This window comes from Oncorhynchus masou, unplaced genomic scaffold (assembly GCF_036934945.1).
Source record: "Oncorhynchus masou masou isolate Uvic2021 unplaced genomic scaffold, UVic_Omas_1.1 unplaced_scaffold_2215, whole genome shotgun sequence".
NCBI classification, from domain to species: domain Eukaryota; kingdom Metazoa; phylum Chordata; class Actinopteri; order Salmoniformes; family Salmonidae; genus Oncorhynchus; species Oncorhynchus masou.
In genome coordinates, this window is record NW_027008690.1 from 1 (window position 1) to 55,000 (window position 55,000).

General features: G+C 43.4%; 2 protein-coding genes across 15 annotated transcripts; both read left to right on the forward strand.

Annotated features, from left to right (window-relative positions):
- Nucleotides 1-61: 61 nt before the first annotated feature.
- LOC135533099 (B-cell receptor CD22-like) lies at nt 62-6,324 on the forward strand. The gene is made up of 9 exons (XM_064960502.1): nt 62-496; nt 605-753; nt 1,454-1,625; nt 1,812-2,066; nt 2,685-2,948; nt 3,153-3,249; nt 3,342-3,396; nt 3,507-3,742; nt 4,318-6,324. Exons 4-9 carry the CDS (start codon nt 1,820-1,822, stop codon nt 4,397-4,399), a joined length of 981 nt encoding a protein of 326 aa, XP_064816574.1. The 5' UTR covers nt 62-496; nt 605-753; nt 1,454-1,625; nt 1,812-1,819; the 3' UTR covers nt 4,400-6,324.
- Nucleotides 6,325-6,335: 11 nt separating this feature from the next.
- Nucleotides 6,336-46,408, forward strand: LOC135533097 (B-cell receptor CD22-like). Of its 14 annotated transcripts, none has more exons than XM_064960491.1 (20): nt 6,336-6,376; nt 7,168-7,215; nt 7,379-7,456; nt 7,956-8,024; nt 8,196-10,402; nt 10,720-10,781; nt 24,889-24,966; nt 25,252-25,599; nt 37,151-37,369; nt 37,507-37,839; nt 39,248-39,490; nt 39,698-39,799; nt 39,889-40,110; nt 40,224-40,556; nt 40,651-40,905; nt 41,258-41,521; nt 41,753-41,843; nt 42,019-42,070; nt 42,164-42,399; nt 45,997-46,408. In XM_064960491.1, the coding sequence occupies exons 7-20, from the start codon at nt 24,912-24,914 to the stop codon at nt 46,076-46,078; spliced, it is 2,835 nt and encodes a 944-aa protein (XP_064816563.1). In that variant the 5' UTR covers nt 6,336-6,376; nt 7,168-7,215; nt 7,379-7,456; nt 7,956-8,024; nt 8,196-10,402; nt 10,720-10,781; nt 24,889-24,911; the 3' UTR covers nt 46,079-46,408. The 14 variants fall into 14 exon arrangements, 13 of the variants coding, with proteins under 13 accessions (XP_064816563.1, XP_064816564.1, XP_064816565.1 ...); XR_010454448.1 differs by lacking the exon at nt 6,336-6,376 and adding an exon at nt 44,217-44,713 and having other exon boundaries at nt 6,407-7,215; nt 45,997-46,082; XM_064960492.1 differs by lacking the exon at nt 6,336-6,376 and adding an exon at nt 6,407-6,883.
- Nucleotides 46,409-55,000: the final 8,592 nt, after the last annotated feature.

A 55,000-nucleotide genomic window follows, 5' to 3' on the forward strand; every position in this document is an offset into this window, starting at 1 on the left:
TTGATTTGATTTCTACTCCTAATTGAGAGATGCTTATCTGTAGTTTCCATTCACACTCAACTCAGCAACTATGGCAACAAAATGTGGACCAACAATACCGTTAGTGAGAGCCATTTTTGCCTCATTTTCATTTAATAAATGTTGTGTTGTGTGACTGTGTTTCAGTTGTACTGGGGAAGAATGTCTGGAGTGTGACATACACCAATCAGAGTATCTGTGCCTTGAAGGGGTGAACAGTGGAGATGACCTGCTCTTTCAGCTATCCCAGAGGTCATAAGGTCACATCAACCTTCTGGTTCACTAAAATTGAGACTGAAGATCTTGGTCAGAACCCAGAGTATGCAGGTCGTCTGGAGTATCATGGAGATAAGAAGAAAGACTGTACCCTGAGAATCACAGACCTGAGAGAGAGAGACTACGTATTGGTTCAGATTATTAACAGATCAGGAATGAGGGACATTTACTGGAAGTCCTGGAGTGACCTTGTCTGTCACAGGTACAGTAAAAGTGTTTTTATGTTCAATTCCAATTAGTTCTGACAATTGTTGTGGTGTGTATGTACAATAGTCTGTATAACATAGGATTTCTTCCATCTTTGTATTAGAGTGATAAGTCACCCCACCTACATCTGGTACAAGAACGGACACAAAGTAAAGGAGGACACTTCCAGCCTGGACTCAGACTCCTTTAGTGATGCAGACAGTTACTCCTGTGCTGTAAAAGGCCATGAGGATCTCCTCTCTCCTGCAGTGTGTAAGTGTGGACTTTTACATACAACATTTGTTTCAGGTTGTCAGACGATCATTATTTAATTTGCTGTGAATGTGACGTCCACTTCTGCTTTAGTTCTGTATGCTTTGCCACGCAGTGTTGAATGGGCTTCAAGATATGTAATCAAATTCATGAAAATGCAGTCAATGGATGAATGTACTTCTACCAAATACCTTTCATTACGTTGTTGAGCCTGTACAACATTGCACTACTTTTTTTGAGCACTGAAGACCCATGAAAAATAACTACTAAAGTTTAAAAACTACAAAGCTGATAGTCACTTCCTGGTTACTTTCACAGCATATGATTTAAACATTGTTGTTTAGTTTTTTTCATTGATACTTGGAGGTGAGGTGCCCTGATTGGTGTCACTCGTTAGTCAGAATGTGTTACAACTGTGGGGTTTTATTTTGTTTGCCTCTTCTTGGGTAAATGTTGTGGAAGCTCATGTCTTTTTGTTCTAGTTGTTGTTGATAGTACATTTTCAATGGACTCCCCCATGAGTGTCTTTCAGAGCCCACTGGTCTCATTTTTGTCTTTGTCAGTGACTCTTTTATTAATTCCCATTTGTGTTTTGGTTACATTTGAGGTTTTCTTGCTGGGGAACGTAACAGCATAAGTGTATACAGTAGATATTGTAATTAGGAATTTTATAAAGGTGTTATATTGTCTTGTATTTCAGATAAGAAGTGTTGGAGTGTGACTTACACCCATCAGAAGATCTGTGCCTTGAAGGGGTCAACAGTGGACATATCCTGCTCTTACACATATCCCAGTTATCATGAGATCAAACAAGCTTTCTGGTTTACTAAATGGTCTGGTGTGGAGGCTGAAGATCTGAGCTCAGTGCCAGGGTATGAGGGTCATATAGAGTACCTTGGGGATAAGGAGAGTGACTGTACCCTGTACCCACCCTGTACCCATTTAAGGGCAGTCATGCAGATACTGCAGTGTTATGTAACAGGGAAAAATATATATAATATTTCACATAAGAGGACATATATAGGAGGAGAATAATGATTTGGTTCCTTTTACTCTAGATGTTGTGATGGAGATGGATCCTACATCTGTGTCAGAGGGGGAGAGAGTCACACTGAGATGTAGAACCAACTGTACACTGGACCCCATCACAGTCTACAGTTGGTATAAGAATGGACAGTCTATACCAAACAGCAACACCTCCTCTCCTGTCTATATCCTGTTCTCAGTCAGCAGTGAGGATACAGGCAGATACTCCTGTTCTGTAGAAGGACATGAGGATCTCCCCTCTGATGAAGAGACTCTCACTGTCACATGTAAGTACATTGAGGGTTTTAATGTCCAGTTTGATATATGACAATGTTGATACTTGAATTTAGAATAGCATGTTTTACACATAAATATATCTATCAATACATATTTTAGTGTGTAACATCCTGTCACTCCCTGACCATAGAGAGCCCTCGGTTCTCTATGGTGTTTAGGTCAGAGCGTGACTAGGTTGGAGTTCTAGTCATTTATTTTCTATGTAGCTGGTTTGTGTGGTTCCCAATTAGAGGCAGCTGGTCATCGTTGCCTCTAATTGGGGATCATATTTAGGAAGCCCTTTATCCCACCTGCTTTGTGGGATGTTGTTTTTGAGTGAGTTCATGTTGCACCTCAGTACTGTCGTCGTTGTTAGTTTCTTGGTTTATTTTAAGTTTCACTAAAAATAAAGATGTAGAACTCCAAACATGCTGCGCCTTGGTCCGTCTCTCCACACGATCGTGACTCTTCCATTTCCCTGAATGTGCATTACTACAATGTCATCATTATTTATTGTGATTCTGTTTCACATTTTCTTTTGCTCTGAATTAATAATTTATTATAATTTATAAATTATTTCAACTAAACACAAATGTTGCTATAAATAAATACAATTTATTTTACACCAGATGGTCCATGGAACACCTCAGTGTCAGTCAGTCCCTCTGGTGAAATAGTGGAGGGCAGTTCAGTGACTCTGACCTGCAGCAGTGATGCCAACCCACCTGTGGACAAATACACCTGGTACAAGAAGAACGTAACCTCACCAAAAGCATCAGGACAGAGTTACAGCATCACTGACATCATCTCTGAGGACAGAGGAGAATATTACTGTGAGGCCCAGAATGGAAGAGGATCTATGAACTCTACAGCTCTGATGATCATTGTAGCAGGTAAAGTTACATCTTCAATACAAAATGATGTTCAATAAGAAATTATGTTTCAAGGTAATATTCTTCTCGTTTGCCTTATTACACTTTGGTTTATAACTATACATGGGCTTCTATATACAAGTATTACATTAATGTCCTGTTTTGCTGTATGTTCGTTTTCACTTCATAATAACATGTTCTCATATCATCTATATTATCTTTTAGGGAAACAGACCTCAGTTCTAACTGCAGCTGTAGGAATCATAGTGGTTGTTCTGGGTGTCATACTGGCTTCATGTCTCTCTGGACTCATGTGGTTCAGGTGAGTGAAAGTGCATATTTTAAAGATTATTTCACTTTATTATCTTCATTACTTCATTAATATATTCATTCACTCATTCACTTACAAAACAGGAAGAAGGTCTCCAAAACCACCTCTGACACAAGACACACGGCAGGCAATGGACAGGTCTGTTGAAACAGATGTAGGATTGTCTTTATTGCTTTGTGGGACATTTCCACTCTTCATGCTGTCTGTCCCCAGGTCTATTTATGTTGTCTGTTCTCTCTCTCCATCAGGGAGACTCTAGTCCAGTGTATGACAACATCTCAGGCATGGCAATGAACCCTACTGCAGCACAGACAGCAGCCACAGATGACCAGGATGATGTTCACTATGCCAGTGATGTTCACTCTCGCTTAAAAAACCAGGAAGTGCCTCTCTACTCCACCGTCCAGCTGCCTCAACCCCAGAAAGAGGATGAGGATGTCCAGTACGCTGCTGTGAATTTCAACCTCCCCAGTGCTGCCACCTGGTGAGCATATTCTGCCGTTACAACAATATAGAGTCTATACTATGTAGAACATGTGACCACACAGACAGCATCAAGACAATTCATATGCTGCTGCTTATTGGAGGAGAGGACAATGATTTCATTAAAATAACCAAACAGTTGACCCCTAGGGACCCCTCATTGCTCCCTGATAACTCCCTCCATCACTATCTGAGGGTTGAAGGAGAAATATTCATATCAAATGACATTTCATTGAACTCTATGGTGAACTCTAGGTGCATACTATGGTGTGACAGTGAACATTTTGAAAAGTTGCAGTTTCAATGTCTAAAAGGTTCCAGTAGTATTCTTCAGGCCAAATGGAATTTCCTGAAACTAAACTCAACAATTTACATCTCAAGACAGTTACTATGACATGTCTATAATGAAGGAGTGATGTGATGTGATGATGGTTTTGAGTAACTGTTCTGCTTGCATTCCAAAATGGCACCCTATTCCCTATTTAGTTCACTACTGGTCGAAAGTAGTGCATGCAAAAAGGGAGTAGGGTGCCATTTGGGACTCAGATTCAGTTTAACGTCTGTTTCTTTCTCCAGGTCCACGGTGGTACAAGCAGCTGAGGAGGATCCCTCTGTTCTCTACAGTACAGTCAACAAACCCAGAACCAAGAAGTCCTGAACACAATAAACCCAGAACCAAGAAGACCTGAACACAACAAACCCAGAACCAAGAAGACCTGAACACAACAAACCCAGAACCAAGTAGACCTGAACACAACAAACCCAGAACCAAGAAGACCTGAACACAACAAACCCAGAACCAAGAAGACATGAACACAACAAGCCCAGAACCAAGAAGACCTGAACACAACAAACCCAGAACCAAGAACTGAAAACAACAAACCCAGAACCAAGAAGTGAAAACAACAAACCCAAAACCAAGAACTGAAAACAACAAACCCAGAACCAAGAAGACCTGACAAACCCAGAACCAAGAACTGAAAACAACAAACCCAGATCCAAGAAGACCTGACAAACCCAGAACCAAGAACTGAAAACAACAAACCCAGAACAAAGACCTGACAAACCAAGAACCAGGAACTGAAAACAACAAACCCAGAACCAAGAAGACCTGAACACAACAAACCCAGAACCAAGAAGAACTGAAAATAACAAACCCAGAACCAAGAACTGAAAACAACAAACCCAGAACCAAGAAGACCTGACAAACCCAGAACCAAGAACTGAAAACAACAAACCCAGAACCAAGAACTGAAAACAACAAACCCAGAACCAAGAAGACCTGACAAACCCAGAACCAAGAACTGAAAACAACAAACCCAGAACCAAGAAGACCTGACAAACCCAGAACCAAGAACTGAAATCAACAAACCCAGAACCAAGAAGACCTGACAAACCCAGAACCAAGAACTGAAAACAACAAACCCAGAAACAAGAAGACCTGACAAACCCAGAACCAAGAACTGAAAACAACAAACCCAGAACCAAGAAGACCTGACAAACCCAGAACCAAGAAGACCTGAACACAACAAACCCAGAACCAAGAAGACCTGACAAACCCAGAACCAAGAACTGAAAACAACAAACCCAGAACCAAGAAGACCTTGTATATCTGGACCCGTATATAATAACTAAGTGGTATAATTAAGCAATAAGGTTCGAGGGGGTGTGGTATATTTGCCTATATACTGTACCACGGCTAAGGACTGTTCTTAAGCACGACACAACGCAGAGTTCCTGTATACAGCCGTTAGCTGTGGTATATTGGCCTATATACTGTACCACGGCTAAGGACTGTTCTTAAGCACGACACAACGCAGAGTTCCTGTATACAGCCTTTAGCTGTGGTATATTGGCCTATATACTGTACCACGGCTAATGACTGTTGTTCTGCACAACGCAGAGTGCCTTGTTACAGCCCTTAGCCGTGGTATATTGACCATATACTACAAGCCCGAGGGCCTTATTGCTATTATAAACTGGTTACCAACATAAATAGAAAGTAAACAAATATGTTGGTGTCATACCAGTGTTCTATTGTCTGATATACTGTATGTGTAAATGAAATGCTTATTCAGCAAATCATCATCCAGGACCTAAACTACCTGGTTTATAATAGTATCTAGTAATATACAGTGCATTCAGAAAGTATTCAGACCCCTTGACTTTTTCCACATTTTGTTATGTTACAGCCTTATTCTAAAATTGAATAGAGTTTTTTTTCCTCTCATCAATCTACACACAATACCCCATAATGACAAAGCAAAAACAGGTATTTAGAAAGGTTTGCAAATTGATTAAAACATTTCTTTACATTTTTTACATTACATTTAAGTCATTTAGCAGACCCTCTTATCCAGAGCGACTTACAAATTGGTGAATTCACCTTCTGACATCAGTGGAACAGCCACTTTACAATAGTGCATCTAAATCATTTAAGGGGGGGGGGGTGGTTGGTTTGTTCTGTATTAATTTTTTACATTTTCAAATGTTATTCAACCCCGAAGTAGACCTGACTCCACCCACTTCTCCACCGAAGTAGACCTGACTCCGCCCACTTCTCCCCCGAAGTAGACATGACTCCGCCCCCCGGAGTAGACCGGACTCCGCCCACTTCTTCCCCGAAGTTGACCTTGTGAGCATCGTAGATTTGCATGTTTCACTCTCTGATCGGATTATCTGAATTCACTAGTTGAGTGTCAATCACAGAAAAAAACAACATTGATGAAAATACATTTTGAGAATATGTGAATCCCTCGTCCGATTCCTTGACCCCTGGCAAAGACATAGAATGTGTATAGGGCAAAGATTTCGCCTGTTCCACTGATATGGATTCAGCTAACAAATATGGAAACTCCAATGTTCACACCAGTCTCATACTTTTAAATCCATGACGGGAAGAGTGAACTTGCACACTTGGTAAAGGGTTGGGAATCGGGACCTCAGTCTCAGGCACCTTATTACCAGTTTGATATTTTGTTATTGATCCAAGTGGATGAGGACATGATTGGGACATACTGTATGAAGAGAGACTGGAGGCTGCAGTAATGTTGAGATGCCAGTAGGGGGAGCTCTAGTCTAGAACACTGGAACCTTCAGGAGCACTTTGATGGAGATGATGAGGAGTGATGGGTCACATCTTGTGAGGAAACACATTAAGAAACCATATAGAACAGTCAACACTTTGTCGTGGATCTGTATTTAAAGAAAATACTATGTTGAAAATGGGTTGCATTTTGCCCCATTAAAAAATGTAGGCCCACTCCTCAAATGAAGAAATGTAAATAGCTGTGCAGTCTTTATCAGTACATCCAGTACATCCCTTTCTGACGTGCTGTTGATGCATGTGATTGTCTTAAATGCCTGACCAGGCTACTTTCACAATGTGTCAGTCACTAAAATCACACTTCTTGTTTCTCTGCACAGCTACGACGGTAAATTGACTCACTGTACAAGACCTCCCCCCTTCACTCTGTAAGTACGGTTGACGAGATCATTAGATATATATATATGTACTGTATCATTTTACTTTTACTTACATTTTTGACACTTTGTGAATATGGAACCTGGACTGTTTTAATGTATCAGGTGGAGTTATTCACCAGCTATAGAGTGAGTTGTTGTTTATGTTTCTAAGCCTGCAGGGTGGGAGATGCAACAATGTCCTTGAGAACAGCAGGAAGTGTGTTGGGGGTCTTTCTCTGGTCTGTAGCAGGTATGTGGTCTGTAGCAGGTATGGTCTCATTCATAATGTTTTAGTAATGTTATTCTGTGTGTTCAGTGACATCGTCTGTTAGGGGCTACACCACTACACCACTCAGAGTATCTGTACCTTGAAGGGGTCAACAGTGGAGCTGACCTGCTCTTACACATATCCCAGTGGCTATACAATCACAACAACCTTCTGGTTCACTAGAAATGATGCTGACATGAAATCTGAAATCATGTGACTGAGTGATGAACCAGACTACACCGGTCATGTGACGTACTGTAGCAACAAGAAGAATGGCCACACCCTGACAATCAGAGATCTGAGAGAGTGTGACTCAGCTATGTGCAAGTTCAGCTTTATAACAGATCAGACCCTAAGGAAATATAGTGGTGATCCTGGAGTAATTCTGTCTGTCACAGTTACATTCAATTATTTTTTACTGTGTCACAATAGTCTCTTTCTACTATTTCCCCTGTACCTTGACACAGCTCTCTCTCCACAGAGTGTCCATCCTGACCCTAACTGTGACACACACACCACTGAAAATGAGGACCAGACACTCTGGCAGTAGGTATGTTATAACATATTCATATATGTGTTTATTTTGTATATAATATTTGTGTTTGTGTGTGAGAGTGGGTGACAGAGAGAGATGAACACAGAAAGTAGAAGTGAGAGAGAATGCTATAGAGCAGTGTGTAAAGTGCTCATACTGTGTTTCCTGTGTCACTGTCTCTCTGAGTGTGAAAATCCCCCACAGTGACACGTTCACATCTCTTCAGAGAGACGCTCAGCACTCCGTATATCAGACCATCCAGGGGAGAGAACCACCACAGAACCTGGACTGATAGAACCACCACAGAACCTGGAGGGAAGAGAACCACCACTGAACCTGGAGGGAAGAGAACCACCACAGAACCTGGAGAGAAGGAGAACTACCACAGAACCTGGAGAGAAGAGAACCACCACAGAACCTGGAGAGAAGAGAACCACCACAGAACCTGGACTAAAGAGAACCACCACAGAACCTGCACTGAAGAGAACCACCACAGAACCTGGACTAAAGAGAACCACCACAGAACCTGCACTGAAGAGAACCACCACAGAACCTGGACTAAAGAGAACCACCACAGAACCTGCACTGAAGAGAACCACCACAGAACCTGGACTAAAGAGAACCACCACAGAACCTGGACAAAAGAGCTATGGCCCCAAACCAAAGCTAGTCCTTACACTCTATTCTCTTGCTAATATATTGTTATAATATAATGAAGGTTCACCCAAGTTACAAAATGACACATTGGTTTCCCTTTTAGCAGTCTATGAACATGGTGACATCAGTCCCTGCTTTGGTTTAGTTTCCCCTGACACTGTTTCCACCTGCTAACGTTTTAGCATTCGTGGCACAAATCCCATTCGTCATGTGACTGATAAGAGGCATTTCTCGCACATCATTTCAAAATCAATCAAAAGTTTTAAAAAATGCGTTGTGAAGGTCAACAAAGTCACTTCTAGATGATTTGAACATGATGAGAGAAATCTTAATATCAGTCCCGTGACTTGAATGGGATTTTTGTAAATGTGGGAGTGTTCGACATAGCAGCTGACTTTATAGGCAAGTCAAGATCTACAAATCACCTTGCATGATGAATAACTACTCAATATTATTTATAGATCATTCAGTCAGTCACAATTTACCCATGATACATCAGTTTTGATGTTCTCGAACACTGCCTGTGTGACTGCTGAAGGAAGCCTTCTCTGCATAAGCTTCTTGGTCCCTGACATAGAGTTGGATAGAAGGTACATCTTGACATCTTTGTCATGATGTCTTCTGTGACAGAATGAGCAGCACCATTGAGGGCTATTTCCATATTAAAGTAGTTAATATCTTCAACTTCCATAAGTTTAATAACAGTCGGTATACCAACTGAAATGGTGTATTCAATGGCTTTAGTCATGCTAAAATGGGCTTTGAAGCAAGTACGCCCTCTATTCAACTCTATTGTCCCTGACTGCTTCAATGTTGTGTCAACCAGACTTCAAACCTCACACTCAGTGTCTATTTATATATACTTCCAGTAAGTTAACTTGCAACACATCTCCCCTTCACTCTGTAAGTATGCTTGACGATATCTTAAAATATGTTTATTTTATAATTTGTTTGTGTCCATGAACTTCTGTATCCTGTTGTGCGCATGGCGATGCTATTGTAATGTATGTTTTGTTTTTCTGTTATTTACAGTATACTCTGTAGATGTATTTCTGCGTAGTAATCTGATACAGTATTGTACATGTGGTTACGCATATAATACTTTAGCATGGTATTTTAAGGACTCTGAAAGCAATAGATTGTTGTGGAGACTTGTTTGAAAATGACCTAAAGTAAGACTGAAAGTAACAGTGATTAGGTGGATGCTTCGTAAGAGCTTTAGGAGTAGTATTAACATGAGACACAGTGATGGTGGGTTGTGTTTAGGAGTAGTATTAACATGAGACACAGTGATGGTGGGTTGTGTTTAGGAGTAGTATTAACATGAGACACAGTGATGGTGGGTTGTGTTTAGGAGTAGTATTAACAAGAGACACAGTGATGGTGGGTTGTGGTTTTGTTGGTTTAAATGCACACACTCAGTATCACTTCCCTGTTCTCCTTTCCTGTCTGTCCTCTGACAGACCTCCCGAGTCATATCAGAAATCTGTATATACACATTAGACTTTACAGAACATGTTCCTCTGTAGCTCAGTTGGTAGAACATGGCACTTGCAACGTTATGGGTTTGGTTCCCAGGACCACCCATTGGTGCTCTAGTCTAGATCACTGAACCTTCAGTACCACTTTGATGCAGCTGATGAGGAGTGATGGTCATGGGTGTTTAAATGGAATGGGTTCTAATTGAATAACATCATGGAACTTTGACCTGTATATACAGAACTCAGAAGGGCAGGGTAGGTCATTAAAATGTTAACGTTATAAATAGTTTAGTCAACACATTGTTTACATGGTTCTGTATGTAGTATAAAAGACCACAGTGAAAATTGACACATTTGTTTAATAAAATAAATATATGCCCAGACTTGTTTTACACAATTTCTTTTACACAATTTCTTTTCTTTTACACAATTTCTGTTCTATTACAGTAACAGCCCTTTTATGGCGTGTTGGTCTGGTTGTCGTGGATGTTAATGTATTTAATAAACAGGAAGGACAGTTCTGCATCCACTACTTGTGTTCTGACTGCTTTTATAATGTTTCAACACTTCAGGTTTTCACTCACTACCAGACAGTTGACTGACTGTACAAGACCTCTCCTCTTCACTTCACTCTGTAAGTACACTTGACAATATCTTGAAATATAGTTTTAGTTTTGACGTTTTTAGCCAAACATCACATGACTTCCTGTATCGTTGTACTTGTTGGTTTATATTGAACTGTGTTTTGGTTGTTACATCAGGGCCTGTATTCATAAAGTGTCTCAGACGGTCCATATAATTATGATCTAAAAGGCTAAACTGATCCCAGATCAGCTCTCCTACTCTGATACACATTGTGAATACTGACCCTGGACTGTGGTTTCATGTGTTTAGTTTAGTTCAGTTTATTCATTTACATGTTTAAAACATGATCAGTAGAGTATACCAGTAATACCCAGATCTCCATTCAATAGGGTCATGTTCACTGTCATAGTATAACAGGGACAATGATAACTGTGTGTGTGTGTGTGTGTGTGTGTGTGTGTGTGTGTGTGTGTGTGTGTGTGTGTGCGTGTGTGTGTGTGTGTGTACGTGTGAGTGTGTGAGAGTGTATGAGTGTGAGTGTGTGAGTGTGTGTGTGTGTGTGTACGTGTGTGTGTGTGTACGTGTGTGTGTGTGTGTGTACGTGTGTGCGTGTGTGTGTGTGTACGTGTGTGTGTGTGTGTGTGTACGTTGGACATGTGGTTTCACATAAAGACTTGTGCATGCTATTTTAAGTGCTCTCAGATCAACAGATTGTTTTGGAGACATTTTGAAAATGGCCTAAAGTAAGAGTTTTGAGTGATTGAATGAATGCTTCGTAAGAGCTTTAGGAGTAGTATAGACACAGTTGTGGTGGACTGTGTTTAGGAGTAGTATTAACATGAGACACAGTGATGGTGGGTTGTGTTTAGGAGTAGTATTAACAAGATACACAATGATGGTGGCTTGTGTTTAGGAGTAGTATTAACATGAGACAGTGATGGTGGGTTGTGTTTAGGAGTAGTATTAACATGAGACACAGTGATGGTGGGTTGTGTTTAGGAGTAGTATTAACATGAGACACAGTGATGGTGGGTTGTGTTTAGGAGTAGGTTTAACATGAGACAGTGATGGTGGGTTGAGTTTAGGAGTAGTATTAACATGAGACAGTGATGGTGGGTTGTGTATAGGAGTAGTATTAACATGAGAAACAGTGATGGTGGGTTGTATTTAAGAGTAGTATTAACATGAGACACAGTGATGGTGGGTTGTGTTTAGGAGTAGGTTTAACATGAGACAGTGATGGTGGGTTGTGTATAGGAGTTGTATTAACATGAGACACAGTGATGGTGGGTTGAAATACTGACTAAACGGGTCCTTTCCAACAATGCAGATTTAAAGATAAAATACAGTGTATTCAGAAAGTATTCAGACCCCTAAACTTTTCCCACATGTTACGTTACAGCCTTATTCTAAAATGGATTCAATTGTTTTTTCCCCCTCATCAATCTAAACACAATTCTCCATAATAATAAATACAAAAACAGTTTTTTATACATTTTTGTAAAAACATGTAAACTGAAATATCACATTTCCATAAGAATTAAGACCTTTTACTCAGTACTTTGTTAAAGCACCTTGGCAGCAACTACAGCTCGAGTCATCTTAGGTATGATGCAACAAGCTTGGCAAACTTGTATTTGGTGAGTTTCTGTCATCTTCTCTGCAGATCCTCTCAAGCTCTGTCAGGTTGGATGGGGAGCATCGCTGCACAGCTACTTTCAGGTCTCTCCAGAGATGTTCGATTGGGTTTGTCCTGCCTCTGGCTGGGCCACTGAAGGACATTCAGAGACTTGTCCCGAAGCCACTCCTGCGTTGTCTTGGCTGTGTGCTTAGGGTTGTTGTCCTGTTGGGAGGTCCTGAGTGCTCTGGAACAGGTTTTCATCAAGGATCTCTCTCTACTTTTCTCATCGTTCCCTCAATCCTGCCTAGTCATCCAGTCCCTGCAGCTGAAAAACATCCCCACACCATTATGCTGCCACCACCATGCTTCATCGTAGGGATGTGCCAGGTAACCTCCAGACGTGACACTTGGCTATTGAGGCCAAAGACTTCCATCTTGGTTTCATCAGAACAGAGAGTCTCATTAAGGTGCCTTTTGGCAAATTTCAAGCTGGCTGTCATCTGGCTTCCATCTGGCCACTCTACAATAAAGGCCTGATTGGTGGAGTGCTGCAGAGATGGTTATCCATCTGGAAGGTTCTCCCATCTCCATAGAGGAACACTGGAGCTCTGTCAGGTAGACCATAGAGTTCTTGGTCACCTACCTGACCAAGGCATGTCTCCTCCGATTGCTCCGTTCTTCCATTTAAGAATGATGGAGGCCACTGTGTTCTTGGGAACCTTCAATGCTGCAGACATGTTTTGTACCCTTCCCCAAATCTTTGCCTTGACCCAATCCTGTCTCGGAGCTGTACAGACAATTCCTTCATCGTCATGGCTTGGTTTTTTCTCTGACATGAATAGTCAACTGTGGGACCTTATATAGACAGGAATTTACCACAGGTGGACTCCAATCACATTTTAAGGACGATCAATGGAAACATGATACACCTGAGCTAAATTTCGAATCTCATAACAAAGGTTATGAATACTTGTGTAAAAAAAACAGTTTTTGCTTTGTCTTTATGGTGTATTCTGTGTAGAATGATGAGGGAAATTGTTCTTTATTCCATTTTAGAATAAGGCTGGAACGTAACAAAATGTCGAAATAGGTAAAGGGGTCTGAATACTTACACTGTATAAATGTTTTGAGGGAAATAGTGACACAAGGAATAAATACAGAGTGATTAACGAATATCAACAACGAGTAAAAATAACATCTGTTCCACAGTACAGAGTCGATGTGCAGGGCTACGAGGTAATGAGGTGTTTGTGTACATACATATAAAGGAAAGGGGGATACCTAGTCAGTTGCACAACTGAATGCATTCAACTGAAATGTGTCTTCTACATTTAATTCAACCCCTCTGAATCAGAGAGGGGCGTGGGGCTGTACAAATGGACGTAATCGTCGCCCGGGAGCAGTTGTTGTTGTGGGTTAACTGCCTTGCTCAAGGGCAGAACTGCAGAATTTACTGCTTTTGCCAGTTCAGGAAGTCAAAACAGCAACCTTTACTGGCCCAACGCTCTTAACCGCTAGGCTACCTGCTGTCCCATAGGGAGGGGTAAAGTGACTAGGCATCAGGATAGTGAGCATAGAAGTAATTTACTGTAGCTCGTCTGGTGGACTTGTGTCACTGGGCAGCTCGCGGCTGGATTCCCCTTTGTAATCCATGATAGTTTGCAAGCCCAGCCACATGCTTCTCTCTTCAGAGCCAGCAGAGTAGGATTCAGCCTTCGTCCTGTATTGACGCGTTTCCGGTTTGATTGCTCATCAGAGGTCATAGCAGTATTTCTTTAACAGTCCGGATTAGTGTCCCGTTCCTTGAAAGTGGAAGCTCTAGCCTTTAGCTCTGTGCAGATGTTGCCTGTAATCCGTGGCTTCTGGTTGGTACATCTGTAGGTCACTGTGGTGACAATGTCGGAGATAAACTTATTAATGAAGTGGTGAATGACGTGATCAATTCCTCCATGTTATTGGATGAATCCCGGAACATATTCCAGTCTGTGCTAGTGAAACAGTCCTGTAGCTGAGCATCCACCTGATCGGATCACTTCTGTATTGAGCGTGTCTCTGGTACATCCTGTTTGCTTTTGCTTGTAGGCAGGAAGCAGGAGGATAAAGATATGGTCTGATTTGCCAAAGGGAGGGCTTTTTATGCATGTGTAGAGTATAGGTGAACTTCAGTTTTGCTGCCCCTAGTTGCACAGGTGAGGTTCAAAAAGGAGGAGCACAGGTGAGGTTGAAAAAGGAGTACCCTTTTTGGTTCTAGGTAGAATTATTTTTGGTTCCAGGTAGAACCTTTTTGTGTTCCATGTAGAACCCTCTGTGGAAAGTGTTCTACATGGAATCCAAAAATGTTCTACCTGGAAAGATAAAGGGTTCTTCAAAGTGTTATCCTATGGGGAGAGCCAAATAACCCTCTAAGGTTCTAAATAGCACCATTTGTTTTCTAAGAGTGTAGACAAATCAACAAGATGTATATCCATGTCCTCGTTCTGCCACGACTCTGAGAAACATATATTACAGTTATTCAGGTCCTGTTGACAGGATAGTCTCGAGCTCTTCCAGTTTGTCGGTCTATTTGGGGGTCTATTTGATGACCGACGTAATCTCGTCAGGATGCCTGCTCTCTTGACTCTCTGTTGCCGGGGATCAGGGTCTGGTCCGGAGTAAGCAGAATGTCCAAAGTTGCAGACCCGTTGAAGTAGAAATGTTCATCCAAATCAAGTTTAGTGATCACTGTGCTGATGTTTAGAAGTTGTTTCGGCCATAGGAAATGATGGCAGAGACATTAAGAACTAACATTAAGAACTAAAAAAGTTAAGACGAGCATAAAAAACACAAAATAGTCCACTGCTGCACCATCTCCTTCTATCACCAGCCTCATCTGCTGTACATAAGGGCCAACAGTGTAACAGAATATGATAGCTAATACTACTATAGACATCAGTGTTTGTGTGCTTAAATGCGACTTGGTCAAGTACTAGCCAGTGTTGTGTTTCATTAGTTTATTATGTTGTTATTGACCCAACATTATTGAGGACATTATTATTAGGTACCAGTACTAAACACAATGGCCAACAGTGGGTGTGTCCCAAATGGCACCCTATTCCCTAAACAGTGTACTACTTTTAACCAGGGCACATAGGGTGCCATTTGGGACACATCCAGTGTAACAGAATATCACCGTGGCATTATATTACTGCCCAAATGTATAAGGACATCGTTTGAAGAGAGGAGGCTGCAGTAATGTTGAGATGCCAGTAGGAGGAGCTCTTGTCTAGAACACTGGAACCTTCAGTAGCACTATGATGCAGCTGATGAGGGGTGATGGGATTTAGTCACATTTTGCCTGTTTTAAAAATGTAGGTCCACTGCTCAACATAAGACATATATTTCAATTTACACTGAAATGCTACCTATTCACAAGAGACCCCACCATACATAGAATAATGCAGTCCTAAACCACAGTCAAAGTATAGCCGTGTGTGTGTGTGTGTGTGTGTGTGTGTGTGTGTGTGTGTGTGTGTGTGTGTGTGTGTGTGTGTGTGTGTGTGTGTGTGTGTGTGTGTGTGTGTGCGTGCATGCGTGCGTGCGTGCGTGAGTGTGTGTGTGTGTGTGGTTTTGCTATCCTTGTGTGGACCAGAAGTCCTGACAAGGACTGTAAAACAAAGTTGGACAAGTGGGTGCATTTCACAGGTCCCCACAAGTAACAAGGCTATTTTTGGTTGAGATTAGGAATAAGAGTTAGGTTTATTGGTTAAGATTAGGGTTAGTGGTTCGGTAAAACATATTACTGTCCTGGACTGTTTTGGTCCAGGACAGAAACACAACATTTTGTCTGTGATTGTCATTAGTTTACTCCAATTAGAGGAGGGGTTGTCAGGATTTGGCCAGGGTTGTTCCGGTTTTTGGTCACTAGATGCCCCCATTGTGCTTTTTGACCTTTTGCTTTCCCTTGATCCCCATTATTATTTGCACCTGTGCCTCGTTTCCCTTGATTGTATTTAAACCCTTAGTTTCCCTCAGTTCTTTGCTCTGTGTTTGTATGTTAGCACCCAGCCCTAGTATTCTGTGAACTCTTGTTGATCCCGGTGGACGGTCTTGTGGAATTCTGTTTTTTGTTCTTGTTTATTTATTTTTGAGTATCTTTTGAGGCTCTTTATGCTATACCTACCACCTTGTGGATTTACCTTTTTGTCTTGGAGGATTACCTTGTGGATTACCTTGTTCTTGTGGAATTCCTTTTGAGGTTGTGGAGTTACATGTTTTCCTGAAGGACTTCACTTTTTACTTTATTAAATACACCGTCTCAAGTACTGCTGTGTCTGCCTCATCTTCTGGGTTCTGGCGACTATTCGTGGCTCAGTTGGTTAAGTGACTGTTTCTCACTCCGGAGACCCGGGTTCGTAACCGGGTCCTGACAGAAACACAGAGCCAAAAATGAACCCAGAGGCAGCCAGTTCCCAGGACCTTGTTGCCATGCTGTCCCACCACCAGGAGACTGTCCAACGCCACGAAGCCGCCCTGGTTCAGCAAGAGGCCTTAATGGCTAGACATTCTCATCTTCTGTCGGAGATGCTGACTTCCATAAAGCAGATATCTGATCGACTTACCCCGGCAACAGTTCCCGTCCCAGTACCTCAGATTTACGTACCCATGGCAGTTAACCCCCTGGCTGAACCTTGTCTTCCACCTCCCCAACAGTTCTCAGGTGATCCAAGTGCTTGTAAAGGGTTTCTCACCCAATGTTCTCTCTCCTTCGAGCTGCAACCCTCGTCTTTTCCCACCGACTTGTCTAAGATCGCATATATCATCACCCTGCTGTCGGAAAAAGCCCTGGCCTGGGCTACTGCTGTGTGGGATGCCCATAGTTCCTGCTGTGCCAGCTACTCTGCCTTTGCTGAGGAATTCAAACGAGTGTTTCAAGGCCTAAGCAGTGGTCCTGACTCAGCCAAACAGCTCCTGACTCTCCACCAAGGTCGGCGCAGCGTGACGGACTATGCCATCCAGTTCCGCACGGTGGCAGCAGCGAGTGGCTGGAACAACGAGGCGCTCACGGTGTGCTTTCTGAAAGGCCTTTCCGACACTATCCAAGATGAACTGGCCACTCGGGAACCACCGGACAATCTCGAGTCCCTGATCAATTTGGCCTCACGCATTGACCAGCGTCTGAGAGAGAGAGAGAGAGAACTCAACCGTAGACCTCTAGCTCCTATCAGTCCCAGCTCCGAGTCCCCACCTTTATCCTCGCTGGCTCCACCGGAACCCATGCAGATTGGACGCATCTCCCAGGCTGAGAGAGACCGCCGGATGAGGGAGCGACGCTGTCTATATTGCAGCAAACCGGGCCATTTCCGTTCCACGTGTCCCGGGCTCCAGGGAAACGCTCTGTCCCGTACAGACTGGGGGGAACTGTAATGGGAAACATAACCTCCTCCCATCCGTCCAACTCCCGTCTGCTCATTCCAGTCACCCTTTGCTGGGACAACCACAAGCTTCACCTTCAAGCCTTGGTAGACTCTGGAGCCGCAGGTAACTTCATGGATGGTGTCTGGGCGAAGGAGAATGGCGTTCCCTCTGAACCTCTAAGTGACCCCATGAGGGTTACTACATTGGATGGAAGCCCTTTGGGATCTGGACTTGTCACTCATGTCACTACCTCCTTGCGACTTTCAGTTTCACAACACCAGGAATTGATGAACTTTCATTTGATCTCCTGTTCCGAGTTCCCTCTCGTCCTTGGATACCCCTGGCTTCACAGCCATAACCCTCACATCGACTGGTCTGTGGGCACTATCAAGCAGTGGGGTCCTACGTGCCAAGCTACTTGTATTTTCCCGAATTCCCCGAGTTCTACTCCCGAGTCTTTAGAATCCATCGACCTGACCCGAGTTCCCGAGTGTTACCATGACCTCAAACTGGTGTTTAGCAAACAGAGGGCCACCATGCTACCACCCCATAGACCTTACGATTGCCCCATCGACCTGTTTCCGGGCACTTGCCCCCCCAGGGGTCGGATCTTTTCCCTATCTCAACCCGAACGAGCTGCTATGGATACCTACATCAAGGACGCTCTGGAAGCAGGCCTCATGCATCCATCCACCTCCCCGGCGGGAGCAGGGTTTTTCTTTGTGGCCAAGAAAGACGGTGGATTACGTCCTTGCATCGACTACCGGGGACTCAATGCCATAACCGTCCGTAACCGTTACCCGCTACCCCTTATGGCCACAGCCTTCGAGCTGCTCCAGGAAGCAGTTGTTTTCACTAAGCTTGACCTGCGGAACGCATACCATCTTGTGCGGATCAGACCTGGTGACGAGTGGAAGACCGCTTTCAACACGCCTACTGGTCACTATGAATACTTGGTGATGCCCTTCGGCCTGACCAACGCCCCAGCGGTGTTCCAAGCGCTCATAAACGATGTGCTTAGGGATATGCTTAACATATTTGTGTTCGTTTACTTGGATGACATCCTCATCTTTTCGAGCTCCCTTCAAGAACACACAAAGCATGTCAGACAAGTACTCAAACGCCTCCTAGACAGCCATCTGTACGTTAAGCCGGAAAAATGTGAATTCCATTCATCCCGAGTACAATTCCTGGGATTTGTAGTGGAACCCGGTCGAGTCCAAATGGACCCCAGGAAGGTAGGGGCGGTAGCGGATTGGCCCACTCCCAAATCCATTAAGTGAGTTCAGCGTTTCCTGGGCTTCACAAACTTTTACCGCAAGTTCATCAAGAACTTCAGCTTGGTGGCAGCCCCTCTCTCAGCTTTAACCAAGGGTGGAAATGCAAGGTTTTTGTGGGGAAGAGAAGCTGAGACGGCCTTCCAAGGACTCAAGCAGCGCGTCCTCTCTGCTCCCATCCTGATACTACCGACTACGGATGAACCGTTTGTGGTGGAGGTAGACGCATCAGAGGTTGGTGTTGGAGCTGTCCTGTCTCAGAGGGGTGAAGACAAGAAGCTTCATCCGTGCGCTTTCTTCTCACACCGGCTTACCCCGGCTGAGAGGAACTACGATGTGGGGATCGTGAACTCCTAGCGGTTAAGATGGCATTGAAGGAATGGAGACACTGGCTCGAGGGGGCTTCTCACCCGTTTCAAGTGCTTACGGACCACAAAAATCTGGAGTATATCCAGCAGGCGAAGCGATTGAACTCTAGACAAGCTAGATGGTCTCTCTTCTTCAGTCGATTCCAGTTTATCCTCACCTATCGGCCCGGGTCGAAGAATCTCAAACCGGATGCCCTGTCCCGAGTCTACGCTCCTGCCATTCGAGATGACACGGACATGCCTGTCCTTCCTGCTGCTAAGATCGTCGCTCCGATCTCGTGGCAAGTTGAGGATACCGTTAGACGAGCTCAAGCTATCGAACCGGACCCGAAAGGAGGTCCTGCCAATCGGTTGTTTGTCCCCAAGGCAGTGAGGACTCAGGTCCTTCTGTGGGGGCACTCCTCTCGCCTCACCTGTCACCCGGGCGTAGGTCGCACCTTGGAGTTCGTCCAGCGTAAGTTCTGGTGGCCTACCATAAGAGAAGACGTTGCCACTTTCGTCAATGCCTGCCCCGTGTGCTGCCAGGGCAAATCTTCTCACCTCCGCCCTCAAGGACTCCTTCACCCTTTACCTGTTCCCCACAGACCCTGGTCCCATATCTCATTGGACTTTATTACTGGCCTTCCTCCATCCCATGGCAATACTACTATCCTAGTCATAATCGACAGGTTTTCAAAGGCGGCCAGGTTCGTCCCTCTGACTAAGTTACCTTCTGCCAAGGAAACGGCTGAGTTGGTAATTAATCATGTGTTTCGAGTCTTCGGCATTCCTCAAGATATGGTTTCTGACAGAGGTCCCCAGTTCGCCTCAAGGTTTTGGAAGGCCTTCTGCCAACTCATGGGGGCTTCTGCCAGTCTATCTTCAGGGTACCATCCGGAGTCCAACGGCCAAACAGAGAGGATGAATCAAGAGCTGGAAACCACCCTCCGATGTATGACTCGTAACAACCCGTCCACATGGTCGTCCTTTATTGTTTGGGCCGAATACGCGCACAACACCTTGCGCTCCTCCCTCCACTGGTATGTCCCCGCACGAGTGTCAGTTTGGCTATGCCCCTCCATTGTTCCCGGACCAGGAGGCAGAAGTCAGAGTGCCTTCAGCCTTGAAGTTCGTCAGACGCTGTCGGCTTATGTGGAGGAAGACCCGTCTTAATCTTATGCGTTCCTCACAGAGGTACCAACAACAAGCCAACAGACGTCGCCGTCCCGGGCCTACCCTGCGCCCCGGCCAGAGAGTCTGGCTCTCCACAAGAGACTTACCACTACGGGTGGAGTCTCGCAAGCTGTCCCAAAGATACATCGGTCCCTTTAAGGTTGCCAGGAGAGTTAACCCAGTTTCTTATCGCCTACACTTACCCAGATCCCTTAAGATTAATCCCACGTTTCACATTTCCTTATTAAAACCTGTTGTTTTTTCTCCCCTTGTCCCGGCAGACAGACCTCCCCCTCCGCCTCGTGTCATTGGAGGCCAGCCGGCTTATACCGTCCATCGGATACTGGATTCCCGCCGGGTGCAGCGGTCCTGGCAGTATCTGGTGGACTGGGAAGGCTACGGTCCCGAGGAGCGCTCCTGGGTTCCTGCCAAAGACATACTGGACCCTGACCTCATTCGTCAGTTCAGGGCCCTCCACCCCGAGAGAGCTGGTAGGAACGTCAGGAGCCGTTCCTAGGGGGGGAATTCTGTCAGGATTTGGCCAGGGTTGTTCCGGTTTTTGGTCACTAGATGCCCCCATTGTGCTTTTTGACCTTTTGCTTTCCCTTGATCCCCATTATTATTTGCACCTGTGCCTCGTTTCCCCTGATTGTATTTAAACGCTAGGTTTCCCTCAGTTCTTTGCTCTATGTATGTATGTTAGCACCCAGCCCTAGTATTCTGTGAACTCTTGTTGATCCCGGTGGACGCTCTTGTGGAATTCTGTTTTTTGTTCTTGTTTATTTATTTTTGAGTATCTTTTGAGGCTCTTTATGCTATACCTACCACCTTGTGGATTTACCTTTTTGTCTTGGAGGATTACCTTGTGGATTACCTTGTTCTTGTGGAATTCCTTTTGAGGTTGTGGAGTTACATGTTTTCCTGAAGGACTTCACTTTTTACTTTATTAAATACACCATCTCAAGTACTGCTGTGTCTGCCTCATCTTCTGGGTTCTGCCGACTATTCGTGGCTCAGTTGGTTAAGTGACTGTTTCTCACTCCGGAGACCCGGGATCGTAACCGGGTCCTGACAGGGGTGTCACGCCTTGGTCTTAGTATTTTGTGTTTTAGTTAATTAGTTGGTCAGGCCAGGGTGTGACATGGGTTTATGTTATTGTGTTGTCGTATTTGCGTTTTTGTAGGCATTGGGATTGTGGTTGATTAGGGGTGTGTTTAGTTTAGGTTTGGCTGCCTGAGGCGGTTCTCAATCAGAGTCAGGTGATTCTTGTTGTCTCTGATGGGGAACCGTATTTAGGTAGCCTGGGTTTCACTGTGTACTTCGTGGGTGATTGTTCCCGTCTCTGTGTAGTTTCACCAGATAGGCTGTACTTAGGTTTCACGTTCCGTTTTGTATTTGTCTCAGTATTTTAATGTAATCGTCATTTGTTTCATTAAGATACATGAGTAACCAACACGCTGCATTTCGGTCCGACTCTCTTTCGACAAACGAAGAACGCCGTTACAAGGGGAGGTAGGCTTAGGGGAAAATAATTAAGATTCAGATTGTTTAATAGTCACATGCACAGGTTTGCAGGTGCAATTGCAGGGTACAGTGATAATCTTAGGCTTGGAGCTCCAATATGCAGGACTAGTGAAATAAAATGTTGAAAAATAGTAATGAAAACAATAGAAGTAGAACTAGCACTATATAGATAATAACTCTGGCAGTGATGAATAATGACCATTGGGGTGGAGGAAGAGTAAAGACTGTAGAGGGGGTGGGGTGGAATGACCATAGGGGGAGCAGCAGCATGATCACTGGGTGGAAAATATATTTACAAAAAATATATAAAAACTTAACATGTCTAAATATTTCTATTAAGATAACAAGAATCAACAACTGAGACATAAACTGAACTGACCAAGTTCCACAGACATGTGACTAACAGAAAGGGAATAATGTGTCCCTGAACAAACGGGGGTCAAAATCAAAAGTAACAGTCAGTATCTGGTGTGGCCACCAGCTGCATTAAGTACTGCAGTGCATCTCCTCCACATGGACTGCACCAGATTGGCCAGATGATGCTGTAAGATGTTACCTCTCTCTTTCACCAAGGCACCTGCAAGTTCCCAGACATTTCTGGGTGGAATGGCCCTAGCCCTCACCCTCCAAACCAACAGGTCCCCGACGTGCTCATTGGCATTGGGATCCGGGCTCTTCGCTGGCCATGGCAGAACACTGACATTCCTGTCTTGCAGTAAATCACACAAAAAAAGAGCAGTATGGCTGGTGGCATAGTCATGCTTGAGGGTCATATCAGGACGAGCCTGCAGGAAAGGTACCACATGAGGGAGGAGGATGTCTTCCCTGAAACGCACAGCGTTGAGATTGCCTGCAATGACAACAAGCTCAGTCCAATGATGCTGTGACATACCTCCCCAGACCATGACGGACCCTCCACCTCCAAATCGATTCCGCTCCAGAGTACAGGCCTCGGTGTAACGCTCATTCCTTTGACGATGAACGCGAATGCGACCATCAACCCTGTTGATACAAAACCGCTACTCGTCAGTGAAGAGCTCTTTTTGCCAGTCCTGTTTGGTCCAGCGACGGTGGGTTTGTGCCCATAGGCGACGTTGTTGCTGGTGATGGCTGGTGAGGACCTGCCTTACAACAGGCCTACAAGCCCTCAGTCCAGCCTCTCTCAGCCTCTTGCGGACAGTCTGAGCACTGATGGAGTGATTGTTCATTCCTGGTGTTACTCGGGCAGTTGTTGTTGCCATCCTTTACCTGTCCTGCAGGTGTGATGTTCGGTTGTACCAATCCTGTGCAGGTGTTGTTACACATGGTCTGCCGCTGCGAGGATGATCAGCTGTCCATCCTGTCTTCCTGTAGCGTTGTCTTAGGCGTCTCACAGTACGGACATTGCAATTCATTGCCCTGGCTACATCTGCAGTCCTCATGCCTCCTTGCAGCATGCCTAAGGCAAGTTCACGAGGATGAGCAGGGACCCTGGGCATCTTTCTTTTGGTGTTTTTCAGAGTCAGTAGAAATGCCTCTTTCGTGTCCTAAGTTTTCATAACTGTGACTTTAATTGCCGATAGTATGTAAGATGTTAGTGTCTTAACGACCGTTCCGCAGGTGCATGTTGATTAATTGTTTATGGTTCATTGAACACGCATAGGAAACAATGAAGATCTGTGAAGTTATTTGCATTTTTACAAACTATCTTTCAAAGACAGGGTCCTGAAAAAGGGACTTTTCTTTTTTGCTGAGTTTATATGACATATATGATGTATACTGTATATATATTAAATATAATGTATATATATATTTATATTTGATATATATTGTATATATTTACAAAAATTATAAATAGGGAATTGGAAAGATTCAGACAATTACATTGATTGAAGCCACAATCTATCTGCAATATTGAAGATGAGCTACCAACCTTAAAAATAAGTGTGTGTGTGTGTCACTTGCTGTTTATCCTCACAGCTTGGTGATAACAGTTATCATTCAACCTGGTGGTCAGTCTTTAGGCTGCTGTACAGCTTGGTGATAGCAGCTATCATTCAACCTGGTGGTCAGTCTTTATGCTGCTGTACAGCTTGGTGATAGCAGCTATCATTCAACCTGGTGGTCAGTCTTTAGGCTGCTGTACAGCTTGGTGATAGCAGCTATCATTCAACCTGGTGGTCAGTCTTTAGGCTGCTGTACAGCTTGGTGATAGCAGCTATCATTCAACCTGGTGGTCAGTCTTTAGGCTGCTGTACAGCTTGGTGATAGCAGCTATCATTCAACCTGGTGGTCAGTCTTTAGGCTGCTGTACAACTTGGTGATAGCAGCTATCATTCAACCTGGTGGTCAGTCTTTAGGCTGCTGTACAGCTTGGTGATAGCAGCTATCATTCAACCTGGTGGTCAGTCTTTAGGCTGCTGTACAGCTTGACGGACCGTAAAAGATGGAACATTTGTCCTCCTATATTTGTGGTTCTGAGACTAAAACAGCTTCAGAACGATCAATGTAGAAATATGTTGACAGAAAAAAAGATCTGTTCGATAAGCAATTATTGTTGTTGTTGTTGATGATGATGACTTTATTGTATCCATTAGGACATTGTTTTGCATCATACATCATGTCATCTTAAATAGACAGATGTAGACAGACATGCAACACATCACACACATTACAAACAGACAGTATTCACATAGACAACCATGTAGCACAACACAACACAATATGAGCCTGGTTCATTTTCAGTAATGAGGCCCTGGACCCCATTTACAGTTTCTACTTCAATGTATCAGGTGGAGTTATTCACTATCTATAGATTGAGTTGATGTTTATGTGTCTAAGCCTGCAGGGTGGGAGATGCAACAATGGCCTTGAGAACAGCAGGAAGTGTGTTGGTGGTCTTTCTCTGGTCTGTGGCAGGTATGGTCTCATTCTTATCTTTAAGTTGCCTTGTTTATCGATCTACAGATATTTCTAAAAGCATAACCATTTTTATGTTCTACTGTCGACACATTTGGCGTCTCCACTTCACTTTAAACAGTTACCTTTCTCACCTCACTGAGTGAAGCTTATCTGTGGTTTCCATTCACACTCAACCAAAGAGTATCAATGTCTCAACTCAGTAACTATGGAACAAAGTGTTAGTGTGAGTCACAAGACCTTGAACTTAATGTAACGTCCTTGTGATGTCTAACTGTGTTTCAGTGGTACTGAGTCAGAATGGCTGGAGTGTTACATACACCACTCAGAGTATCTGTACCTTGAAGGGGTCATCAGTGGAGATGTCCTGCTCTTACACATATCCCAGAGGTTATATCATCACAACAACCTTCTGGTTCATAACAAATAATGCTGAGGGGAAGCCTGTGAGTCTGAGTGGTGACCCAGACTACAAAGGACGTGTGACGTACCGTAGTGATAAGATGAATGGACACACCCTGACAATCACAGACCTGAGAGAGAGTGACTCAGCTACGTACATGTTCAGCTTTATAACAGATCAGACCAGAGGGAGATATCCTGTTAGTCCTGGAGTCACTCTGTCTGTTACAGGTAACATTCTATATCCTGTTAGTCCTGGAGTCACTCTGTCTGTTACAGGTAACATTCTATATCCTGTTAGTCCTGGAGTCACTCTGTCTGTTACAGGTAACATTCTATATCCTGTTAGTCCTGGAGTCACTCTGTCTGTTACAGGTAACATTCTATATCCTGTTAGTCCTGGAGTCACTCTGTCTGTTACAGGTAACATTCTATATCCTGTTAGTCCTGGAGTCACTCTGTCTGTTACAGGTAACATTCTATATCCTGGCAGTCCTGGAGTCACTCTGTCTGTTACAGGTAACATTCTATATACTGGCAGTCCTGGAGTCACTCTGTCTGTTACAGGTAACATTCTATATACTGGCAGTCCTGGAGTCACTCTGTCTGTTACAGGTAACATTCTATATACTGGCAGTCCTGGAGTCACTCTGTCTGTTACAGGTAACATTCTATATCCTGTTAGTCCTGGAGTCACTCTGTCTGTTACAGGTAACATTCTATATACTGGCAGTCCTGGAGTCACTCTGTCTGTTACAGGTAACATTCTATATACTGGCAGTCCTGGAGTCACTCTGTCTGTTACAGGTAACATTCTATATACTGGCAGTCCTGGAGTCACTCTGTCTGTTACAGGTAACATTCTATATACTGGCAGTCCTGGAGTCACTCTGTCTGTAACAGGTAACATTCTATATACTGGCAGTCCTGGAGTCACTCTGTCTGTTACAGGTAACATTCTATATACTGGCAGTCCTGGAGTCACTCTGTCTGTAACAGGTAACATTCTATATACTGGCAGTCCTGGAGTCACTCTGTCTGTTACAGGTAACATTCTATATACTGGCAGTCCTGGAGTCACTCTGTCTGTAACAGGTAACATTCTATATACTGGCAGTCCTGGAGTCACTCTGTCTGTAACAGGTAACATTCTATATCCTGTTAGTCCTGGAGTCACTCTGTCTGTTACAGGTAACATTCTATATACTGGCAGTCCTGGAGTCACTCTGTCTGTTACAGGTAACATTCTATATACTGGCAGTCCTGGAGTCACTCTGTCTGTAACAGGTAACATTCTATATACTGGCAGTCCTGGAGTCACTCTGTCTATAACAGATAACATTCTATATCCTGTTAGTCCTGGAGTCACTCTGTCTGTAACAGGTAACATTCTATATCCTGGCAGTCCTGGAGTCACTGTCTGTTACAGGTAACATTCTATATACTGGCAGTCCTGGAGTCACTGTCTGTTACAGGTAACATTCTATATACTGGCAGTCCTGGAGTCACTCTGTCTGTTACAGGTAACATTCTATATACTGGCAGTCCTGGAGTCACTCTGTCTGTAACAGGTAACATTCTATATACTGGCAGTCCTGGAGTCACTCTGTCTGTTACAGGTAACATTCTATATACTGGCAGTCCTGGAGTCACTCTGTCTGTTACAGGTAACATTCTATATACTGGCAGTCCTGGAGTCACTCTGTCTGTTACAGGTAACATTCTATACACTGGCAGTCCTGGAGTCACTCTGTCTGTAACAGGTAACATTCTATATACTGGCAGTCCTGGAGTCACTCTGTCTGTTACAGGTAACATTCTATATACTGGCAGTCCTGGAGTCACTCTGTCTGTAACAGGTAACATTCTATATACTGGCAGTCCTAGAGTCACTGTCTGTTACAGGTAACATTCTATACACTGGCAGTCCTGGAGTCACTCTGTCTATAACAGGTAACATTCTATATCCTGTTAGTCCTGGAGTCACTCTGTCTGTAACAGGTAACATTCTATATACTGGCAGTCCTGGAGTCACTCTGTCTGTAACAGGTAACATTCTATATCCTGTTAGTCCTGGAGTCACTCTGTCTGTAACAGGTAACATTCTATATCCTGGCAGTCCTGGAGTCACTCTGTCTGTTACAGGTAACATTCTATATACTGGCAGTCCTGGAGTCACTGTCTGTTACAGGTAACATTCTATATACTGGCAGTCCTGGAGTCACTGTCTGTTACAGGTAACATTCTATACACTGGCAGTCCTGGAGTCACTCTGTCTGTAACAGGTAACATTCTATATACTGGCAGTCCTGGAGTCACTCTGTCTGTAACAGGTAACATTCTATATACTGGCAGTCCTGGAGTCACTGTCTGTTACAGGTAACATTCTATATACTGGCAGTCCTGGAGTCACTGTCTGTTACAGGTAACATTCTATACACTGGCAGTCCTGGAGTCACTCTGTCTGTAACAGGTAACATTCTATATACTGGCAGTCCTGGAGTCACTCTGTCTGTAACAGGTAACATTCTATATACTGGCAGTCCTGGAGTCACTCTGTCTGTAACAGGTAACATTCTATATACTGGCAGTCCTGGAGTCACTGTCTGTTACAGGTAACATTCTATACACTGGCAGTCCTGGAGTCACTCTGTCTGTAACAGGTAACATTCTATATACTGGCAGTCCTGGAGTCACTCTGTCTGTAACAGGTAACATTCTATATACTGGCAGTCCTTGAGTCACTCTGTCTGTAACAGGTAACATTCTATATACTGGCAGTCCTGGAGTCACTCTGTCTGTTACAGGTAACATTCTATATATTGGCAGTCCTGGAGTCACTCTGTCTGTTACAGGTAACATTCTATATACTGGCAGTCCTGGAGTCACTCTGTCTGTTACAGGTAACATTCTATATACTGGCAGTCCTGGAGTCACTCTGTCTGTTACAGGTAACATTCTATATACTGGCAGTCCTGGAGTCACTCTGTCTGTAACAGGTAACATTCTATATCCTGTTAGTCCTGGAGTCACTCTGTCTGTAACAGGTAACATTCTATATCCTGTTAGTCCTGGAGTCACTCTGTCTGTAACAGGTAACATTCTATATCCTGGCAGTCCTGGAGTCACTGTCTGTTACAGGTAACATTCTATATACTGGCAGTCCTGGAGTCACTGTCTGTTACAGGTAACATTCTATATACTGGCAGTCCTGGAGTCACTGTCTGTTACAGGTAACATTCTATACACTGGCAGTCCTGGAGTCACTCTGTCTGTAACAGGTAACATTCTATATACTGGCAGTCCTGGAGTCACTCTGTCTGTAACAGGTAACATTCTATATACTGGCAGTCCTGGAGTCACTGTCTGTTACAGGTAACATTCTATATACTGGCAGTCCTGGAGTCACTGTCTGTTACAGGTAACATTCTATACACTGGCAGTCCTGGAGTCACTGTCTGTTACAGGTAACATTCTATACACTGGCAGTCCTGGAGTCACTCTGTCTGTAACAGGTAACATTCTATATACTGGCAGTCCTGGAGTCACTGTCTGTTACAGGTAACATTCTATATACTGGCAGTCCTGGAGTCACTGTCTGTTACAGGTAACATTCTATACACTGGCAGTCCTGGAGTCACTCTGTCTGTAACAGGTAACATTCTATATACTGGCAGTCCTGGAGTCACTCTGTCTGTAACAGGTAACATTCTATATACTGGCAGTCCTGGAGTCACTCTGTCTGTAACAGGTAACATTCTATATACTGGCAGTCCTAGAGTCACTGTCTGTTACAGGTAACATTCTATACACTGGCAGTCCTGGAGTCACTCTGTCTGTAACAGGTACCATTCTATATACTGGCAGTCCTGGAGTCACTCTGTCTGTAACAGGTAACATTCTATATACTGGCAGTCCTTGAGTCACTCTGTCTGTAACAGGTAACATTCTATATACTGGCAGTCCTGGAGTCACTCTGTCTGTTACAGGTAACATTCTATATATTGGCAGTCCTGGAGTCACTCTGTCTGTTACAGGTAACATTCTATATACTGGCAGTCCTGGAGTCACTCTGTCTGTTACAGGTAACATTCTATATACTGGCAGTCCTAGAGTCACTGTCTGTTACAGGTAACATTCTATACACTGGCAGTCCTGGAGTCACTCTGTCTATAACAGGTAACATTCTATATCCTGTTAGTCCTGGAGTCACTCTGTCTGTAACAGGTAACATTCTATATCCTGTTAGTCCTGGAGTCACTCTGTCTGTAACAGGTAACATTCTATATCCTGGCAGTCCTGGAGTCACTGTCTGTTACAGGTAACATTATATATACTGGCAGTCCTGGAGTCACTGTCTGTTACAGGTAACATTCTATATACTGGCAGTCCTGGAGTCACTGTCTGTTACAGGTAACATTCTATACACTGGCAGTCCTGGAGTCACTCTGTCTGTAACAGGTAACATTCTATATACTGGCAGTCCTGGAGTCACTCTGTCTGTAACAGGTAACATTCTATATACTGGCAGTCCTGGAGTCACTGTCTGTTACAGGTAACATTCTATATACTGGCAGTCCTGGAGTCACTGTCTGTTACAGGTAACATTCTATACACTGGCAGTCCTGGACTCACTCTGTCTGTAACAGGTAACATTCTATATACTGGCAGTCCTGGAGTCACTCTGTCTGTAACAGGTAACATTCTATATACTGGCAGTCCTGGAGTCACTCTGTCTGTAACAGGTAACATTCTATATACTGGCAGTCCTAGAGTCACTGTCTGTTACAGGTAACATTCTATACACTGGCAGTCCTGGAGTCACTCTGTCTGTAACAGGTACCATTCTATATACTGGCAGTCCTGGAGTCACTCTGTCTGTAACAGGTAACATTCTATATACTGGCAGTCCTGAGTCACTCTGTCTGTAACAGGTAACATTCTATATACTGGCAGTCCTGGAGTCACTCTGTCTGTTACAGGTAACATTCTATATACTGGCAGTCCTGGAGTCACTCTGTCTGTTACAGGTAACATTCTATATACTGGCAGTCCTGGAGTCACTCTGTCTGTTACAGGTAACATTCTATATACTGGCAGTCCTGGAGTCACTCTGTCTGTAACAGGTAACATTCTATATACTGGCAGTCCTGGAGTCACTCTGTCTGTTACAGGTAACATTCTATATACTGGCAGTCCTGGAGTCACTCTGTCTGTTACAGGTAACATTCTATATACTGGCAGTCCTGGAGTCACTCTGTCTGTTACAGGTAACATTCTATATACTGGCAGTCCTGGAGTCACTCTGTCTGTTACAGGTAACATTCTATATCCTGGCAGTCCTGGAGTCACTGTCTGTTACAGGTAACATTCTATATACTGGCAGTCCTGGAGTCACTGTCTGTTACAGGTAACATTCTATACACTGGCAGTCCTGGAGTCACTCTGTCTGTAACAGGTAACATTCTATATACTGGCAGTCCTGGAGTCACTCTGTCTGTAACAGGTAACATTCTATACACTGGCAGTCCTGGAGTGGAGTCACTCTGTCTGTAACAGGTAACATTCTATATACTGGCAGTCCTGGAGTCACTCTGTCTGTAACAGGTAACATTCTATATACTGGCAGTCCTGGAGTCACTCTGTCTGTTACAGGTAACATTCTATATCCTGGCAGTCCTGGAGTCACTCTGTCTGTAACAGGTACCATTCTATATACTGGCAGTCCTGGAGTCACTGTCTGTAACAGGTAACATTCCATATACTGGCAGTCCTGGAGTCACTCTGTCAGGACCCGGTTTCGAACCTGGGTCTCCGGAGTGAGAAACAGTCACTTAACCAACTGAGCCACGAATAGACAGCAGAACCCAGAAGATGAGGCAGACACAGCAGTACTTAAGACGGTGTATTTAATGAAGAAAAAATCCTAAAAATAAAAAATGGCAAATCCAAAAGGTGGAAGGAAAAAACACAAAAAGACCTAAAAAGAAACTCACCAAAACTAAACAAAAACAAAAAAACAGAATACCACAAGAACGTTACCCGGAATCGACAAGAGCACACAGAACACTAGGGCAGGGTGCTAACATACAAACACAGAGCACAGAACTGAGGGAAACAAAGGGTTTAAATACAATCAGGGGAAACGAGACACAGGTGCAAACAATAATGGGGGTCAAGGGAAAAACACAGGGACAAAAAGCACAATGGGGACATCTACTGACAAACAACTGGAACAACCCTGGCCAAATCCTGACAGAATCCCCCCCCTAGGAACGGCTCCTGACGTTCCTACCAGCTCTCTCAGGGTGGAGGACCCTGAACTGACGAATGAGGTCAGGGTCCAGGATGTCTTTGGCAGGAACCCAGGAGCGCTCCTCAGGACCGTAGCCTTCCCAGTCCACCAGATACTGCCAGGACCGCTGCACCCGGCGGGAATCCAGTATCCGGTGGACGGTATAAGCCGGCTGGCCTCCAATGACACGAGGCGGAGGGGAGGTCTGTCTGCCGGGACAAGGGGAGAAAAAACAACAGGTTTTAACAAAGACACATGAAATGTGGGATTAATCTTAAGGGATCTGGGTAAGTGTAGGCGATAAGAAACTGGGTTAACTCTCCTGGCAACCTTGAAGGGACCGATGTATTTTTGGGACAGCTTGCGAGACTCCACCCGTAGAGGTAAGTCTCTTGTGGAGAGCCAGACTCTCTGGCCGGGGCGCAGGATAGGCCCGGGACGGCGACGTCTGTTGGCTTGTTGTTGATACCTCTGTGAGGAACGCATCAGATTAAGACGGGTCTTCCTCCACATAAGCCGACAGCGTCTGACGAATCTCAAGGCTGAAGGCACACTGACTTCTGCCTCCTGGTCCGGGAACAATGAAGGAGCATAGCCAAACTGACACTCGTGCGGGGACATACCAGTGGAGGAGGAGCGCAAGGTGTTGTGCGCGTATTCGGCCCAAACAATAAAGGATGACCATGTGGACGGGTTGTCACGAGTCATACATCGGAGGGTGGTTTCCAGCTCTTGATTCATCCTCTCTGTTTGGCCGTTGGACTCCGGATGGTACCCTGAAGATAGACTGGCAGAAGCCCCCATGAGTTGGCAGAAGGCCTTCCAAAACCTTGAGGCGAACTGGGGACCTCTGTCAGAAACCACATCTTGAGGAATGCCGAAGACTCGGAACACATGATTAATTACCAACTCAGCCGTTTCCTTGGCAGAAGGTAACTTAGTCAGAGGGACGAACCTGGCCGCCTTTGAAAACCTGTCGATTATGACTAGGATAGTAGTATTGCCATGGGATGGAGGAAGTCCAGTAATAAAGTCCAATGAGATATGGGACCAGGGTCTGTGGGGAACAGGTAAAGGGTGAAGGAGTCCTTGAGGGCGGAGGTGAGAAGATTTGCCCTGGCAGCACACGGGGCAGGCATTGACGAAAGTGGCAACGTCTTCTCTTATGGTAGGCCACCAGAACTTACGCTGGATGAACTCCAAGGTGCGACCTACGCCCGGATGACAGGTGAGGCGAGAGGAGTGCCCCCACAGAAGGACCTGAGTCCTCACTGCCTTGGGGACAAACAACCGATTGGCAGGGCCTCCTTTAGGGTCCGGTTCGCTAGCTTGAGCACGTCTCACGGTATCCTCAACTTGCCACGAGATCGGAGCCACAATCTTAGCAGCAGGAAGGACAGGCATGTCCGTGTCATCTCGAATGGCAGGAGCGTAGACTCGGGACAGGGCATCCGGTTTGAGATTCTTCGACCCGGGCCGATAGGTGAGGATAAACTGGAATCGATTGAAGAAAAGAGACCATCTAGCTTGTCTAGAGTTCAATCGCTTCGCCTGCTGGATATACTCCAGATTTTTGTGGTCCGTAAGCACTTGAAACGGGTGAGAAGCCCCCTCGAGCCAGTGTCTCCATTCCTTCAATGCCATCTTAACCGCTAGGAGTTCACGATCCCCACATCGTAGTTCCTCTCAGTCGGGGTAAGCCGGTGTGAGAAGAAAGCGCACGGATGAAGCTTCTTGTCTTCACCCCTCTGAGACAGGACAGCTCCGACACCAACCTCTGATGCGTCTACCTCCACCACAAATGGTTCATCCGTAGTCGGTAGTATCAGGATGGGAGCAGAGAGGATGCGCTGCTTGAGTCCTTGGAAGGCCGTCTCAGCTTCTCTTCCCCAAAAAACCTTGCATTGCCACCTTTGGTTAAAGCTGAGAGAGGAGCTGCCACCAAACTGAAGTTCTTGATGAACTTGCGGTAAAAGTTTGTGAAGCCCAGGAAACGCTGAACATCCTTAACGGATTTGGGGGTGGGCCAATCCGCTACCGCCCCTACCTTCCTAGGGTCCATTTGGATTCGACCGGGTTCCACTACAAATCCCAGGAATTGTACTCGGGATGAATGGAATTCACATTTTTCCGGCTTAACGTACAGATGGCTGTCCAGGAGGCGTTTGAGTACTTGTCTGACATGCTTAGTGTGTTCTTGAAGGGAGCTCGAAAAGATGAGGATGTCATCCAAGTAAACGAACACAAATATGTTAAGCATATCCCTAAGCACATCGTTTATGAGCGCTTGGAACACCGCTGGGGCGTTGGTCAGGCCGAAGGGCATCACCAAGTATTCATAGTGACCAGTAGGCATGTTGAAAGCGGTCTTCCACTCGTCACCAGGTCTGATCCGCACAAGATGGTATGCGTTCCGCAGGTCAAGCTTAGTGAAAACAACTGCTTCCTGGAGCAGCTCGAAGGCTGTGGCCATAAGGGGTAGCGGGTAACGGTTACGGACGGTTATGTCATTGAGTCCCCGGTAGTCGATGCAAGGACGTAACCCACCGTCTTTCTTGGCCACAAAGAAAAACCCTGCTCCCGCCGGGGAGGTGGATGGACGCATGAGGCCTGCTTCCAGAGAGTCCTTGATGTAGGTATCCATAGCAGCTCGTTCGGGTGGAGATAGGGAAAAGATCCGACCCCTGGGGGGCAAGTGCCCGGAAACAGGTCGATGGGGCAATCGTAAGATCTATGGGGTGGTAGCATGGTGGCCCTCTGTTTGCTAAACACCAGTTTGAGGTCATGGTAACACTCGGGAACTCGGGTCAGGTCGATGGATTCTAAAGACTCGGGAGTAGAACTCGGGGAATTCTGGAAAATACAAGTAGCTTGGCACGTAGGACCCCACTGCTTGATAGTGCCCACAGACCAGTCGATGTGAGGGTTATGGCTGTGAAGCCAGGGGTATCCAAGGACGAGAGGGAACTCGGAACAGGAGATCAAATGAAAGTTCATCAATTCCTGGTGTTGTGAAACTGAAAGTCTCAAGGAGGTAGTGACATGAGTGACAAGTCCAGATCCCAAAGGGCTTCCATCCAATGTAGTAACCCTCATGGGGTCACTTAGAGGTTCAGAGGGAACGCCATTCTCCTTCGCCCAGACACCATCCATGAAGTTACCTGCGGCTCCAGAGTCTACCAAGGCTTGAAGGTGAAGCTTGTGGTTGTCCCAGGAGAGGGTGACTGGAATGAGCAGACGGGAGTTGGACGGATGGGAGGAGGTTATGTTTCCCGTTACAGTTCCCCCGGTCTGTACGGGACAGAGCGTTTCCCTGGAGCCCGGGACACGTGGAACGGAAATGGCCCGGTTTGCCGCAATATAGACAGCGTCGCTCCCTCATCCGGCGGTCTCTCTCAGCCTGGGAGATGCGTCCAATCTGCATGGGTTCCGGTGGAGCCAGTGATGATAAAGGTGGGGACTCGGAGCTGGGACTGATAGGGGCTAGAGGTCTACGGTTGAGTTCTCTCTCTCTCAGACGCTGGTCAATGCGTGAGGCCAACTTGATCAGGGACTCGAGATTGTCCGGTGGTTCCCGAGTGGCCAGTTCATCTTGGATAGTGTCGGAAAGGCCTTTCAGAAAGCACACCGTGAGCGCCTCGTTGTTCCAGCCACTCGCTGCTGCCACCGTGCGGAACTGGATGGCATAGTCCGTCACGCTGCGCCAACCTTGATGGAGAGTCAGGAGCTGTTTGGCTGAGTCAGAACCACTGCTTGGGCCTTGAAACACTCGTTTGAATTCCTCAGCAAAGGCAGAGTAGCTGGCACAGCAGGAACTATGGGCATCCCACACAGCAGTAGCCCAGGCCAGGGCTTTTTCCGACAGCAGGGTGATGATATATGCGATCTTAGACCGGTCGGTGGGAAACGACGAGGGTTGCAGCTCAAAGGAGAGAGAACATTGAGTGAGAAACCCTTTACAAGCACTTGGATCACCTGAGAACCGTTGGGGAGGTGGAAGACGAGGTTCAGCCAGGGGGTTAACTGCCATGGGTACGTGAACTTGAGGTACTGGGACGGGAACTGTTGCCGGGGTAAGTCGATCAGACATTTGCTTAATGGAAGTCAGCATCTCCGACAGAAGATGAGAATGTCTTGCCATTAAGGCCTCTTGCTGAACCAGGGCGGCTTCGTGGCGTTGGACAGTCTCCTGGTGGTGGGACAGCGTGGCAAAAGGTCCTGGGAACTGGCTGCCTCTGGGTTCATTTTTGGCTCTGTGTTTCTGTCAGGACCCGGTTTCGAACCTGGGTCTCCGGAGTGAGAAACAGTCACTTAACCAACTGAGCCACGAATAGACAGCAGAACCCAGAAGATGAGGCAGACACAGCAGTACTTAAGACGGTGTATTTAATGAAGAAAAAATCCTAAAAATAAAAAATGGCAAATCCAAAAGGTGGAAGGAAAAAACACAAAAAGACCTAAAAAGAAACTCACCAAAACTAAACAAAAACAAAAAAACAGAATACCACAAGAACGTTACCCGGAATCGACAAGAGCACACAGAACACTAGGGCAGGGTGCTAACATACAAACACAGAGCACAGAACTGAGGGAAACAAAGGGTTTAAATACAATCAGGGGAAACGAGACACAGGTGCAAACAATAATGGGGGTCAAGGGAAAAACACAGGGACAAAAAGCACAATGGGGACATCTACTGACAAACAACTGGAACAACCCTGGCCAAATCCTGACACACTCTGTCTGTTACAGGTAACATTCTATATACTGGCAGTCCTGGAGTCACTCTATCTGTAACAGGTAACATTCTATATACTGGCAGTCCTGGAGTCACTCTGTCTGTTACAGGTAACATTCTATATCCTGGCAGTCCTGGAGTCACTCTGTCTGTAACAGGTAACATTCTATATACTGCCAGTCCTGGAGTCACTGTCTGTAACAGGTAACATTCTATATACTGCCAGTCCTGGAGTCACTGTCTGTTACAGGTAACATTCTATATACTGGCAGTCCTGGAGTCACTCTGTCTGTAACAGGTAACATTCTATATACTGCCAATCCTGGAGTCACTCTGTCTGTAACAGGTAACATTCTATATACTGCCAGTCCTGGAGTCACTGTCTGTAACAGGTAACATTCTATATACTGCCAGTCCTGGAGTCACTCTGTCTGTTACAGGTAACATTCTATTGTCTGATGTTCTTTTTAATCTTCATTGTTCCTTTAGGTCTGGAAATTGTCTTGATTTGTATTAATCTAATAAAAATAATGAGCTGGCGAACAGAAAATGATTCAGTGTGCTGACTAACGGAGAATAAACTGGAAGCTGTAACAACAAAGAGAGTCACACTCCATATGTACAACCTCCCAGTCATTTGTTGCTTAAAGAACACCAACGTTTCCACATCACCTTCTTCAGGGTAAATGTATTGCATCATGTGACGACACTAGACAACAGGTGATTCAGGTTGATGTTGTCTACTCCAGACCTGCAGGTGAAGGTGACTCCTACATGGCGGGCAACGTCGACGACACTGACCTGTAGCACCACCAGCTGTCCTCTGACTGGTAACCCCACCTACATCTGGTACAAGAATGGACAGGTTGTAACTGAGAACACTTTACACTACTCAGTCTACCCTGAAGCTGTGGACAGCTACTTCTGTGCTGTAAAAGACCACGAGGATCTTCACTCTCCGGCAGTGTGTGAGTGTTTATTTCATTAAAATTGTAATACTGTTTAACCTGTGTGTGTTTTGATTTCACTGTGAGAACTTTTAGCATTTCTAGAAAGAACTGAGAATAGAATCCAGTTGACCTCTTGTTATGTCACCGTGTTTCAGGTGTTCAGGGTCAGAGATGCAGCAGAGTGAATTACACCAATAGGAGTATCTGTGCCCTGAAGGGGTCAACAGTTGACATATCCTGTACTTATGTTGGTTATTATTACACCAAATCATCATTCTGGTTTAGAAGTGATAAGTTGACCCCTGAAAACCTAACCAGAGACCCAGGGTATGCAGGTCGTGTGGAGTACACTGGAACAAACAGAGGTCCCTTCACCCTGAGAATCTCAGATCTGAGAGAGGAGGACACAGCTGAGTATCGCTTCACTTTTAAAACATACAGCGTTGAATGGGGTCATAGTTTCCCTGGAACCAGTCTGACTGTGACAGGTAATACTACACTTACAGACCATTATGATATACTGGTTATACTACACTTACAGAACATTATGATATACTGGTAAAACTACACTTACAGAACATGATGATATACTGGTAATACTACACTTACATGATGATATACTGGTAATACTACACTTACAGAACATTATGATATACTGGTAATACTACACTTACAGAACATTATGATATACTGGTAATACTACACTTACAGAACATTATGATATACTGGTAATACTACACTTACAGAACATTATGATATACGGGTAATACTACACTTACAGAACATTATGATATACTGGTAATACTGCACTTACAGAACATGATGATATACTGGTAATACTACACTTACAGAACATTATGATATACTGGTAATACTACACTTACATTATGATATACTGGTAATACTACACTTACAGAACATTATGATATACTGGTAATACTGCACTTACAGAACATGATGATATACTGGTAATACTACACTTACAGAACATTATGATATACTGGTAATACTACACTTACAGAACATTATGATATACTGGTAATACTACACTTACAGAACATTATGATATACTGGTAATACTACACTTACATTATGATATACTGGTAATACTACACTTACAGAACATTATGATATACTGGTAATACTACACTTACAGAACATTATGATATACTGGTAATACTACACTTACAGAACATTATGATATACTGGTAATACTACACTTACATTATGATATACTGGTAATACTTCACTTACAGAACATTATGATATACTGGTAATACTACACTTACAGAACATTATGATATACTGGTAATACTACACTTACAGAATATTATGATATACTGGTAATACTACACTTACAGAACATGATGATATACTGGTAATACTACACTTACAGAATATTATGATATACTGGTAATACTACACTTACAGAACATGATGATATACTGGTAATACTACACTTACATTATGATATACTGGTAATACTACACTTACAGAACATTATGATATACTGGTAATACTACACTTACAGAACATGATGATATACTGGTAATACTACACTTACAGAACATGATGATATACTGGTAATACTACACTTACATTATGATATACTGGTAATACTACACTTACAGAACATGATGATATACTGGTAATACTACACTTACAGAACATGATGATATACTGGTAATACTACACTTACAGATCATTATGATATACTGGTAATACTACACTTACATTATGATATACTGGTAATACTACACTTACAGAACAATATGATATACTGGTAATACTACACTTACAGAACATGATGATATACTGTCACGACTTTATCTCTAGTTGTAGTAGGTTGAAATGATGAGGTTTGTTCTTTTATGTTGCTAATCTCTCTTCATTCAGACCTGCAGGTGAAGGTGACTCCTGGCACAGTGACAGAAGGATCATGGGTTACACTGACATGTATCACCACCTGTACTCTGATTGACATCCCCAACCCCACCTACATCTGGTACAAGAATGGAGAATATCTATTTTCTGACTCCTCTCCCCAGTATCAATACTCAGTCAGTAGAGGAGGTTCTGACAGCTACTCCTGTGCCTTAAGAGGCCATGACAAACTCAGCTCTCCTGGAGTCACAGTGGGTGAGTGTTGTGATTTACCTCCAGAGATTTCCTCTCTTATGGTAAACAGTCTTGATATTTTCAGTCAATTCAGATTACTGATTGATAAGTAACTATAGCTCATTACTATCTAACATGTTAGTCATACTGAGAATCATACAAATAAGCTAATATCATCACCATCACCGTCATCATCATCATCATCATGTGCTTCATCATTTGTTCCAGATACTTCTTCTCTGAGCTGCTTAAGGGTGACCTACACCAGTAGAAGCATCTGTTCCTTGATACCATCCGTGGACCTGCCTTGCACTACCATATATCCCACAGGTTAGACTGTGTGATCTTTAAGTCTGGTAGAGTCATTGTGTCAACTACAGAAGGAAACCAGAAAGTGTGTTTTATATGCTCTCATTCAGACCTGCAGGTGAAGGTGACTCCTGGCACAGAGGCATGGAAGAGAACACTGACCTGTAGCACCACTAGCTGTACTCTGACTGACAACCCCACCTACATCTGGTACATGAACGGACAGTCTCTTGATTGGCTCACTTCCCAACAACACTCTGTCTGGAGTTCTGAAACAGAGAGTTACTCCTGTGCTGTTAAAGGCCATGAGGATCTCCGCTCTCCTGCAGTGTGTGAGTCTGGATTCTATTGGGATCATGTGTAGCTAACCTTTCTTTATAACAAAGTAAGGCAACTTGCAAAATTCAAGGTATTTACTGAACAAAACTATTTAATGTATTTTCAGGTGTTCAGGGTCACAACTGCTGGAGGGTGACTTACACCAAGAGGAGAATCTGTGTCTTGAAGGGCTCCACAGTGGACATATCCTGCTCTTACACTCATCCCACTAGTTACATAGAACAAGGTTCATTCTGGTTTACACAGAAACACCCTGTAGATCTCAGGTCATATCCAGAGTCTGCAGGTCGTGTGGAGTACAATAGGAACACAGAGAACCACCACACCATGACAATAACACACCTGACAGAGAAGGACTCGGCTGAATACAAATTCAGATTAATAACAACAAAGGAGGGGAGATTTTCTGGTCTTCCTGGTGTGATGTTGACTGTCACAGGTAATACTTCACCTACAGTTGTTACTGTAATAGGACAAGTCTAATCACATGACAAGCCTGTCTGGAGTCAAATATGACTGATGTTTCCTCTTAGATATCCTGTTGGAGATGGATCCTACATCTGTGTCAGAGGGGGGGTGGGTCACACTGAGATGTAGAACCCAATGTACAGTCGGTCTCAACCCCACCTACATCTGGTACAAGAACGGACAAAGTCTGACCAACCCAATCACCAGTTATAACAGCCTTATCCTAGACCCAGTCAGCAGTGAGGATGCAGGAAACTACTCCTGTGCTGTAGAAGGCTTAGAGAGAATCCTCTCTCCAGAAGAGACTCTCACTGTCAGATGTGAGTACATGGGGTGTTGATATATCTACAGTGAAAGTCATTGATATCATCTCTGTAATACATGGTTCTACATGTCACTGTAATATACTAATCTCTACTAATTTACATCATCTCTCTAATACATGGTTCTACATGTCAGTGTAATATACTAATCTCTACTAATTTACATCATCTCTCTAATACATGGTTCTACATGTCAGTGTAATATACTAATCTATACTAATTTACATCATCTCTGTAATACATGGTTCTACATGTCAGTGTAATATACTAATCTATACTTATTTACATCATCTCTTGCTTCCTTACATGGTATATGAGTTCTTATTTGTTCTGTCATCTTCAACACCAGATGGCCCAAAGAACACCTCAGTGTCAGTCAGTCCCTCTGGTGAACTAGTGGAGGGCAGTTCAGTGACTCTGACCTGCAGCAGTGATGCCAACCCACCTGTGGACAAATACACCTGGTACAAGAAGAACGTAACCTCACCAAAAGCATCAGGACAGAGTTACAACATCACTAACATCATCTCTGAGGACAGAGGAGAATATTACTGTGAGGCTGAGAATATAATAGCATCTAATAACTCTACAGCTCTGATGATCATTGTAGCAGGTAAAGTTACATCTTCAATACTTCAATACAAATTGACAGGTTTCAAGCTGATCTAAATCATTGTGTTTTGACTGATTACACTTTGGTTTATAATTATGTGTTGGCTTATGATGTCACAGGTTTTATAAGATCCCGAAGTATTAACACGTATTGTGTTTATATTCTATAATGTGTTAGATTTTAGATTATAAGAGCAAGCCATGTACTCATATCATCCCTATTGTATTATAGGGAAACAAACCTCAGTTGTGACTGCAGCTGTAGGAATCATAGTGGTTGTTCTGGTTCTCATCCTCTGTCTCTCTGGACTCATGTGGTTCAGGTGAGTGAGATTGCATATTTTTTTAATATAATTTCACTTTAGTCATTGTAAATTTGAATTTGTTCTTAACTGACTTGCCTCGTTTAAATAAAGGTTAAATCAAAATAAATAAAAGTAACTTAATTTATTAATTGATTGATTGATGTCTTCATACATTCATTCATGTACAAAACAGGAAGAAGGCCTCCAAACCCACCAACACAAGAGACACATCAGATGATGGACAGGTGAGTCTGATGGAATCAGAAGGAGACTGTGATGACTGTATTCTTTGTGGAACATTTCCACTCCTCATGTTGTCTGTCCTCTCTCTCCATCAGGGAGACTCTAGTCCAGTGTATGACAACATCTCAAACATGGCCATGACCTCTACTGCAGCACAGACAGCTGACACAGACAACCAGGATGATGTTCACTACGCCAGCGTCCACTTCTCTGGCTCCAAAAACCAGGAAGTGCCTCTGTACTCCACCGTCCAGCTGCATCAACCACAGAAACAGGACCAAGATGTCCAATACGCTGCTGTGAAATTCAACCTCCCCAGTTCTGCCACCCAGTGAGCATATTCTGCCATTACAGCAACATAGAGTCAATACTAGAACATTGTGAACACATATAGCATTAAGGGAGAAGTTTGCTTGTTTACAACCAAATCTGGATGGGGGGGCGGGGTGGGGGGTGGAAAGTTGAATCTCATTTACTGCATTTCTACACAATTAAAACACTTTTAAATGGTATTTGGAAAACAGAAAAAAACGAGCAAAAATTACCCCAGCCATTATCACCTTGTCTGCTGAGGGTTATCTCACCTCAGTCCATTATCACCTTGTCTGCTGAGGGTTATCTCACCTCAGTCCATTATCACCTTGTCTGCTGAGGTTTATCTCACCTCAGTCCATTATCACCTTGGCTGCTGAGGTTTATCTCACCTCAGTCCATTATCACCTTGGCTGCTGAGGGTTATCTCACTTCAGTCCATTATCACCTTGTCTGCTGACGGTTATCTCACCTCAGTCCATTATCACCTTGGCTGCTGAGGTTTATCTCACCTCAGTCCATTATCACCTTGGCTGCTGAGGTTTATCTCACCTCAGTCCATTATCACCTTGGCTGCTGAGGGTTATCTCATCTCAGTCCATTATCACCTTGGCTGATGAGGGTTATCTCACCTCAGTCCATTATCACCTTGGCTGCTGAGGTTTATCTCACCTCAGTCCATTATCACCTTGGCTGCTGAGTTTTATCTCACCTCAGTCCATTATCACCTTGGCTGCTGAGGGTTATCTCACCTCAGTCCATTATCACCTTGTCTGCTGAGGTTTATCTCACCTCAGTCCATTATCACCTTGTCTGCTGAGGTTTATCTCACCTCAGTCCATTATCACCTTGTCTGCTGAGGGTTATCTCACCTCAGCCCATTATCATCTTGGGTGCTGAGGGTTATCTCACCTCAGTCCATTATCACCTTGTCTGCTGAGGTTTATCTCACCTCAGTCCATTATCACCTTGGCTGATGAGGGTTATCTCACCTCAGTCCATTATCACCTTGGCTGCTGAGGTTTATCTCACCTCAGTCCATTATCACCTTGTCTGCTGAGGTTTATCTCACCTCAGTTCATTATCACCTTGGCTGCTGAGGGTTATCTCACCTCAGTCCATTATCACCTTGGCTGCTGAGGTTTATCTCACCTCAGTCCATTATCACCTTGGCTGCTGAGGGTTATCTCACCTCAGTCCATTATCACCTTGGCTGCTGAGGTTTATCTCACCTCAGTCCATTATCACCTTGGCTGCTGAGGTTTATCTCACCTCAGTCCATTATCACCTTGGCTGCTGAGGGTTATCTCACCTCAGTCCATTATCACCTTGGCTGCTGAGGGTTATCTCACCTCAGTCCATTATCACCTTGGCTGCTGAGGGTTCTCTCACCTCAGTCCATCTACAAACACATAACCTATTAGCTATACAGTTGTAATGTTATACACCTGAAAAGGAGGAAATATTGGAAATGATTCACACTGACACACTAATCAGAGAAGAAATAAAAACAAGTGACATTTTTAGAACTGTATTGTTTACATGTTGATAGTATTATAATGTAGAACTATAGGGAAGATAGGTGCTGTGAAGATGTTCATATTGAAACATATCTTTATATATATATATATATATGGAAGATAGGTGCTGTGGAGATGTTCATATTGAAACATGTATTTATTTTATGTTCCTAAAGTGTTTGATTAGATTAGTACAGATTTTCTCAGGGGACCCCACATGGGACCCTGACCCCAATTTTGGGAACCACTGTAAAAACCTCTCTCTCTGCTTGCTTCCTCTCTCTCTCGGTCTCCTCTACTTCTACCTGCATTGCAGCCTGCCTCAGCCTCTCCACTGACCCCCACATCACTGTCTGTCTCAGTAGCCTGTTCTCTGTAAAGGACTTAGTAGTGGATGGTTTGCTCCTGCTGAGGTTGGCTCCATTAACGTAAGCTTCTTACTTCATCCTTCTAGCTGGCTAACATGCTGACCAGACCGGAAACGTCGTGTGTGCGAGCATCGCAAAATCAATGTAGAAATCAATGTTATAAAATTATAGCACCCACACTGAACCTGCACGCCAAGGAGCGTCTCCTCATTGGTTTATAGAATCAGGTACCCACGTGCCATCTCCTCATTGGTTATACCCACGTGGGTGATTGAAAGACTAACTTTTTTGTCGGTCTTCGTGGTATACTATGAAAGTTTAGATGCGATCACCATATAAGTTCAAAGCTGAAAAGGCCTGGAAGGAGGAGAGATGACTAGAAATGATTCAGTTGGCCGTTTATGTGTGGATTAATTGTCGGAGTAGAGGACATTGTGCATTTCAGGTAAAATAACAACTCAATGTTTATATCCCAGGACAAATTATCTAGCAACAGCAAGCAGGCTAAATAGGACAAATTAGCTAGCAAGTGCAAGCTCACTAGCCAAATTGCCATACATGTTTAATGCTTTTCGACCTGTCCCCAAATTAATGTAATTTGTTTTGATATTTTAACCTGCGTGTCGTGATCGCGTTTGGTGTTGGTGGAGAAAATAAATGTATGCACGATAGCGCGAAGCCGGTTTGGGTTCCGTGTAGGTAATATTAACCAGACCCCTTCAGTGTTACTGCAATAGAAATGTCTGCTGGCAGCTATGCCCCCGACCTGACTGACATGTCTATGAGCGACTACTTACCAGTCATTCTTCGAGAGTGATGTTTTTGTTTGGTGGATGTCTGTAGAAGCGGCAGGAGTTGCGAGATAGATTTTTTTTAAAGCCTTTTGTTCGGCATCTCGCAAACAGATTGTCCGCAGAGTAATCTGCTAGTTGGGGTATTTGGTTTCACATCGCCCTCGGCCTGTTCAGCGAGAAGGGGAATTAGATACTTGAGAGAATGGTGAATGTGCTCAAATCGGGGACGAAGATCCGGGCCAAGCAGGCAAACAGGCAAACATAACCAGCAAATCACAGTTCATGATTCCAATCGTTCGCAAAGAGGCAGGAGCAGTTAGTCATATCAAGAAAATAAGCTTTGAACAACACTGGGAGCAATATTTAGATTTTCATTTCTTTATTACTTTTCATTTATTCATAAATATTAATTTTATTTTTCTGTACAGTATATGTATTAGGCTATTATTATAAAAAATAAACATTTGCTGTCCTCATATGTAGTTACGGCCATGTGCTCATTGGAGGAGTAGACGATGATGTCATAAATAATGCATATTCTGCATTAAGATAATTCATGCCTCAATACCATAAACAGGACGAGGATCTGCAATAAACTGCTGTGAAATGTAACCACCTCACTGCTGCCCCCCTGTGACCATATTCTGCATTAAGGTCATTCATATGCTGCTGCTCATTGTTGGATATGTCATCAATATGCAAAACAGTTGACCCCTCGTGACTACTAGTGATGTCATTTCCTTAATCTACCAACCTAAAAATGGACATCTCAAGACAATTACCATGACATGACTATAATGAGGGAGTGATGAGTTCCTTATGGCACTCTATTCCCTATTTAGTGCACTACTTTTGACCGAGCACTATAGGCCCTGATCAAACGTAGTGCACTATACAGGGTTCCTTTGTTTCATTTCTGTTTCTCTCTCCTCAGACCAGCAGCAGCACAAGCAGCTGAGGTGGATGCCTCTGAGATCTACAGTACAGTCAACAAACCCAGAACCAAGAAGACTTGAACATAACAAACCCAGAACCAAGAAGACCTGAACACAACAAACCCAGAACCAAGAAGACATGAACACAAATGCCCTGAACCACAAACCCAGAACCAGGAAGAACTGAACAAAACAAAACCAGAACCAAGAAGACCTGAATACAACAAACCCAGAAACAAGAAGACATGAACAGAACAAGTTTGACAAAAGCCTTGTATATATATAAATAAAACCTTGTATCGGGGGTTTGTGGTATGTGGCCAATATACCACGGCTAAGGGCTGTATCCAAGTACTCAGTGTTACATTGTGCACAAGAACAGCCCTTAGCCGTGGTATATTGGCCATATACCACACCTCCAGGCCTTATTGCTTAGGTTTATAAGAGCAATAACATACTTCAGGGGTTTGTGGTATATGGACAATATACTGTACCACGGCTAAGGGCTGTTCTTGAGTGAATGTGCCGTGCTGCAATCCCCTGAGGTACCTTATTGCTATTATAAACTGGTTACCAACATAGATTGAACAGTAAACAAGTATTTTTGCATCATTCCCGTGGTATATTGTCTGATATACAGTATACGCTTCTGAAATGCTGTTTCAGCCAATCAGCATCCAGAACCCAAACCACCCAGTTTATAATAGTATGTAATAATATTTTCCATCCAGCAGACACTTTTATCCAAATTCTCTCAGTCATTACAGCCATGTTCAAATACATGTATCGTATGTGTAGTCCCAGCAGTGTCACGCTCATTAAAATGGACGGACCAAGGCACAGCGTGAGTTGGGTTCCACATATTTATTTGCAGTGAAACTTAAACCAAAAACAAGAAACATACAACAACCGTGAACTACGTGGTGCTGAAAGCACTAACACAAAACAATATCCCACAAAGCAGGTGGAAACAGGGAACCCTTAAGTATGATCCCCAATTAGAGACAACGAACATCAGCTGCCTCTAATTTGGAACCATACGAAGAGCACCAACATATAAATGAAAAGACTAGAACAGCCCCTAGTCATGCCCTAACCTACAACGCCACAGAGAACCAAGGGCTCTCTATGGTCAGGGTGTGACAAGCAGGAATTGAACCCATGCACCATGCTGTACAAACTAGGCCACACAGAACTACTCTATTCACACTTAGAGTAGGAGTTCGGATCTAGGGTCAGTTATGCCTTTTAAACTATGATGAATAAGTAGGACCTTAACATTCATTTTATTTTATTGTAAACATTTCTGATTACAGCATCTTTTTCCCAAAATGTTGTATTTCTGAAGTAGGCAACCTCAAGGTCCAGTTGTATTTTATATAACTATATATGTTTGTATGTTATATTTCTGAAGTAGCAAGGTCCAGTTGTATTTTATATAACCTCAAGGTCCAGTTGTATTTTATATAACTATATATGTTTGTATGTTATATTTCTGAAGTAGGCAACCTCAAGGTCCAGTTGTATTTTATATAACTATATATGTTTGTATGTTATATTTCTGAAGTAGGCAACCTCAAGGTCCAGTTGTATTTTATATAACTATATATGTTTGTATGTTATATTTCTGAAGTAGGCAACCTCAAGGTCCAGTTGTATTTTATATAACTATATATGTTTGTATGTTATATTTCTGAAGTAGGCAACCTCAAGGTCCAGTTGTATTTTTTATAACAGTAGGCAACCTCAAGGTCCAGTTGTATTTTATATAACTATATATGTTTGTATGTTATATTTCTGAAGTAGGCAACCTCAAGGTCCAGTTGTATTTTATATAACTATATATGTTTGTATGTTATATTTCTGAAGTAGGCAACCTCAAGGTCCAGTTGTATTTTATATAACTATATATGTTTGTATGTTATATTTCTGAAGTAGGCAACCTCAAGGTCCAGTTGTATTTTATATAACTATATATGTTTGTATGTTATATTTCTGAAGTAGGCAACCTCAAGGTCCAGTTGTATTTTATATAACTATATATATGTTATATTTCTGAAGTAGGCAACCTCAAGGTCCAGTTGTATTTTATATAACTATATATGTTTGTATGTTATATTTCTGAAGTAGGCAACCTCAAGGTCCAGTTGTATTTTATATAACTATATATGTTTGTATGTTATATTTCTGAAGTAGGCAACCTCAAGGTCCAGTTGTATTTTATATAACTATATATGTTTGTATGTTATATTTCTGAAGTAGGCAACCTCAAGGTCAGTTGTATTTTATATAACTATATATGTTTGTATGTTATATTTCTGAGGTCAGATTTTATATAACTATATGCTGTATGAAGCTTAGAACCAGAAAGCCATTATATCTGCTTCTATTATATTGTATTACTTCATATGGTACTATTAGATGATACACGTAGTATAAGTTTGCTATATTTTTTTGTTTTTATGTCCAGGAAAGAGTTCTGCTTGATGCAAGGTTTCTTATCGCTTTTATCAAATGTTGTTGTTTTTTTAAGCTAGTGTGTGGAGTGTGACTATTTTAATGAATAAACTTCATCGTCATTGTTTTCACCATGTTATAACATTATCTTCAATGGAGACAAAATGGAAAGCTTTCAAAATCACACCTCTTCTACTGTACAGTACATACAGTAACTACAAATAAGAAATGTACATTGGTTTGGAGAGCAATAGTGGTTAGTTCACCTTCATCACCATCATCATGAATGCACAAAATATACAGACACTTTCAGTAGGAGCAACAGGCAGCAGGCAGTCTGGTGGTTAGAGCATTGGACAAGTAACCCAGAGGTTGAAAGATCAAATCCCTGAGCTGACAAGATAAAAAATCTGACGTTCTACACCTGACAAGGCAGTTAACCCTCTGTTCCAAGGCTGTCATTGAAAATCAGAATTTGTTCCAAACTAACATACCAAGTTAAATAAAGGTTAAAAAAAAATATCCGCACCTCGACACACAACCAGTTACATGAAATATTATTCATTGTCATTTCTAAAACACACAGACACAATATGACATAACATGGATGTTTGGAGTGTGAAGGGTAATTCAGGCATTCCATTCCATTCCAGAACACTGAGAGATGGAACATTCTGGAATGTTAAGTCATTGATAATAATACATCTCACAGTTAACAAATTCAGACCAAGCAGTGAGATTATTGATGGTTTAAAGGCTTTTGTTCTTCAAAGAATAACAATCCACCATTTTGTCCAACTAGTAGTTAGAGAATATAATACATCATTGTTTAGTGAGAATGGGATGTCATATAGAATGAGTGCTATGGTCTCCAACATGGCGTGGCTCTTGACCCCTAACTGTTCACTGACCTTCCAAGGTAGGTGTCTCTCTTTGGGGGCATAGAGGGTTAGAAGGGAGAATGGAGATCCCATGGAGAGGTACCTTGTATCATACTCATACCCAAATAACGTTTGTTTATTTTATTTAACCTTTATTTTAACATGGAGTACATATTGAGAACTAGGTCTCTTTTTCAAATGTGCCCTGTATAATACACCATACATATACACATTATACACTATATACAGCACCATTCAAAGTTTGGACACACTTACTCATTCCAGGGTTTTTCTTTATTTGTACTAGTTTTACATTGTAGAATAATAGTGAAGACGAACACATATGGAATCATGTAGTAACCAAAAAAGTGTTAAACAAATCAAAATATATTTAATATTTGAGATTCTTCAAAGTAGCCACCCATCAAGCGCTGTGTGTATCAAGAATGGTCCACCACCCAAAGGACAACTGTGGGAAGCATTGGAGTCAACTTGGGCCAGCATCCCTGTGGAAGGCTTTCGGCACCTTTTAAGTCCAGGCCCTGACAAATTGAGGCTGTTCTGAGGGCAAAAGGGGGGGTGCAACTAATTATTAGGAAGGTGTCCTTAATGTTTTGTACACTCAGTGTATATACACAATATGAACAAAAGTATGTGGACACCTGCTCACAGAACATTTCATTCCAAAATCATGGGCATTACTATGGAGTTGGTCCCCCCTTTGCCTTTGCTCCTATAACAGCCTCCAATCTTCTGGGATGGATTTCCACTAAATGCTGGAACATTTCTGCAGGAACTTGCTTCCATTCAACCACAACAGCATTAGTGAGATTGGCGACTGATGTTGAGCGATTAGGCCTGGTGAAGCGTGATTCAGCCCTCCAGAGAGCGCGATTACACCACTCCAACTGACGCTTAACAAGGCCTCCGCAGTCTGTAGGGCCGTAGGGAGACTGGGCAGAGGGAGGAGATAGCAGGACTAAGAGAAATGATCCACAAGGACCAGGATCGTGGTGTTTTCCTGTGAGGAGGGGAGATTGGTGATGAAATCGACCGACAGGTGCGACCATGGCCGTTGTGGAATGGGTAAGGGGTGTAGCTTACCTCTGGGCAGGTGCCTAGGAGCCTTACACTGGGAGCACACCGAGCAGGAGGAAACGTAAACCCTCACGTCATTGGCCAAGGTAGGCCACCAGTACTTCCCACTCAAACAGCGCACCGTCTGACCGATGCCTGGATGACCAGAGGAGGGTAGGAGGCCCAGTAGATCAACCGGTCACGGACAGCAGACGGAATGTACAGACGCCCAGCGGGACACTGGAGAGGAGTGGGCTCTGCACGTAACGCCTGTTCAATGTCCGCGTCCAGATCCCATACTACCGGCGCCACCAGGCAGGAGGCCAGGAGTATGGGGGTAGGATCCATGGGCCGCTCCTCTGTGTCATACAGCCGGGACAGTGCGTCTGCCATCACATTCTGGGAACCTGGTCTGTAGGAAAGGGTGAAAACAAAATGGGTAAAAACGAGGATTCAGTCTCCTTGCTGCCCGGATGAACGCCATGGTGCGGTGGTACGTTCAGATTTGAAAAGGGTGTTTAGCCCCCTCAAGCCAATGTCTCCACGCCTTCAATGCCTTGACAACAGCCAACAACTCCCGGTACCCCACATCATAGTTTCGCTCCGCCGGGCTGAGATAAGGTCACTCTCCTTCTCCGCCCCTGAGGTGGAGATGCAGTACCCTAGGAAGGATACTGACTGCTGGAAGAACAAGCATTTCTCAATTCAGGCAGAGGAAAAACAGCCGGAAGCAACTGCATCTCAACACTCCTGCCCAAGGGAAAAAATGCAATAGCGCACAAATACACAAAAGGTACAAAATACGGAACCACAGGTACAACAACACCCGGCGCACAACCAGCCTGTAGCGTCACACACGTGACATGGGGGGGAACAGAGGATAATATACACTTAGAGTAATGAGTGGATGTAATCCAGGTGTGCGGGAAAACAAGACAAAACAAATGGAAAATGAAAGGTGGAGTGGCGATGGCTAGAAGACCGGTGACGTCGAACGCCGCGCAGCCCGAACAAGGAGAGGGACCGTTTTCAGTGGGAGTTGTGACATCCCCAGTGATACAGACCCTCAGAGAGAGGCTCAACCCTCCAATTATGAGAACTGAAGGATCCTGGACTGAACAAAACCACAACTGAAATTGGACTGAAGATAACCAAAACAAAACCTGGACTGAAAAGAACCACCACAGAACCTGGACTGAAGAGAACCAAAAGAGAACCTGGACTGAAGAGAACTACCACAGTACCTGGGCTGAAGAGAACCATCACAGAACCTGGACTGAAGAGAACCAAAAACAGAACTTGGACGGAAGAGCTACAGCATCAAACCAAAGCTCGGCCTCACACCTTTATTCTCATGCTATCATATTGTTACCATATCCAGAATGTTTTCCATAGTTTTAACATTTGAGTTCAGTTGTTCAGTTGCATTAACTTTCCTTGTATTGATAATTATGTAAATTGATGATAAATATATTATGCTTCTGCTCTTTTTCTGTGCAGTTTTGCCATTTAGATATTTTTTATTACATAATGTGCTTTTGTCAGTGACTGATACTGATAACATTGACAACAACTTTTTAATGTGTAAAGACTCGGACCAAGTTTATCTTGATGTGTTGAAATGATGTACTTGTATTGCTGTCAGACATTATTGAGCAATGGCGGAATATTAATACCGTAATCACACTTTTTTAAGTGAAATTATGAATTTCTACCTACTTTAGATAAAGTATGATTCAGTGTAATTTATGCATCATGTTGTAAATAAGCTCAAAGTTTAAGACAATTCATTCAAAATGTTTTTGTTTTTTTAAATATTACAGTTTTAGCCTGTCAATCTTAAAAATACGATTTTTTTTTAAAACGTATTCCAGTTATTATAATATTGTATGACATAATGGCTGTCAAGCATGTAAATGTGGCCGCGTTCAACATTGCAGCCGACTTTAAATGCGAGTCCAGACTGACTGACCTACGAGTAATCTAAGGTAATTATTTATCATGCAAGCCGATTTGTAGATCAGTCAGTCAGTCAGAATGTACCTGTCACACGTCATAGTTTTGATGCTCTTGAACACAGCATTGTGTGAATGAGGAAGGAAGCTGTCTCTGAATCAGCATCTTGGTCCCTGACATAGAGTTGGATAGAGGGCACGGCTTTGCATCTTTTCATGATGGGTTCTGTGACAATATCGGCAGCTCAACTGACGGCTCTCTCTATTTTAAAGTAGTACATTTCTTCTTCTTCAACCTCCATGATTTTAATGACAGTCGATAAACAAACTGAAAGGATGCAAACAATGTTATGCCCATGCTTAAACAGCCTTTGTAGCTAGTGTGCCTTTTATCCAACTCTATGGTCTTTTACAACTTCAACCACAGACCTCATATACCTCACAGTCAGTGTCTGTTTCCTCAGACTGACAGATAGTTCATTACAACACCTCTCTCCCCTTCACTCTGTAAGTATGCTTGACAATATCTTAAAATATGTATAATTTATTATTTGTCTATAACCATGAACCATAATCCTCTGTTATGGGCATGGCGATGCTATAGGAAATGTTATTTTTGTTTTTCAGTTATGTACAGTTTACTCTGTAGATGTATTTTTGCATATGAATCTGATTGGGATATATACTGTATAAGTGGTTTCATGTAGTAGACTTTTGCATGTTATTGTGAGGGTTCTGAGAGTAGTAGACTGTAGTCGTAGACTTTTGCATGTTATTGTGAGGGTTCTGAGAGTAGTAGACTGTAGTCGTAGACTTTTGCATGTTCTTGTGAGGGTTCTGAGAGTAGTAGACTGTAGTAGTAGACTTTTGCATGTTATTGTGAGGGTTCTGAGAGTAGTAGACTGTAGTAGTAGACTTTTGCATGTTATTGTGAGGGTTCTGAGAGTAGTAGACTGTAGTAGTAGACTTTTGCATGTTCTTGTGAGGGTTCTGAGAGTAGTAGACTGTAGTAGTAGACTTTTGCATGTTATTGTGAGGGTTCTGAGAGTAGTAGACTGTAGTAGTAGACTTTTGCATGTTCTTGTGAGGGTTCTGAGAGTAGTAGACTGTAGTAGTAGACTTTTGCATGTTCTTGTGAGGGTTCTGAGAGTAGTAGACTGTAGTAGTAGACTTTTGCATGTTATTGTGAGGGTTCTGAGAGTAGTAGAGTGTAGTAGTAGACTTTTGCATGTTATTGTGAGGGTTCTGAGAGTAGTAGACTGTAGTAGTAGACTTTTGCATGTTATTGTGAGGGTTCTGAGAGCAGTAGACTGTGGTGGAGAGGTTTGCATGTTATTGTGAGGGTTCTGACAGTGGTAGATTATAGTGGATACTTTTTTTGAACATTTGATTGAGAGATATATCCTGTACATGTTGCTTATACAGTAATATTTTTGCCTGCAAAATGTGAGCCTAATAAGGTAAGATTCTCACATACACGTGTCGGTTTGAGAAGAGTACATTATAGTGGGGACTTTTTTGAAAATGACCCAAAGCAAGAGTGACAGTAAGAGTAAGAGTGATTGTGTTATGAACTTGAGTGAAGACCCAAAAGCGGTTTTAACAGAAAACAGAGTTCTTTAATGAAAATACAGGAATGGCATAAATCCTCTTCCAACGTTGTCAGGGGAACAAAAAGAACGTTAGTATAGTGCAGGATGCTTCAGCCAGGCAGACTCCGACAGGACAGGACAAGGTGGAAGCAAACGAGACGACAGCTTGCTTCTGGCATCAAAAAACACAAACAAGAATCAGACACTGAAAGTAGCAGGAACAGAGAAAGAAATAGAGACCTAATCAGAGGGGGAAGAGAGAACAGGTGTGAAGAGTGAAAGAGCTAGTTAGGGCAGATGTAGAACAGCTGAGGAATGAGAGACAGAGAAGGTAACCTAAAAAGACCAGCAGAGAGAGAGAATCAAGAGAAAGGACAGGAACAGACATAACAAGACATGACAGATTGAGTGAATGTTTCGTAAAAGGTGTAGGAGTAGAATTAATATGAGACACAGTGATGGTGGGTTGTGTTTAGGAGTACTATAAACATGAGACACAGTGATGGTGGGTTGTGTTTAGGAGTAGTATAAACATGAGACACAGTGATAATGGGTTGTGTTTAGGAGTAGTATAAACATGAGACACAGTGATGGTGGGTTGTGTTTAGGAGTAGTATTAACATGAGACACAGTGATGGTGGGTTGTGTTTAGGAGTAGTATAAACATGAGACACAGTGATGGTGGGTTGTGTTTAGGAGTAGTATTAACATGAGACACAGTGATGGTGGGTTGTGTTTAGGAGTAGTATAAACATGAGACACAGTGATGGTGGGTTGTGTTTAGGAGTAGTATTAACATGAGACAGTGATGGTGGGTTGTGTTTAGGAGTAGTATTAACATGAGACACAGTGATGGTGGGTTGTGTTTAGGAGTAGTATAAACATGAGACACAGTGATGGTGGGTTGTGTTTAGGAGTAGTATTAACATGAGACACAGTGATGGTGGGTTGTGTTTAGGAGTACTATAAACATGAGACACAGTGATGGTGGGTTGTGTTTAGGAGTAGTATAAACATGAGACACAGTGATGGTGGATTGTG

What these genes read in the sequence shown, in the direction of transcription:
- LOC135533099 (XM_064960502.1), top strand. Translation starts at nt 1,820, where the DNA reads ATGGAGATGGATCCTACATCTGTGTCAGAGGGGGAGAGAGTCACACTG. An exon ending in TCTGATGATCATTGTAGCAG is followed by an intron (nt 2,949 to 3,152) that starts GTAAAGTTACAT and finishes ATTATCTTTTAG; the next exon opens with GGAAACAGACCTCAGTTCTA. An exon ending in ACACGGCAGGCAATGGACAG is followed by an intron (nt 3,397 to 3,506) that starts GTCTGTTGAAAC and finishes TCTCTCCATCAG; the next exon opens with GGAGACTCTAGTCCAGTGTA.
- LOC135533097 (XM_064960491.1), top strand. Translation starts at nt 24,912, where the DNA reads ATGGCCTTGAGAACAGCAGGAAGTGTGTTGGTGGTCTTTCTCTGGTCT. An exon ending in TCTGGACTCATGTGGTTCAG is followed by an intron (nt 41,844 to 42,018) that starts GTGAGTGAGATT and finishes TGTACAAAACAG; the next exon opens with GAAGAAGGCCTCCAAACCCA. An exon ending in CTCCCCAGTTCTGCCACCCA is followed by an intron (nt 42,400 to 45,996) that starts GTGAGCATATTC and finishes CTCTCTCCTCAG; the next exon opens with ACCAGCAGCAGCACAAGCAG.